A 72089-nucleotide genomic window follows, 5' to 3' on the forward strand; every position below is an offset into this window, starting at 1 on the left:
AGTGTTCACAAATAATAAGTCAGGATGTGATTGCCTGGGGTCTTCCTTGCCCACGTTTTGAGCACGGGAGAAAGTGGATCTCCTGAGCACAGTACACGCTCGAGCTTTCCCAGCACGAGCCTACAGTTCGATTCAGCTATCAGATTCTTTGACGGCTAAGTTTCCTTTCAATGAAAAAGTCTCTTGCCTTCGAGGGCCTGATATGTTCTACAAAACAGACAAACAAAAAGTTCCTTTCCAAATGGACTTTGGGTGATGACTTTTCACCCCTGGATCTCGCTCAGTCGGACTCAGATCCAAATGCCAACGAGGGCAATCCACTTCCCCTGGTCTTACAATACTTCTTGCACTCACAAATCTTAATGTTGCCCCCTTCATTACAACAGCGCCACTGTGTGAGGACCTCTTATGCTTCTTGGCTGCACCTTTCGACGTCCTTAAAGTTACGTTTTTTTCCCCACGCAACAATTAAGCCTGCCATTGCGTTTTAATCTACCGCTCAGCTGCTCCTTTTGTCACATGCTGGTGCAGGGTGGAGACTCTCTCACACAAGGTTGTGCAGCTGTAGGGCACAGGTTAAAGGAACGTGGGGGATACATGAAGAAAGTTTACATTGCAATTAATAGACAGGTTTAAAAAGATGGAAGAAAATATTAAAGGGCATATGACAAAGAAAAACAACCAGGAATCGGAGAGTATAAATTAAAAGTTATCAAGAATTATACGGCATCTGTACTCAAAGCTAATATATTGTCTGAATCTTTTTTCAGCATCATTTCACAACCTGAATATTTTAACCCTTTAAAACTCTCTGTCATCAACTGCTGATGATTGTACTATCATCGCTATAAGCATCCACTTCATTGAATACACTAGCCCTTATCTGACCTCTCTTTTGACTTTACCTCAGCCACACACCCTTTTTTGCTGTGGTCATTGTAAGGGTCCCCTATCTTGAGCCTCAAGCTCTAATGGCCACTGGAAAGAATCTTCAAAAAGCAACATCTGTCATGAAAGATGCTAACCTCTCTTCAACAAACCTAAAAAGGTCTAAGAGCGACTCACCACCTCCGCTTAGCCAAATGGACCCAGCCATTGAAACCATCCTTCAAGAAATTAGAACTCTAACGCCCTTCACCGAGACTGCTAATCAAAGACTTCAGCAACTTGATGATAGATGGAAAGGCTTCGAAGACAGAATGAAGGAGGTGGAGAAAAGAGTTGGTCTAGTGGAGGATGTCTGTGCAAGGGTGGCGCAGCTTGAAAAAACTGTTAAAGACCTCCAAAAACATAATGAGTGAGGATTTAGAAAATAGAAGCAGGCATAACAATCTGTGCATTTCAGGCCTGCCTGAGGTCTGCGAGGGTTCAGAGCCTATCTCATTTCTGCAGAAGTTACTAACTGCCCTACTTCATCTTCCAATGGAAACATCATTTAATATACAGCATGCTCATCGTATTGGCACACTTAAAAATTCTGAATCTCCTCGCTCTCCTCCCCAAACTCTTATTTTCTACCTGCTCGAATTCACGCAGCTCCAGTTAATAATCTCAACAGCTAAAGAAAAGAACTCCCTCACTTGGAATCGACGCAAACTGTCACAACCTTATCACCACTGTATGTTAACGGGACCTGGAAGGCCCTATTTTGCCCTTCTCGGGTCCCTTGGAGTCAGTCTTGGCGCTGTTGGCATCGGACTCGCATGTCAAGGGCGGTTTTCAATGGTCAATGGACAAACATGGCTGCCCCCACACGGACCAATGGGGAACTGCAACTAGCAGTCTAGCATCCTGGGCAGGACCCGCCCCGAAGGCACCTGGGATACCTGCTGGGTATTTAAACCACGCCCGACTCGAGGCACGCGCTTCGCGTTATTCTGCTCTAGCAGCGTGGCGTTCACCGGGTCCTGCTCAGCATCCTGGCTGCATGGGCAAGACAAGACAAAGAACCACAGTCACCCTTACCTGCCCAGCTTCAGCTTCCATCCAAATGAAGTCTTCCAGACATCATCATCTTCCTCCAGCAACATCCCTGGAAAGAAGGGCGTGAAAGAGACATCAAGTAAGCTTACTTACCCAGCCCATCTGGAAGGCCATCGCCACCCGAAGATCGTCCATCGGCTTCGGTTTCCGGTTGATCTCATCTTTCCGAATTCTTCCACGACCTGCAAGAAACAACAGCACAGGTTAGCCAACTTTCAAGGACGCTCTCAGCGCCGCATATTGCGCATCCATCCTTACCTTCTCAAACTCTGCCTCCAGTATCCGCTCGCTGCCATCAGTATCTGCAAGATAAGCGGAGAAGGTTATTTGGAACATCAACCAATACAGGCATTATTCTTAATACTAAAGACTTACCTGAAAAGTGGAGTCGCAGCCGGTCTGGACTCCAGGCCCAGGCCAGTGAAGTAACTCGGCAGAACAGTGCCACTAACAACGCGCCCCTGCCCAGCACGGCAGGATGGAGAGTGCATCTTCACAAAAACCAAGGTGAGAGAAGTCACACAGGGAACCGCAAGGGGAACACCGGGAGGTGGGTCGCGAGGGAAAGAATAGCAGTTCAATTCCACCTCCAGTCTTCTAGAACTGATCCCTGGCAGCACAAACCCCAGAAAAGGTGCAGAGTCCCAGAAGCATCCCGGGCCAGTCGAGGGGCGTCCTTGTGGATACAAGGTGAGCGTTACACAAATTGCATATCTCCCAGGATGCGGCAAGGAGCACAGCACTATGTAGGAAGGAATTCTTATTGTTCTGTCCAGCATTAAAACAGCTCAATATTAGATATGGTCTATATAACCCCTGCTCCTTCAAAGTCACCCATGAGGGGCGCACTGCCATGTTTGATGATCCAGCCGACTTAAAAACATATATTCGTTCCATCAAAACTGAGGGCATGGTCACCTCCTCACCTGTTAATGCCTCTACCTCTTTTGCAACATGAGGTTCTTGTTTTCTCACCCACATCGGGCGTTGTTCTATGCCATTACTAATTCTATGTTATAACATTGGTGGGTCGGGCGCTGTTGTGGGGTCCGTCTCCTGTTGTGAGTCCTCTTTTTCCTTTTGACAGCTCGGTAGGTGTCACCTACCCCTTTGCATTGTTCTTCCTTTTTCTCCCACTTCCCAGTCTGATCTCTCTCTGGTTCCTAAATTATATATGCTGTTTATTTTATTTTGTCAGACTCTGAGGCTTTTTCCTCACTTTGTAACTTCAAATTGGCTAACTTTGGTCAGACTTCTCCTCCCTATTCCCTCATCCTTGTATGTTCTCCCTTTATGTCTTGTCCCCGTCATGGGAGGTTCTTATTGTATCTTTATTTCATTGATTCATGTTTCCATGAAACTGTTTATTTTATTCTGGTTTGCTTATATCCTGTGCTTATTACAAGATTGTATCCGGCCAAGTTCCCATGATACTTAAGTGTGTAAGATGTAATATTAATGGATGCAATAATACATTAAAGAGGGGCAAAGTTATTTCCCATCTCAATAAATGTAAGCCCTCAGCGGTATGTATGCAAGAAACTCACCTATCATGCGTTGATGCAATGAAACTCAGATCCCTGTGGATCAAAGAGGTAATTGCTAGTCCTGCGGTGGGAAAGAAAAATGGAGTTGCTATACTCCTCAGCAAAAAACTATCATTTTGAGCAAGGATGCTGACACCAATGGGCGTTGGGTATGGGTCAAACCTCTTATTGGGACGGTTCATGTTTCCATTCTGAATGTCTATGGTCCTACCCTACCTGATCCTGGCTTTTGGGTTTCCTTGAAACAAATGATTCTCGAGAATTATAGCACCAATCTCATTATGTGCGGTGATGCTAACCAGGTTCTTGATCCTTTCTTAGATAGAAAATCTAAATGTGTTCAAAATCTCTAAAACTCACAAATCCTTTGTTCAGTGTCTTGCTGAGACCTGCATAGTTGATACATGGAGGCTCTCCCACCCAACGCAGTTAGATTACACATTTCATTCACCTCCACATGATACACTCTCCCGACTAGATTACATCTTCTCTTCCAAATCACTTACCGGCACTATCATTGATTCTTCGATCTCTAATATTATAATTTCCGATCATACACCGGTCTGTACTTTTTTTAACCTTGAAGACATTAAGAAACCGTCGCCTAGATGGAGATTCAATAACTATTTGTTGCAAGATCAGGAGTTTATTCAATCCGTTCAGACATTTCTAAATCAATTTTTTGCTGAAAACCTATATTGTGATAGCTCAGTAGTTACCAATTGGGACGCTTTTAAGGCCGCTCTCAGGGGCCATATCATGGCTTATTCAGGTCAAAAAAAGAAATTACGTAAAGAGCATCTTGATGATTTATATATCAGACTAATCAACGCTGAAAAACATTTCTATCGAGACTCCAATGCTAAGAACCGCCATCTGGTCTTGGCCCTACGCTTTTAAATTAATAATGAGCTCACTGAGTTAGCTGCAGGAACTCTATTAAAATACAAGACTAAGATTTATCAGACTTCCAATAGAGCTGGCAAATCACTTGCCTCTTATCTCAAAACTAGGAAAGAAAGAACATATATATCAAACATTAAAGATAAATCTGGTACCCCCCCTTAATCATTCTAATGATATATTAAATTGTTTTAAACAATTCTATTCAGATGTTACACTCCTGAATCCACTGTTCCCTCTGAGAATATTGACTCCTTTCCCAGTAATATCAATAGACATTCTTACCCCCAAATTGACCTCTCTCCTTTAGGGGGTGATATCTCACTTCTTGAAATTACTCGCGCCATTAAGGGGTTTGGTAAAGGAAAGGCCCCTGGAACAGATGCTCTTTTTACCGAATTCTTTGATCGCTTCGCCCATTCCCTTACCCCTAAACTTAAATCATTATATTCGTACTTTATTTCCCAGAAATCCTCTTCTGGCTCCTTTTCTGAGGCTTTACTTATCTTATTCCCCAAAGCTAACAAAGATCCCTCACTTCCCTGCAATTACAGGCCAATTTCTCTTATTAATGTTGAAAGCAAGATCTTTGCTAAAATTCTCACCAACAGAATGGAATCTTCTCTTCCCGCTTTAATAAAACCCGATCAGGTCGGGTATGTGAAAGGGCGGAACATCTCTGCAAATACTAGATTATTACTTGATGCCTTTCATGAAGTCTTCTGTACATTCTCTCTCTTGAACCCTTGCTGTAACTTATCAGATCAGATAGTAACATCCCTGGAATCCCCTGTGGAAAATCGACCATTAAATTCGCAGCGTATGGTGATGATATTCTTCTCCTCATTAAGAACCCCAAACTTCACCTTCCTCATCTGCTTAACAGAATCCATCAATTCGCCCTAGTGTCTGGCTATAAACTTAACAAAGACAAATCTGAGATTTTGCCCCTCAACTCGAGTTTGTGTCAAACACGATTTAGATGTCTTCGGTTTCAAATGGTGTTATGATTCTATTAAATATCTTGGTATTCGCGTTGCCTCCTCAATTTGTGACACTATCAAACTTAACATGCAAATATTGTTAGATAGGCTCAAACAATTAACATCAATGTGGTCTCCACTTTACCTCTCCTGGTGGGGTCGGCTTGGCACGATTAAGATAATGATCTCCCCCATTATTTTATATTACTTACAACTCCTCCTGGTCCCATTATCTCCCTCATTTTTCAAATCCATATGCTCCATTCTTCTTAATTTCTTATGGGGTCCTGGTAAATGTAAGAGGATTGCGGTTGCCAAGTTAAAAGCCCTGTATGACATGGGAGGGGCTAGGTTTCTGGATTTTAATTCATATCATTCAGGATGTCTTCTCAAACAATCCTGCTGCTGGTTTGCTCCCCCTGATTCCTCAGACACTCCCTCCTGGTGTTTGTTAGAAAAACACCTGGTATATCCCTATGATGTAGCTGACCTCACTTATGTTTTTAACTACTCTTGTATGGCCCTATCTGACCCCATTAAGGCCTCTATCTCGGCCCTATGATTGTTTCTCTTCCCTCATATTAAAACCCCTTCCAAGAACCTCTCCCCATTGTTTTGGCACAATAAAAATATTACTATTAATAACAGAGCTTTACATCGCAAATCCTTGTTAAAAGAAGGCATCAGATTTATTCAGCAAATTGTTAATGGCCATCTATTCTTTCCTTCCAACAACTGAGACATCTTTTTTCCATACCTGTCGCAGACTTCAATTTCCATAATAATCTGGCTAATTCATGCTTGATGCGCTCCATCACTTCTCGAATACAAGTCTTTCGCCTGATGCCTCTAGACTATTACAACTAACCATGGTTTCTGATGTCAAGGCCTCAAAATTTTACAAATATTTGACCTCTGAGATTGTTGTATGTCCTGGGTGCCCGTTATGGGAAAATGACTTAGGTTGTGCTCTTGACGACCATACGTGGTCTCTATTATAGTCTAGGGTCAGGTGTATATTTGCATCAGCCAACATAACACAACATCTGTTATTTTTCACACACAGAGCATTTATCACCCCCCCTGAAATTATCTAAATCCACGAAAGATGCTGATGATAAATGTTGGTTGTGTGGTGGTGCCCCTGCCTCCTACAAACACATGTTTTTTAATTGTCCATATGTATCTAAATTTTGGCAGGATATTTGGAAATCCTGCAAACAGATTTTTACTGTGGATGTCCCACTTTCTTTTTTGAATATTTTTCCTGGGTAGCCTGGCGGTTATGAACATTGAATTGCATACTTCTTCCAAGCTGCTCATTGCCCTCGCTCTGATGCTCATTACCACCAACTGGAAGGATTCGTGCAACATCTCCACCGGGGGATGGTGGAATAACATCTGTCATGCACAAAGAATTGAACTATGAATGGCCACCTGCCTAGACACTATTCCCAAGTATAATGCCAAATGGGCTTTTTTTATTCATTGTTTAGACTGTTTCAATGCCTCGTCACATGGCTCCTGAGCTTTCTTATTTTTTTTCTCTCCTTTCTTTTTGGGTAATACCAGATTCCTTTTATTTGCTCATCAGACTATCCCATTGTTATGTATCAAAATTGTCATATATCACACTGCTTTATATACCTTCCCCCTCCTTCCCTCTGTTCTTGTGTATGTATTCTGTATGTCCCCCCTGTAAGTCTTTATACAAGATCTTCAACTTCATTGCATATCTAGTTATTGTTTAACCTCCCTAAAATGTTTTTCTTGTGGCCATTCTCATGTAGTTACTAATTATACGTGTATATATTCATACTCCCCTGGATTAGAGTGTGAATAGTGTTTTACTTCATGAATTTCTGCAATGTTATTACTCTGAACCGTTCCTACTTCTTATAATCTTAATAAAGATTATCAAATTTAAGAATCACTCTTCATACTGAATACATCAATTTATAAAATAGTTAGAAAACAAAATCCTGAGTTTATAAATATGACCATACTAAAATCACAATTTCATTCCAACTTCAATCATTTCATAAAGTCTACCAGAGCCAAAACTATTGAGGTAGTACCGCCTGCCAGGCAGTTATCCCAAAATACTTCAAAGTCTATAGAAACATTAGAATATACACATTTCTTGAAGGATGTTATTTGTCTGCCCTCGAGAGTGAGACAATATACAAGAAGATGTTTTAAGGTTTCATATTTTTTTAAGATGCCACAAAATCTACAATTGGCCCTGTCTAAAGTCAACATTCCATATCGAACTAATATTTGCTTTCTGTTGTACGAGTTCCATCTAAATCTTCAAAAAGACCCACAAACGAATCTGTTCGGGTACATAGAGAAATAAGGGGCCAATATGCCTGTGAGCTAAGATGTAATACAGACTCATAACTAAGTAATTGTTCAGGATTGGTGATCCAGTCAAGCCTATACAGAGTTCGCTTTACGTTTCCAGGATCACCCATGAGGTCAGTTTCAATGAAGTCCATCTGACTCAACAAACTACGACAAGAAGCAGACAGATTCTTCAGAGACTGAACACTGTTCCGTTTGTTGATAACATTGAAATCGACAAAAAGAGAGTCCTGCATAGGAGAAAGAATTTTATAATAAAACAACACACATTTTCAATGGGCCATGCTGACAAGTGATCTAATCCCAAGCTCATTCCTAATGGCAGCTAATAGAAAAGAACTAGGTATCCTCAAGACCCTGCGCAAAATTATTCCTTCGACCTTTGGTAAAATGCCCACAATCCACAATGTCTGCACTTCTATGCCATTTAAAATTTTAAAATTTTAGCCAAACTTTTTTCCTCAGTAGTAGAATTAAAGATAATTTCCCATATCGTGCGTGTATCCTGCCGAGTTGATTAGTAAGGGCAACCACCCTATTCAACATACATTCTTTTAGTTGCGATTTATGGAGCTTTGATATAATCAGGAACCCAAGATACACAAAGCCGTCTACCCTTTCTAAAACATTGGCGGCAATCCGCCATTGAAAATGAGTCAATTTCATCTTCAGAGTATATTGCATTACCTTGTTTTCCCGTGGATTAATTTTCAGAGGATTAGACAAGGCGTAACTAGCGAATACATTAACCAGCTTCTGAAGTCCTTTCTGTGTACAATCAAGCATTACAAAATCATCAGGGTCTGTGTAAAGACTGGAGGGGGTATCAGTACATCTGCCATCTATATGGCTGGGACAAAGGCACAGAGCATCCCAGCCACGGTCCTCTATATGATAGCTTGGACGAGCAACCAAGGCTTATGCACTCAGGAGGTGATGCAGGCAAGTTCTTAAGTACTGTGAGTCCCCAAGCCCCCACAAAGCAATGTCCACACATTATTTTAGGTGATAACACAGCTTCTTTTTTATAAAATAAGGTTCAGTAACTGTCAGGATTGGCCACCAATGCTCTTTGCCGTCTTTGTCACTTGGCAAAACCTCTGGTAGAGCCTCTCCAAACCTCACACCACGTTCAGGACCCTGTTACACCCACAGCTGCATCAGAACTCATACAGCATTGTTACCATGGCGATTGTGGCTTCCCCTCCACAAGCGTCACGCTATCGCGTTCCGCAGGGGAGGAGTCAAGCGAGGCCGTGCTCATGCGTTATAAACACTTCCGGGTTGCCGCACTCGCTGCTTCTGATTTTGAATCAAGGCTAGTGTAGCCCACAGTTTTTGCTCTTGTTCTAGACCCATCTTGCCCTTGCTTGTCTTTATTGGTTCTCTCCTGGTATTCTACCCCAGACTGCCTCTCTGACCTGCTCCTTCTTTGTGGATTGCCTTACCTTCATTACTCGCACGCTGCTGACTCCGGACCGTCCAACGACCTGCTTCCTCTTATCGGCTCTTACCTTTATTGCTCGCACGCTGCTGCCTCCGGACCGTCCAACGACCTGCTTCCTCTTATCGGATCTTACCTTCATTGCTCGCACGCTGCTGACTCTGGAACGTCTAACAATCTATTACTGCTTATTGGATTGCAGGACCTTCCTTGTTACACACTGCTGACCGTTCTCCGAGTAGCATTGGGTCTGGTTTCCACTTCCATTACTGCCTAGAGCGAACCTACACCACCCTAAATCCTCAAAGTGCCTGGACTAGAGACTGTGATCATTGGCGCATAGGCCGCTAGGCGTCCTCGTTTCATCGGGGTAGCGTCCTGGACTAGAGACTGTTTTTCTGCCCAGGCGTCCTCATACCGGCGGGGTGTTAGGGCTAAGCTGGATGGTGTACGAGTTCCTCGGTAGTGTTTTTGCCATAGACCCACAGTGGTAAGTCCCAAAAACCTTATCTCATTGCTTTTCTCTTGTGTTTTGGATATTCATTAAATCCTCGCATTGTTCTGGTGTCCTGTTCTTGTTCTTGTTATTGGGAGATTATCTTGTTCTGAAACTCAGGTTTTTCCCTTCTACAGTCAACGGTATTGAAATCTCCAACCCTACAGTGCCAACGGTGTCTGAACATTCCAACAACGGACGCAGCGATCTCCATCTTTCGGCTAATTGATCCCTTTGTAGTTTGATTAGAAATACAAAGGGGTAAATTGGTAAGAAGAATCTACAGCTACGCTTCTAGTTCTTCTACCGGATTATCACCTCAGGACCAGCAGTCTGATAGTAACTTATATACATATAAATAATAACACTTTGTACTCGGGTAGTTCTATTCAAAGAATTTCAAATATATGCACTCTATGTGGTACCACACAATACTTAAATTCAGTAATATATCCACCAACTGCAGACAGTTTCAAATAGGCTTGTGAATTCTTAATTGAGGTGTAGCAGCATAGATTAGGCCAGAAAGGCAGGTTAGTTAGGAACAGGGGCAGAATCCTTTCCTTAGACTAGATACACAATTCTGTGTGAGGATTCCCCACCTGGGCAATCTTTAATGGAAAAGTTAGGGAGTAACTTATCTTGTCTTTTACAGCCCCGTCGAAAAAAATGTTCAATAACACTTTGCTTTCTTTTTAAAGGTTCGACCACCCCAAAGTATCTAAGAGGTCACGGGAGAACAGGATCAAGGACGGATCTGGGACCCTTGGATGACTCCTGAGGCTAGATGCTCTTCCTCGTCACAGTTCCTTTGGTGGCTTCTGACACTCCATTTACTTCTCAAAGGTATCCAAGCTTCCATGACATGCAAATACTTTCCCCATGGTGTATCCTGCTTGTCAAAACCAGACAGTCCAAATAAACAGATGTTAAGGAATAGGTCATGCTTTCCCCTCCAACAATGTACCTATCTACATCAAGAATCAACCGTAAACAATAGCACTTGCTGAGTGAATTCAGCAGAATATCCTACCACGGTGAGAGAATACCAGGGTGTGGTACAAGTCTTTGAAGTGGCCACATAACCCCTTTGGTTACCATGTACATCTGATTACATCATGTGACTTTTTGAACTTGTTGAACATGTGGTTGTGTTTGTTTTAATAGCTCGAAAGACATTTCACAATCTGCATCCTCACAGTCATTGTCATCTTATCAGATCATGTGTCTGGCATGTCAAATGCAGAACAGTCAAATAAAAGGAACACTGCCCATCCGGTATCCACTCACTTTTTCTATATAAATGTCCTGAGCACAGGGTATAAAACAGAGTTTGACTCAAAATGTCTGTCACTACCGACAAATCTTTTGGGCACACACTGATATCCATGCCAGCAATTTCTCACATCACTAAACACCAATGGGCCTCTAGTATTTTTCTAATTTATTTATGTGTTAACAATAGTCATATGGACTAAACTTCCTCCTCTTCATTCTTTTTAGTACATACATAAAATACTCAACAATGACTCAGAGGTGTGTTTTTACTAAGATTTTTAATATTTAAAATTGCTAATTTAAAATGCTAGTACTATTTGTACATATTATGATAGTTCATTTTGGGCAATTGCGTTTTGTATTCTAAAATCCCCACTTGTTTAATTTCCAAACTTGCTCTTGTTATAAAATTGCCATTTTGCATTGTCTTCGGATGTCGCAACATCACACCTGCCAATTAGCACATGATAGTACTCCATATTTCCCCAAAAGATATTGCACTGATTTGACAATGGCTGCTCAGCGGTGGCGTTCAGCCATATTACATAGATAGACTAACAGATCATGTCTTGGGAGATGTGCGAAGGAATCAATTCCACGTATGCAGTCAACATTTCACCACAGCGATCTACGCGTCGGCAGAATTTACAACGAAGGACCTCCCCAGACTGAGAGGTTACTTGCAACAGCTGTACCTACTATCCTTACGTGTCAATGCAGACCAGTGAGTCTACTTAAGAGCAATTATGTGAAGTTATAAGTGTTGATCCAATTCATGTGTATTTTTGTATGTCTCTATTTCCACTTTGCTGCCTGGCTCATTTTATTTCTTGACCAATAGATGAGACTTAGACGTCCATTTCTGTACCAGTTCCCTCAAATAGATTGCAATTATGTTTTTATGCAGTTACGGTTGTTTTGTGCAGTCGAGTAAATCAGTTTAATGAGTGATAATTGAAAGAGGGCATGTCACTAACATCTCTCTGTGCAGTGTCTATGCCCAGTGGAAAGTATTGCCCCATCACATTTGCTCAGGTGATAACTGAGGTCCATTTCATTCCTATGCCACAGAAGGACACAGAGACCACCAGGTCGTTCACCGCTTTGTCCGACACATTTCATGAACACAGGTATGCCACTCTAGGTCACTTTGTGTGTTAGGGAGCTCCATCTCTGGCATAACAATTAAGAGCAGGCATGTCACTAGTACCAGTCTGGGTAGTATTTAGGCTTCTTGGAAATTATTGACCTATAGAATTTGCTTGTGTCTTTACTCTGCCTTTGCCACTTGCCCCATTTCATTTATTTTCCACAGAGGAAGATTGGAATGTCCAGTGCCTTCACCGCTCCATCCGACACATCACAAGACATGCAGGCATGCCACTCAGGGATGCTTTATGCATTAGGTACAAAAGTCTCTAGGCTTACTATTGATAACATCGCTGCCATTATTATCTGTCATGGTATTGCCAATGCTGGGTGAAATGTATTTGCACATTCCATTTGCTCTTGCTTTGCCACATGCCTCATTACATTTCTTGTGCACAGAAAGGGAAGGATATGGCCATTGCTGTTACATCATCCACCTACACATTGTACTTTGCACATGTTTGCAATTCACGGTTGTTTGTGTATTACTGTATTTGATTTAGTGTTTTGAAAATGAGGGCCCTTGTTGTGCTAATATCTGTCTTGGTAATATCTAGACTTGGGAAAAAGTATTTCCCCATCACATTTGCCTGTGGGCCTCATCACGTGTTGGGCAGTAGCCCCTAAATGCGGCGTTAACGCTATTACTGCCGCATTTAACGGTCAGCCCAAACATGAGTATGGCGTGTTTACCCCCAGCTGTGATGTTGAAAAAATGCTGATTTTCGGCGCAATGACCGTGCAGTAATACCGCTGAAAATTCCCCATTGGGTCCCAATGGGGAATTACGTTTACCGCTCAACCTGTAATACCGCCAGATGGGTGGGTGGTAACACAAATACAGTTGGGCAGTATCCCAGTCGGGATACCGCCCAACTCGAGATGAGGCCTGTGTCTTAAGTGTGCCTTTTTCTCTTGGTCTCTTTCTTTTCTTTATCACAGGAGGAGACATGGACATCAATGATTTGCTATTTATATAGCGCTTTCACCAAAGCGCTGTATAAAGAACATATTTACATGGATTTATCGTCCCAAACGAAGTTGGTACTCAAGTGCTTTAATTGAACTCTCAACACATTTGATTGCATACAGGTATGTCGCTGTGGGTCGCTTTGTGCATTAGGCAAGGTCCATTTCTGGGGTTACAATGGAGAGCATGAATGTCAATAATATTGTTCTGTATAGTGGCTAGGATGAGTGGAATGTATTGCCCGTCCCCTTTGGTAGCATCATAACTGTGCCATTGCCACATGTCTCATTTACTTTCTTGTCCTGCAGGAAAAGGCATGTTCAGTCATTGCATCATCGCTACCCTCTCACACTTTTAGCTCAACGTGTGTATGCCAGTCATGGTTGCTTTGTTCAATAGTATACATTTAATTTAGTGGGTTACAATTGAGAGTAGGTGTGTCACTAACATTTGTCAAGGTGGTGTTTAGGCCTAACAAAAATGATTGCCCCATTGCATTCGATTGTGTCACAATTGTGCTTTTTTTTCTTGGCCCCTTTCATTTCTTTCCACAAGAGGAGACTGGAATGGACAACGCTTTCACAGCACCCTCCAACACATCGCAGGGAGAACAGGTATGCCACTGAGGGTTGCTTTGTGTGATAGGGAGGTCAGTCTTTGGGGTTATAATTGAAAGCATGCATGTATGGTATGGTATGGTATGGTAATGTTTATTCGTAAAGAGCCTATACATAAGGCAAGTGTTTCAAAGCGCTCAAGGAGGGAGTGAACAAGGGGAAAAAACAACTGACATTCAGAGTCTTGAATTTCTGAATGATACAAGTCTGCACAGGCAGAGTAAGTACATATAATACAATTAACAGTGTAGATAACAGCAAATAGGTCTGACGAGGATGATTCTGCAGTTTTTCCAAGTGTATTGAGGCGCCACTATGCAAGGAGGGGAGACAGGGAAGATAGACGATCTTCAAGGCATGGCACATTCAGATCGTGTAAGTGCACAGGCGGTACAGGAGTGGAGAAGGGGGTAAAGGGGTAAGGACAAGTGCGGGGGGGTGGAGAATCCAAGTGTGCCAAGTCAGTAACTCACTATTACTGGCCTGTGTAGTGTCTATGTCTAGTGGAATGTTTGTCCCTGTGCCATTTCCTTATGTTATAAGCCTGGCTTTGCCACATGACTCATTTCATGCCTTGCCACGCATGAGGAAACCAGGATGGGAAGGCATTCACAGCACCCTGGAGATATCTCATGGAGTGCAGGTATACCACCCATGTTTAATTTGACATTAGGGAGATTGGTCTGTGGGGTTATGATTGAAAACACGCCTGTCACTATTACTGGTGCATGTAGTGTCTATGCCCGCTGGAAGGTATAGCCCCATTCCATTTCCTTGTTTTTTGACCTGCTGGATAATCTGATGGACAGTGTTTTCACATGACCATGTGATACATCGCAAGGAGCACAGGTATGCCACTAAGGGTTGCTTTGTGCATCAGGCTGTCCATCTCTGAGGTTTACAATTGAGAGAATGCATGTCCCAAGTATTGGCCCATGTGGTTTCTATGCCTAGTGGAATGTATTTCCCCTTTCCTTGCATCATAAGTGCACCTTTGCCACATAGCTCCTTTAATTGAATTTTCCTCAGGATGAGACTGTGATGGCCAGTTTTTCTTTTTTTTTCGACACGTCGCAGGGAGCACAGGTATGCTGCTCAGGGTTGCTTTGTAAATTCACAAGAATGTTCTCTTTCATAAAGTGCAAACTCTGTATGTATTTTGAATTTGTAATTATCTAGAAAATGCCTTCCAACAAATTAGTAATCTGCATCTAAAGGCTATGGATCTTTTGAGCCTGTTCTGTGTGCACACAAAGAACATAGTAAGGCATATTTGTCTAATTGTTAATGTTTCTGTTTTTATTTCTGTAGTCTGAGACTGTCACAGGCAAAGGTTCAGTTGCTCTAATCCATTGCATACAAAACCAAAGGTGAATACCAGAAAAACAGCAGTGGAATGTTTTTAAATCACTTCTTAGTGGAATTATGCTGTATTCAACATGCTCACGTTGTCAACATACTTGTTTGGGCACTTTTGTAAAGTATAATTTATATGTTTACGATCAATTGTTTATCAGAAATGATGACATACCTTTTACAACTTTGAATTTCATTACTTCAAAAAAAGAGGCCTAGGGAACAGAAGAACAAGAGCACGCAGACCACACAACAAACTAAAGAAGCATGCTGTCAAGCGACAGTAAATTAAGAAGAAATGATGTAGCAGCAATCTGTACCATCCCGTTATGAAGGATGCCCATGTGCATGTTAAGTGGGCTGAATTAGAGAAGCGCACAGACATGGAAGGTGATGAAAGACCATTACCTCCACGTCCACTCTTCCTCGTCACAGTACTTACTTCATGAGGCCCCTGCCTCCGACACAGGACCTTCTTCTATTTCTTTAAATTCCTATAACTCCTCCCCCACATCCACGTCACTCAGTTTAATTTTTCCTGCCTCCGGCAGGTTGGACTTTTTCTTCCCGGTGCGGGGCACTGGGGAGCACCGATTGCTGGCCCCCTGGGGGGGGCTGTGTGGTGGGGCCCTCGGCTCCCTCAGGTGGGGCGCTGCTCCTGGGCCACCTGCGGGGCTTGGGGTCACAGTTGAGCGGGATTGCCTCGCTCGGTTCTTTGCTGGGCTCCGGACCGCAGCGTGAGCATTGTGTCCCGGGTCCTGCATGGCCCGGGGGAAGGTAAGGAGAGGGGAGGACTGGGCTTGATGGTTTTCCCCTCTCCTCCTGTTTTGGCCATCTTGATTAGACAGGCCTTTTCCTCGTGCTCTGTGTACACATCTTTATTGGAAATGATGGCAAGCACTTAGCAGTATGGGCTAACCTTCCCTTTTGTTGTGTGGCCTCTCTGCTTCTTGTCGTGGGGTGACAGTGGCAGAGAGTCTTTGAAAGTGCGGGGGCTCTGTTCTGTCGCAGGCATGTCACATACCACCCGCTCCTCAGACACACACAGCACAGGATGCACCGGATGTTAGCTGCATTCTCTGGGGGAAGGTAAGGAGAGGGGAGGACTGTGCTTGATATTTTCCCCTCTCCTGCTGGTATGGCCATCTTGACTCCTTCAACATGCCGTTTCCTCGTGCTCTGTATACACATCTTTATTGGAAATAATGGCAAGCACTTGGCAGTATGGCCTAGCCTTCCCTTTTTGTTGTGAGGCCTCTCTGCTTCTTGTCGTGGGGTGACAGTGGCAGAGAGTCTTTGAAAGTGCTGGGGCTCTGTTCTGTCACAGGCATGTCACATACTACCCGCTCCTCAGACACACGCAGTCCAGGATGCACCGGATGTTGGCTGCATTCTTTGCGTGCAGCCTGTGAAAATGGCACAGATTTGGACGCGTCTGCAAGCGGCCTGAAGGGTACCGGCCTGGCATAGTCTACACTTCGGGTTCGAGTCTCTGCGGTGCTGACTCGGCATTTCATCCTTCCTAGACCGACGCATTGGAACGATTTAGAGCTTGGGGCTACCAGCTACTGGATACAGGGCTCAAGCCACCTCTCAGTAATGTGGCGAGTTAGTGGTGTGTTTGGGTCTGTGCTAGCTATGGACGCAGACTCCTTGTCCTGTCCTCTTCCTCTGAACTGCACGAGGGAAGGTCAAAGGAGATGATTTTCTTTTCCCTTGTCCGGCATGGAATTATAGAAAATGCATCATGGAAGTAATGGCCATTCAGAGGGTTCCCAGTGTCTCTTCTTTTAGGGCCTAGGTCCTCCGGTGCTGACGTGTTGCTTTCACGCCTCCTCTCAGACTTGTGGGAAGTGATATGACACATGGTGGCACATGTCTGTGCTTAGAGGGGTTGTCAGAGCCCCTGGTGCCGGTGGAGGGGGATGTCACTTCAGTGGGTTTTTCCAGTGTAGGAATACCCCAGGTGGGGGGTTGCCTTTGATGTCTGCTATCCGGGATGGATTGCTTTGCCCTGCTTTGTGACAGTACTCTGCCCTTTTGACGCCAGCCTGGTGGCTCCTCTGTCGGCTGGGGGGGCCCTGGTCTGCTGGACCTCTGGGCTGTCCTGTATCTTCCTTTTGATAAAAAGGATCTTTTTGTGGGCTGACAAGCATGCATTGTGGCGCAGGCATGCTTCAACGTCCTGTGATTTTCCTCTGGTGCAAGTGCAGTGACTGGCGGTTTTCCCTGGCTCCTCGTCTCTATCTTCTCTGAGGTGTATGGGACCGGTGGGGTTCGGCTTCCTGGGTAATGGGCTCCTTCCGGAGGGGGGTATCGGTTGCAGTTCCTGTCTCCTCCTGTCCAGGTTTGCATGGTTAGGACTTTGGTACCCAGCTCATGGTCCAAGTAGTTGGCCATGGGATCCGTTCTCTAGGAAGGATTGCTGTGGGTTACCGTCTTGCCCGTTCCTCTCTCTGTTCAGGGTCAAGTTTTCTACTTGCGGGTGTTCCTGATCCCTATGCCTTCTAGGATGTGTCAACTGCTTATGGGTCTCAAGACCCTGCACTGCTTGTCCGGACGTCTGGGGAGAGTGTACTCTGGATGTTGTGCAGGGGGGGCGCTTGCTGGCTGGTCTGGCTGGGTTCTCAGAAGGCAGTGTGTCTCGGCTCGCCTGTTGCTGAAGTTACGGGGCACGTGGCATCTTGCGTTTTTTCGGTTCCTTGAGCCCGTCTTCGGTTATGTCCCCTGGTGTCTTATACTCTCTCCCACTGGTTTCCGACGTCTCGGCTTTCGTAGTTGTGTTTTCGATGTCCCCAGCGCTGCGAGTCTCCCTGCTGTGGTGGCGGGGGGTTTCAGGTCTACAGGCTGAGGTGTGCATGGTCCATCCTCCTGTGGCCTCTCTTACTACCGACGCCAGCAGAAAGGGTCTACATTGGGGGTCCTCTCAGCTCAAGGGTTGTGAGATCTGGGGAGAGCCGGCGATCATCCAATTGGCAAGAGTTGTGCCATTGTCCAAGCTCTGGTGTACTACAAGGAGTTGCTGGACGGTCGGCGGTTTTGATCCGATCGGACAATACGACGGCCTTGGCATATGTCAACTGCAAAAGGGGTTCCGGCTGTTCCTTGAATGCTCTGGCAGCACTGATAGGCACCTGGGAGAAATCTCATCTGGTGTCTCTGGTGGCCTCACGTATCAGAAGGGTGGACAATGTTCAAGCGGATCTTCTCAGATGCCGGTTTTCACTCCTCGGCGGAACTGGTCCTGTTGGCCCAGGTCTTTGCAGTGACCTGTGTCAGATTAGGGTCCCCGGTTCTAGACCTGTTTGCATCCCCAGCCTCAGCAGAGGTTCGCCTCTTCTGCTCTCGGTTTCAGGCCGGGGGGGTTGGGGAATGGACGCCCTCTCTGTGCAGTGGCCTTGGGGTTTTCCTTTATGCCTTTCCGCCTATTCCCCTTCTGCCCCGGGTGGTTTGGCGCATCAGAGTGTCCAGGGTGACTGTGTTGTTGTTAGCTCAGTTCTGGTCCCGCCGGAGTTGGCTCCCCTCTCTGTTGGAGCTTCGGTCCTAGGAACCTTGGCTGATTCCGAGGTGGCTGTGTCCCCTTCAAGGGGATCTGTGGTTGGAATTCCACTGGATGCAATGGGCAGTGAGGCTATTGCTCAGTCTAGGTTGATATCTCAGGGGTGCTCAGATCCTGTAGTTGAGTACATAATGGATGCTCTTAGACCCTCCACTCTGATGGTGTTCTGATAAAGGGCTTCCCCCTTGGGATCTCCCTCTTGTATTACGGTTCCTTCAAGGGCCTCCTTTTGAGCCCTTCTCCGAGATTGATATCAAACATCTTACACTGAAATCTGCTTTTCTTATTGCCTTCGCTTCTGCCCGTAGGCTTGGGGAGATTGGGGCTCTCTTATGTCACCCTCCTTTCCTGAGGGTGCTGCCAGACTCGGTGGTGCTGAGTTGTGGTCCGAAGTTCCTCCCTTAAGTTGTATCTCGGTTTTCATACCTCTCAGGATCTGGTTCTCCCTGACTTCTTTAATGATCCGAGAATGCATGAGGAGGTGGCTTGGCTTAACATTATGTCCGGCGGGACGTGTTGGAGTATTTGGCTAGGTTTGCTTTTTCCCCACCAATCTGATAGTCTTCTGATTGCTTGTGGTCCGGATGGGGCTGGGCAAAACGCATCTGTGGTTTCCATTTTCCGATGGTTCCGGGTTGTGATCCCAGTGCCTATATGGCTTTTGGCCTGCCTGTGCCTGCGCACGATCAGGGGCGTTCCGCCAGGGTTTGGCGGCTTCCTGGGCCGATGCAAGGAGGGTTTTTCTCTGCAAGAGATTTGTATGGCTGCCGCCTTGGCTGGTCTAGGGATTTCCATCAACCGCTATTGGTTGAGTTTCTCCCACTCGGGGGGTTGGTTCCTTCGTGGTTGGAGTTTTATCTGTGGGGATGTGAATTAAGAGTTATTGTGGGTGTGTTTGCTGCACTGTTTTTAGCTCTGTTTCTCATTGGGACCTTTTCCCCGTTGCTGCTTTGGTATACCTCATGAAGTAAGTACTGGGACGAGGAAGAGTGGACGTGGAGGTAATGTTCTGATTACTTACCGGTAATCTTCATTACTCCTAGTCCTACTCTTCCTCGTCACAGTACTGACGACCCTCCTCGCCCTCCCTGCGGGGAAGGTCCCATGCTCTGGCTTGGTAATATGAAACTGAGTGACGTGGATGTGGGGGAGGAGTTATAGGAATTTAAAGAAATAGAAGAAGGTCCTGTGTCGGAGGCAGGGGCCTCATGAAGTAAGTACTGCGACGAGGAAGAGTAGGACTAGGAGTAATGAAGATTACTGGTAAGTAATCAGAGCATTGCTACTCCCGAGCATATCTTCCTCAGCGGTCATTAACGAAGGAAGTGGTTTAGAAGTTGAATTAATAGCCACTGACAGGCATATGATCATAGCCAAAGTCAAGCAAGAGAGCTCCCCACCGATCTGGCATAATTTCCACATTTGGCATGTGTCAAAATCTGAGACCAAGAAAATCAATTCTGTAGGGAAGAATAGGGCTGTGAAGAACTAATGAAATGATCAAAGACAATAAGTAATCTCTTGAAGTTCTCACAGTTATGAACAATCAGATGGCATACTGGCAGAAAAGTGTCAATACCTATTACACCATACTGCCAACAAAAATGGATGGAAAGCCAACGCACACTATCATGCAATGCACACACCTACCACTGATTGAGTAACAAGAGAGGTGGAAGAAATGGCTATGGCTTGGTTTGACGCCTCAGACAGCGCCTGTGAAGATTGTTTCTGACAAAGGGCTCACAGGAGATTTAAAATGTCTTATAGTATTCTGCCAATCTGGGTATTTAGAGGTGTTCCATAACATGTGTCTCAAACATCATTCCAAAAGGTTGCATTTCAGCATCAATGGCATGGAGACGCGAAGACTCTTAGCAGTGTTGGCACATAATGAAAATGTGGGTAGGCAACAGGCAAGAACTGATGGTGTTGCAATTGGAAAGGAAGGAAGTGGAAGATTGCATTCCAAATTGGCCTTCGGCAAGCAAAATTAAGAGTGGGTAGTCAAGGCAATTTTTAAACAATTGCAATTTCAGTTCATGTCGGTATGGTGTTAACAGTCATGGCGATGGTGACCGATGGACAAAAAACAGGATTTCGACCAATTGAAGTGTCAGAATCTGTGGTAGTTGAACCCAAAGTATAGCCGTCGAGTTCTTTCTGCCAAGGTACCCGTCTGGACAGAATAAACTAAATGCAGAGGAGTCAATTAGACGAAAGATGGAAACACCACACGAACAGCCAGGCACTGTAAGGGAACAAAAGGCAGGTTTACTTGAAGAGTTGATTTCAAGACACAATAAATCAGAAATACTAAGAGGTAAACTACCCAGTGGAATAATGACTCCTTCCTTTCTGGGCAGAGGCCTTTTTCTAAATCCAGCTGATTAAGGAGGTTCAGGAGTGAGCTATAAGAGAACAGGACATGAGCAATAAGACTAGAGAGCAAGAACAAGACTCAAGAAACATCAAGAACAAAAGAAAAGGAACTTGCCAAGATGGACAAGAGGAATGCGTAGAAACCAATTGGGCACCCAGTGTATTGCAGGTCCTATCCCTAAACACTACGTCACACGGACGCCTGTACAGTAGGCAGCAAGTCTCCAGTCCCAGTTCGTACCACGACGGAACGAGGACGCCTAACGCCCTAAGCGCCAGCGGTGGAAGTCTCAAGTCTGTGCGCTAGTTTAGGAATACACTGGTGCAGCACTGGGTATCTTTGCTCAATCTTGGGAATGGTTGACAGGCACGTCTGGGCTGTTTTTATGCATGGTGAAGGTATTCGAGCACCAGAAAACAATCCAAAGTGTTGCTGCTAGTGCAGAGGGTATTTCCGAAATTAAGTGTTCTGTGGTTTGAAGCAAGCCAGGGAGTCAATGAATAGGAGCGGTCAGGTAGTGGTCTGGGTTCGTCTTTGTGCTGACAGAGATCAGGTTTAAAACAGCAGGCAGAAGAGCAGTCCAGTAACGTGCCTGGTCCGTTAATGTGTAAGCAAGTTTCAGAGTTTCATTCAGCAGGCAGAAGAGAAGTCGAATAACATTCCAGTTTCGTTAATATGCAAGTATGTTCAAAGCTGAAAACAGCAGGCATGTGGGAGTCGGTTAGCGTTTCAGGTTTCGGTTATACAAAGGGCAATAAGGTTCAGGAGCAAGGTAGGGGAAGGGTACAGGACACGGGACAAGACCAAAGTACAACAAGAGCAAGGCTGTGATTTTAACTAAATCAGAAGCGGCGTCCACGGCAACCCGGAAGTGTTATATAGGGTTGCCATGGAACCGCTCAACTCCGCCACCCCCCTCCCCCCAGCGTAATGCTCTGTAGCGGGTGTGTAGTGGATGCCACAGTCGCCACGGCAAACTGCACCCACGTGAACTAGGAAGGACGGGAATGGAGACTAATTCGAGGTGCTCGTAATGCTGGATCCCTCAACGTGCGTGAATGCTGCCTTAACATCGGTTTCCGTCTCTTGCCTGTTGATAAGCGAGCCATCCGGGATCCAACACTGACATGCAGAAACGTTGCCCAAACGCACTGCACCAAAAGAAAGTCCTCCAAAGTTTCCATTGTCTACTAAGTATGAAGAACAATAAGTTCCCAATGAAATGCGCTTTGATCTAGTGCATTGTCTACTAAGTATGCAGTTTAAATTGACATGTAATATTGTGTTTGTAGCCTATATGAGTGGGTACTCCCTAATTTTTGTTATCGGGGGTCAAGTCTGATGGAAGGGAGAGTCTACGAAGAGAAAAAGTACAAGACAGACTGACTTCCCCTCTCTAATGGTGCTTTTGTGTTTGTTACATTTTTTTACTGTGTTGTGCTCTCCATTAAAAGCATTTTTCATTATCAAATCTGCCAATACCATATGCGTTTATTAGATAAAATAAAATGTGTGAATTCATTAAAATAAACCAGTGTTGTCTTTGTACATATCATTTGCTAACGTGTTGTGCATATATTATAATGTCCTTTTTATGCATATTAATGAGAAGTGAATGCAAACATGTTGGAGCAGGCATCTCTATCAGTGAACTGCAATACTTTCTGCAGTCATCATTCACTTGTTTCTTCTCTGCATCCCTGCAAACTCTGGCCTAACACTCCTTTTGCTGCACGTGTGGAATAGCAGGCCTCTTGCAGAAGAGTATTGCCTATCAGCTATCTGTCTTGTACTTCTGAATTTGAAATACCCTTCCTCCCTAATGTGGCCCTCTTTAAATTTGCGCTCTTTAGCCACACATACATCCTGTCTCGTGTGTGTCTCATTTACAGCTCTATTACACAGTTTGCAGCATGCTCAATACTCTAAGAACGTTCTATAGCAGACTCCACTGATGGACGTTTGGCTAAAAGTCTCTCTTGTGACTTGAGATCCACTGTACACCCAACTAAACTTTTATTAAACACTTCTTCAAAAGCTTAAAGTCACAAGTGTTGGACAAGCTGCTCAGAAACCATGATGCAAATGTTCTTGAAATTAGTAATTTGATGGCGGGGACTTGAACGTAGGCAGGTCCCCGCTGCCATATTTTCATCATTTGTGCTGCCGGGTGCAAATGTAAAGAGCAAAAGGGGGCGGGCAAGCGTGTATGCTATCTTTTGCCCTTCACAATTGTACTCTGAAGTGCAAAGTGAGTAAACGCTGTCTGGCATGCCAGGCAGCATTTACTTTTCATTGTGAGCGCCGTTTGCCATGATCGCATGGCAAGCAACATTCACAATTACAAATAAACCCTCCCCGAAATGCTCGCAGAACAGGATAACATAACTAGTTAAAACAGTCTCTAGGGTTTACAAGTAAGCCTTCCAAGGAGTGCCCCTGATGCCTTACACTCGTGGTTCCTTCACAAATGAAATGAGAAGTCTCCTGCATTTACCCTACTAGACTTGGAAACGTGTCCTGTAATGTACTTTCACTGCAATGCCAAACACTGGTCCCGAGCCTGCTGGGGCTAGAGACCCAAACTGCACAGCACTGATGATGCCAAAACATGCCTGTGGTTGCTTGTGATCTCATGCAGGAGGGATATGACCAAGCAGTTTAGGCTGGACTGTCCTTTGTGGGTTGGAACCAAATGTGATTTGCATATGGTCTTCCCCCCTTCAGTAATGGCTTGGCAGTCTGAAGAGCGATGGTCTGAAGGGTTGCTCAGAGCATTTTCTAGAGGTTGAGATGAATTATCGCCTTCCAGTCATCACCTCTTTTGTGTTTTCCAGAAAGCCAAAACAGAACCTTAAGAGTGGTAAAGGTTTGTGAACACTCCAGAGCCGTTACTCCAGTAACCCCCATAAAGTGATGTGGGTACCACCATTGCTTCGCAGGAGTTCCCAGAATAAGCTGTATGGGTAGACCTGGTTGGCACCACAGGCCCCTTACTGAGATGCTTTGTGGGGGAATATTCGGGACAGACCAATGGTGACAACATTAAATCAGTGTGCTGTTGTTCACTACTAACTCGGAGGGAGAAGCCTGGTGTGGATTGCGCCCCCAACCATTGTAACTGTAACTTCTGGCATGGACTGCACCCACAGAAAGAGACAGATTGCTGCTGTTGGAAGGTTCTGCTGAGCCTTCCCAGCACCCACTGAGGGTGCCAATGATAAGGGTGATGGGTGGGGGCTCTCTCTCACAATTGATTCTTTTGGACAGCACTCTGCATGCTTCATGAGATGGCGAGTGCTATTGACTTGGCAAGTGCTTGAGAGAGGCACATGGTCAAGGCAAAGGATGGTCAGATGCTCCCTCAACAGCACTCTCCACCGGACTGCTTGTGGTAGAGAGTCAAACAAGGCAGGTAAGAAAGTGCCTCAATTAATGTGAACTTGCATCAGCCTCCTTGCCCTAACTGACCCCAATGGCCCAGTGCAGGACATCCCACAATTCAGGGTTCCTAGGCAGAACCTTTATTTGTAAACATTTACCACAGCCACAGGGGCTTTCACAGGGCAAAAGAGTGCTCAGTGTGCAGCACTCATTTCTTCAATGTTTTCAGATGCTCTAATTCGGTTTATGCATAATTCTTAGTGTGCCATTGTTTTGCCTTTAAAAAAATATATTTTCTTTAATTCAACTTTGATTTTCAAGAAGTAGCTTACAGTTCTTTACAGTGAAGTGGGAGAGGCAAGGCTGGATTGGTTTTAGGTTTGGTACAACTTTCTCGTATTTTTTTGTGTGTGTTTTTTAATGCGCGCACATATGCCAAGATATTTCTGAGTACCCGGGAAAATGGGATGAGAAGGAGGGATTTAGAGTGGGGCAAGGAGCGCATGTATAGTGATATAATGATAGGTTGGTCAAAGGACTTCACAGGGCAGAGATAACACCCAATTCCCACCTCGAGTCAAGAAATCTGAAGAAGAACGTTGGTATAAGTATTTTAGATAGCACTTCAGATAGACATATAGGAGGCTACCCTGATAGTTGCCCACCACTTGACGACAATTCCGCGGTGCAGAGCATAGTTGTAAGCTGCTTTGTGAAAGTGAGGTGTTTTGGTTCGAGTCTCAGGGGCAGGGCATTCCATAGCAACAGCCCCATGGATGGAAGGGATCTGTGCCTTGTCTAGCTTTTCTGTAGATTGTCTTAGGCAGTTCCCTTGCTGTGCAGTATCCTAAGGCTCGTGGAGGCCAGTGTTTGTTGAAGCATGTGGAGATGTAGTTTGGGTATGTGTTCCATATGCCCCGCCTAACGATGCATATGACTTTACTGCCTGCAGGCAGGCAATATCGTTTTTGGGTAGACCAAGGAGTAGTCTTTTGCGACATTCCCACTTTAGCATGACCAGTGTGTGGATCAGGTGCACTTTGCGGTCCATCCCTAGCCCAGTTACTTCCATGCGAGGTACATTCTGCGTGTAGTGACATCGTTGACAACCAATGAGATCTGTTTGAAGGATTGTTCCCGAATGAAGATTACTCCCAGATTACTCACTTTAGTAACCAGGGTAATCTTTGAGCAAGGTCGTTGGATTAGGGAGCAGGAGTAAAAGATGTTATGATGTATTATCGTAGAAGCATTTCGTTTTTTTGTAGGCTACTGGCCATCCAGGCGTGAAAGGCAGACAGGCAGTTTTACATTTCTTGAAGATTGTTACAGTGCCACATTCCTTTACTTTAAACGTCACATTCCGTCATTGAATGTAAACAAACCAGACTGCAGGATCATTCAGAAATGAAAAAAACAAAACGACAATATGATGCTACTGTAGCTCAATTAGCTAATGGACCGGCCTCAAAAACGTGTGTGCATGTGTGTGTGCATATGTATAGTCAGGGAAAAAAGTGTAGTTGCACGGGGGTTCAGGTGGAAATGTAATGCAACAAAACCCCTTAAACATCGGCAGACAATTCAGGCAATGCCACCTTAACTTCAGACCCCCTGTTGCGCAGCGTATGACCACAATGATGACATCACAGATTACCTCAGGAAAAGAAATCTCTGATATAAAACTATGCCAGACCTGGTGACACCGATTGTGGGTAGAAAATACTACCATGGGTGAATAATACAATAATCTTACATTGCTCCTCATATTCAAGTATTCAAGCAATAAAGTCAAAGCAAAACAGAAATAAAAAATCAAACCTTTTTAATCTTCTCTTAATGTATCAGAAGTACAGAGGCCAACTTCGCTGATGCATTTCGGACTCATGTCCATCCTCAGGGCGTTGTCTGCAAATTAAAGTATATTGCCATTACCACTTTGAGGTTGGTCTTGTTAGGTATTCCACAAAAAACGTCTTCTATTCTTTGCAACAATAATCTCATGCACTTGTTTAGTGAAATCAAAAACAGACCATGATCAAGGAGTACCTGTCCTCCCTGAGTAGATTCTAAGAAGAAATCTGGATTGGTAGTACTGTTTAGCTGTGTATCACAGCAAGGGAACCTGAAATGTAAGTATGCATGCATAGATGTCTGATGCCATCTTGCTGTAAAGACAATCGTCTGCGTTTCCTACAGTGAAGGGCCATAAAAACAGCCTAACCGTTAGGGGGAGTCGTGGGTTAGCACTACAGAGGACTTGCCTCTGTATTCTCCTGTATTTACGTGACTGTGGATCCACACGTAGCCAATCAGTTAAACGGTGGGTTCACTCTGTGGAAAGGAGCATGGGAGAATATGGGAATGGCGTTGTGAAAGCATGCTGTTTTCCCTTTAGTTATATTAGAACGCGGATCGATTGCTTGCGATTTCATGTGTGAATGTGGCTCTTACCTCCTGTGGGACATATTGGCACCAGCACCCAATCCTCGTGTAGCACTCTGCAGGTCAGCAATCCCCAAGTTGTTTTACAAAATAAATGTGTGCTGTAAGCGCGAGATTGTTGTCTGCAGCGGTCGGTTGCCGAGTTTGCTGCCGGAGCGTGCTGAGGATGGTCATGAAGAACCGAAAGTGTTAGTGGTGGCCATGGACACCACTTGTACCTGTGGAAGGTGTGTACCTTAGGTCATCACTGCTACGCACGCGATGGCCGAGATGATGTGTGATGTTAATGAGCGGTCCTTAATTGTAGTTAGTGTTGTCAGGTCAACTGGGAAGCGAGGTGCTTCGTCATGCCTGTTGCCAGAGATAATGAAGTTTGTAGATCTAAAGTATGATGGATTGCATATAAACATTGTGCGGCAAACAAACCGAGATCGTTAAGTGCTGCTAGAAAGGGTCTATGTCTAATCCGAGCACAATACACGTGAGTGAGAATCACTACTTTCAGAATAACATGCACCCGTGGCGCAGCTGGTGTAATCCATACAAGAGCGTATCCTAACAACAGGATGGAGGAATTAAAAAAAACTGTTCATCTATGACCAATCGTCTGAAGCAGCACTTACTTGCCCAACTAGAGCAAGAGAAAAACGTGGCTGCAGTTATTTCCAAAGACAATTCAGTAACAAGTAACCATCAAAATCTAAGTCTTAGCATGTTTTCTTTTTTTCCAATATTCACATACATTCCGATCTTAACATGTCATTATCAGACTAGCTTGCTATACAGAATTGCAGCGTAGTCTAGATAAAAGCAGGTCCTAAGAACATCGTGAATTAATGAAATGCCGTGTACCTATGACCGATGGTCCGCCTGAGCACTTTTCCATCTAGAAGAAGAACATAACGTGGCTGCAGTTATTACCAAAGACAAATAACCGTGAAAATCTAAATCAGAACTTTTTTTTCCTAACTAAAGTTCACATCAATTTCAATCTTAACATGTCATTATCAGCCCAACATGCTATACAGAATTGTGTGTTAAGCATCATTAAGCATCTCAAGTATATACAGTTCAATCAAGGAAAGATAATATGTGCGAGATGCAGGATAATAGTGTGGTATATTAGATGAACATAATCAAACTGTGGACATGTTGTCTGAACATATTGCAGAAGACATGAACATTACGTAAGGAATGCCATGCTCAGTAAAATTAAGTGAAAGTGCTGGCTGCAATTCAAAACTAGAGGTCCTTCCATGAAATACTAATGAGATGTAAATGCATAACACTCCTATCTACAGAGTCTATTATCTCAGGGTATCGACATGCAGGAGCGTATTGTTTTGTCTAGTCCTCATCTAACGTAATGGTCATCACGCCAGAGGACCAGCGTGAGACACTACAATAGTTGTTTTAAATTGTTAACATGTGTTTCTCAAGAATGGTGGGTCACTGTGCAGATGTTCCTGTGATGACTCCATATCTTGGCAGGCTATCAATTGTGTGTGCATACAATTAATGCAAGAGACAGTGGTGCCGATAATGGCACAAAATGTGTGCATGAAATGATAAAAAGCAGTGGAGATCTAGTTCTTCGTTAAGTCTGTGTGGGGGAACCAAATCCAGTTTATCTATTCAGAATGCTTCTTTCTGAAGTAATTTATTTGTAACATCCAGAATTTGGAATTTACATCAGATTACATATATGACATCACTGATTACATCCCTGATTGCATCAGACATAACATCATATATGACTTGGCTAATAAATAATAATAATATCTACTTTTATATATAGCGCTACAAGCCTGCAGGCATCTGAGCGCTGAGATAACAGTTGATATTACTATCCCACAGCGTGGTATTGCGTGGTACTCAATTTATCGAACTCAGAAGGACAAAAGGTTGAGTTGGATCTGCCGGGATTCAAAACATAGATGTCAGAAACAGGCACTCCGCTTGTTGTGCAATCTGACCGACTATAATAAAAGCAATGATTAAATAAATAACATTTGGAAATTCTACTACTTTTTTGTTTAACATAAAATACATTCATAATATCAAATTAGATTATTTTCTGCTGTATTTATAAGGTACATTTTATTCAGATGTAATTTATTTCAATGTGGTGTATGGTCTACAGTTTGAAGTACATACAAAATTGAATATATTAAAAAAATAGGATACTAGTCAAAGAATCTTCTCCTTTTCTAGGTTATGGTCTTAGTTTAATATCTATATATATAACGCACTTAGGTATGTTTCTGTACTCAGCTGATGCAATTCATCAGTGCCCTTCCACTTCAACAACAGCTATCATTTTAGCAAACAGAATGAACACGGTTCTACCCAGTCACATTCACTTTCCACTATCGCACACATTCAGAATAATTTCAAGTTACTTCTTTCACCCCCACTTCTCTTCACACAGGGCACAGCGGTTCCAGTGTCAATGAACTGTTAATTATTGACTCAGCATTCCAGTCTCTGAATCGTGAAAAGCTGTAGGACAATTGCCTTTTCACAAGCTAAAACTGAAAGTAGGTGCTGTAATTGTGCTACTATGCAATCTTTTCTCATCACAAGGATTCTGCAATGGAACAAGGTTGACGATTATGCGTCTACAAAGACACATCATCGAGGCCTGTGTAATTGATGAATTAAACTTAAATACTGCTCTTATACAGCCCATACCCATTCTGATACAAATAGGCCTTTCAAATTAAAAAGAAGACAGTTTCCTATACATTTAGATTTTTCTATGACCATTAATAAGTCACAGGAACCCATGCCCCCTTCCTGGAAGTGATTGGTGGTAATTCCGATATTTAAGAAGGGGGACAGAAATGACCCTATGAAATAGCAACCGACATTAACTTTTAAGAAATGCTAGAACAGCGTATGTTACACCAGGAACAGGTAATTAAATTATAAATCATTTAGAGAAGAAAAAACTGAAAGTGATATAAATCTACTTAAATATTTACAAGTAAATATTGAATTTCAATCCTTCATTTCTTTTCTAGATATTTGTAAATTTGTAGTAATAATAATTTCTTTATAGTATCCATGTTAAGAACTCTTACAATGTATCCCAATACACACACATTCTTTGCTTCATAACACTACTCATCTAATTTAGAAAACAATATGTGCACAGATTACTGGTATAATAAGCACAACTGAACATTAAATACGTGCATTTAAGATGTATCAAACAATCAGGTTTCCATATGTTTCTATTTCTATTTATGTATATTAATATGTTTAACTACTGTATATACATATTATATTATGTTACACATATCTTACATATATTTGCCACAATCAGGCAAAATCTGTGCAATGTACCATTTTAATTGATTGCTATTCAATGAAAGTAAAGAGATTCATGAAATATAAATTTGTTATGTTTTAAATTTCATCTTTCACCAAATATTACAAATGAAAGTTTCACAAGTACTGAAATCATGCATTTGGAGCCGTTTAATGTTTTATACAATTATCTCATTGTTATTAAGTATACTGAAATCACATATTTAGCAAGGTAGGGGCCCTATAAATATTTTAATGTACCTACTGAGTGATGTTATATCTGATGCCATCAGTGATGTATTCAGTGATGTCATATATGATGGAATTAGTGGTATCACCAGTGATATCTGCAGTGATGTAGCCTGTGATGTCATCATTGTGGTTATACGATGCGCAACATGGGACGTGAAATAAAGGTGAATTTGCCTGAATTGTCTGCCGAATTTCAGGTGTTTTGAGGCATTAAATGTTCACCTTAACGCCCCTGCAACAAAAGATTTTTCCCTGAATTTCTATGGTTTTGTTACAATGTATTGCTATATTTCGTTCAGTGAATTTCAAGGGTTTTCCATCCCATCGTTTATTTCCAGGTCACAAGCCATGGTCTTTAGCCATGGCCAGTGTGCCGTCTCCACTGTACATGTTCCCCCAATATGCTTATTTTGGACCGAGTAGGTGGCCATTGCCTAGGGCCATGACCACTATACATGTCTTTCGGTCCCAGCGCCCAGTGTATTTTTTAAAACACTACCAGGCCAGTGTCTTTGTCCATGGACCACGGCTTTCGGTTGTGTCCACTGTACATACTCCCCCAATATGCTTCTTTTGGATTGACTAGGAAGCCACGCCCTTCGGCTGTGACCACTTTACATGTCTTACAGGCTCACTAGCCAGGTTCTACGGTTGTGCCCACTCTATTTTTTAAAACACTACCGGGCCATTGGCTTTGGCCAGTGGCCACGGATTTCAGCAAGGTCCACTATACATATTCCACTAGTATGTTTCATTTAAATCCACTGGGTGGCCACGGCCTTCGGTCATGACCGCTATACATGTCTTTCAGGTCCAGTACCCAGGGCCTTCGTCCCTGGCCAGTGAGGAGGGCCTCAGTCATGCCCACTGTATATTCTAAAACACTACCAGGCCACTATCCATGGCCTTCAGCCGTGTCCACTGTACATGTTCCCCCGATATGTTTCTCTTGGACACACTAGGTGGCTGGCCATCGGCTGTAAACTATACACGTCTTTCGGCCCACTAGCCATGGCATTCGGCTGTGTCCACTGTACATGTTCCCCCAATATGTTTCTTTTGGACCCACTATACTTGTCTTTCAGGCCCCTGGCAGTGTCCACTGTCTATTTTAAAACACTACCCGGCCAGTAGCCATACATGTTCCCCCAATAGGTTTCTGTTGGACCCACTAGGTGGCCACAAACTACACATAAAGTGGCATTGAACAATCCATGCCCGTGGGATTCCCATGGTATTCCCCTGATAATGCTTGAAAATCCAAAACTCTTCCCTATCCTCACAGGCAGTCACCAAGTATCCCCTCCTCTTTCCATGCACTCCCCTCCCCTCCCTTCAATTGCATTTTTCCTCCCTGTCCCTATCCTATCCATCACACCCTATCACTGTTTGGTTTGTGTGTGCATTTTTGTTCTCTGAAGTGGAAGGCCAATATATAAATAAAGGTTTTGGGGAACAGTGGGGCACCTCTATGACTCTGTCGAAATAATTATAAAAACTACTGGATGAAATTCCCCAAAGCCAATCAAGAGAAATGAGTAAATTCTTTGTGCCCAAATGGTTTCTTCCCCTCTAAGATCTTGTGCTAAGACCGTTCAAAAACGGTACCTTTTCTCTATGGGGAAATTGTTTATGTTTTCTTCATAATGTTTTTCATTTTTAATGAATCATTCCTAAAATGTACAGTTTGGGGGGCCTTGACAAAACTTTGGTTTGGAAAATGTCATCCAAATCAATCCAAATCAATCCAGAAAGTCAAAAGTTATTAGCCCCTCTCAACCTCTCTGCTGCAAAGCACCAAGACCGATATAAAGGTTTAAAGGTGCAGGGAGCACCCTGTTCTCTTGTCAAATATTTTTTAAACTACGGGATGGATTTATCCCAAACCAGTAAAGGAAATTAAGTCATTGCCTTGTGACCCAATTGTTTCTTTTTTGGTCCATATCTGCCAAGCGCTTTTCAAGCTACAGCGTTTTTATGTTTTCTTAGTAACATTTTCATTTTCTAATGCAATCTACAGTTTAGTGGGGCTCTTGACAACCTTTACGTTTGGAAAGTTTCATCCAAATCCATCCAGAAAGACAAAAGTTATTAGCGTTCCTCAGCCTCTCTGCTGTAAAAAGCACCACTGTTGATATCAATGTTTTAAGGAGCAGGGGGCACGCCTTCTCTTTTAATTATTTTAAAACTACTGGATGGATTAACCCAAACCAGTCAAGAAATTGAAATCTGGCCAGCGTTTATCGCATTACGGCTGTTAATAAACTGCACTTTTTCTCTGTGGAAAAATGAACGGGTTGAACACTGTGGAAATTGTGGCGTTTTGTTTTCTTTATAACGTTTTCATTTTATAATGGTTTGTTCCCAAAATGTGTAGTTTTGGGAGGGGGGCTTGACATACATTTAGTTTTGAACATTTCACCCAAATCCATACAGCAAGTCAAAGGTTATTAGCAATAGAATTCTGTGAGAAAACAGCTGATTTTTCATTTCTGAAATGCCTCTCAGCCTCTCGGCTGCAAAGCACCATGAGAGATATGGTTATTTTTTTGGGAGAAGGGGCACCCCCTTCTTCGGCCAATATTTTACAATGCACTGGACAGAATAACCCCAAACCAGAAAAGAATCACGAGTCAACGCTTCGTGCCCAAGTTGTTTTAAACCTGGTCCAAATCTGTCAAGGGGTTTTGGCTGTGCGGAAGAGCAAAAATTTACCTCTTTTGTCTATGGGAAAATTAATGGGGAGTAGGCCGAAAGTGCCTTTGTTTGTTTTCTTAGTAACATTTCTATTTTTTAATGGATCTTTCCCAAACTTTCAGCCAAATAGTTGCTTGAGTGAAAAGTTATTAGCAATTCACTTTTGGGATTCCCCATGGAACTCCAACTCACCTTAACTATAGGGCGGCGAAAAAATAAAAAACATTGTTCCCCAAAAAGTTGCGCTCTGCCTGCATTAGCAGGTGCTATTGTGGGGAGAAATGGAAGAACTGTGTTCCTAATAATATAGAAAGTAGCCTGCTATCTAAACGCACCGCTGTAAATCCAGGTTACCAGACGAAGTCACTGCAGCGAAGTGGACCGCATGGTTGATTTCCTGCTTGGGAATTATGTTACTCGTGTAAGTTCATGTTTTATACTTTTTAAACAACAGGTTTGAATAAAATATTTTACTTTTTTGCACGTGATTCAGTGCTGCGGAGTGTTTTTTCGTCATGCTTGAAACACACTGGACAGCAAGGAATAGTGTGCATGCAAATTAACTCAAAGGCAAACCTTTTTCTCCAGGAAATTGTCTTAAACCCTTACTAACTCTTCCACCACCATCCCTTTGCAGCTTACCCCATCCACGTTTTTGTCTTACTCCCACCCCACATTCCCAATCACTTTTGGTTTTTCCAGACTTCTCTTAATTTACTTCTAATACATTTTTTCAGTTTGCATTAGCACCCTTAAATAAGAGTGTTCAGCCGATCAGCTGCAAGAGAAATCAGACTGTACTCTCAGTATAAGAGCATGTTATCAAGACACTGACTCGCTCAGCTCAGGCTTTGACCTGCTGTTACAAGTTGCTTTGCCTTGTAAGGCCTACACCCACCTTCTGCCAACTAACCAACACCCCTCTAAGATCTCCTAACATCTTACACTACACGCAAAGCCCCGACAGACGGACACATCATGACTAGCCACTAGCACATCAACACTAAGCAAGCCTTTCCTAACCTCTCGTCTTTAGCCCTATCACATTCTCCCACATCAGTGGCTAGCCACATCCAAAGCGCTATAATCTATTAAATCTTGGGCGCTTCCCTTTTGTCACAGAGTGACGGGCATATACGCATGCGCGAGCCTCGTTTGGGGCTCACGCATGCGCGTTTACAATAAAAGCGTCCCGTACGGCAGTTGCCGCCGGGACCTTCCAAACTGCAGACGTGTCTCTGAGTCACTCATTTTATGCGTGCGTGTGTGTGTTGTGAGGCATCCCGAGGCGCTCCGGAAGGCCAACATTGGTGACGAGGACGCCAGCACGAAGTGGGAGTGTGTATGCGACGCAGTTACTAATCGCAAGGCGTGGCAATCCATCCTACTACGCAGCTGGAACCTAACGCTGATACGGTCGGCCATCTTGAATTCGCTCGTGTGGCAGTAGCGGCCCGCGAGGGTGCTCGTGCGCTGCCCACGTGATTCAATCCTACACAATTTTTGGAACCTTCGTGGTTCTCCTGCAAGGAGAACCTCGATTTTGGCCCTGAGGGTCCCAAAAAAAAAGAAAAAAACGATTCACCCAGCCTGAAGATACAATCCAGGAGGTGTACTGGGACAAGGTGCCTGCATGCTACAAAAAGGTCAGTGGTCACCAGTTGCTGGGCTGGAAGCTCACTTCTGCCCATTATCTTCCAGTAGTGAAGTGCTGCCTGGGGGAGAAAGGTTTGCGGCCTCGTACAAGTGGATGAGGTGTCTGTGCGATCTATGAGAATGAGCGACCACAAAGGTGAAGCAGCGGCACCTGCGCAAGTGTCAGTCGACAGCATGGCACTCTGGCACTGATGCCGGAATTCGACACTTCAGGTCCTCCTTCCAAGTTGGGGCCCAAGTGGCTTATATGAATCAAGAAGCTGGACATGTTCTTCAGAGCGACCGGGAAGATGACGACGCTGCAAAATGTGCGACGCTGCTGTACTCAGCGTAGACCGCGGTACTCCGTATCTATGGGTCATTGAACATTCAGGTGGTAATGTATGCCGCCGTCAAGACTGCTCTTCAGAATCATTTCATACCGCTTTCGAATGTGGACTTTGACCGGTTCGTGATGTGTAGTGAAAAGCAACATGACGATGAGTCCCTAGACCAATTCTGTGTGCGTCTGCGCCAACTGTGAAGCACGTGCAGATGGGACAGTGAAGAAGGGATGGTAAGAAACCAGCTAATACAAGGGTGCAATTCAAGTAAGTTGCGAAGGCAGATCCTGCGGGAACCTGGAATGACGTTGGCTCAAATCCTAGACACTGGCAGGGTGTATGAACTAGCAGAAAGTAGAGGGGCCAAAATGGACGTGGCCGTACGACCGAACAAAGGTGAAGAAGCTTTTGCCCTAGACATTCGGAGGCAACATGCCGCTGCCGATCCAAGGGGTCTTTGTTGCACCAGTTACTCATGGCCCCAATGCGATCAAAGCCTGTTTTTATGTGACAGATGTAAGCCCACATTCTCTCCTGAGCTGCGCAGCCTCCGAGGCCCTGAACATTGTTCATTTCACGCTAGCAGTGTATCAGTCAGACATTGAACAGCTCCTGAGTAGGTTTTAAAGCATTTTTGAAGGGGTAGGCAAGCTAAAAGCGGAACAGATTCACCTGCACATAGACGAGACGGTAAGGCCCACCGCGCTCAAGCATCGAAGGATACCCTTCCATTTGAGAACGCAAGTGAGAAAGAGCTACAAACATTGATTGAGGTGGACATCATCTAGAAAGTTGAAAGGCCCACGCCATGGGTATCGCCAATCGTAGTAGTGCCCAAACCCAAACAGCCCAGTGCTGTCCGCATCTGCGTGGACATGCGGTTGCCGAATGCGGCCATAAAAAAGGGAACGCCACATAACCCCAATGCTGGACGATGTTGTCAGTGAGCTGCAAGTGTTTTCAAAGTTGGACCTACGTTCCGGGTACCACCAGCTCGAACTTCACCCGGAATCACGATACATTACTACCTTCACGACCCACAAGGGGCTATATCAATTTAAAAGACTGAGCTTTGGCGTGTCGTCCGCCGCTGAAGTTTTTTCAAAACACAATCAGAGGAGCACTGGCTGCGCTACATGGGGTCCCTCAACATGAGCAACGATATTCTAGTATTTGCGTAGTTGGAAATGGAGCACATGAAGAGACTGGAACTGACCCTACAGAGATTGTGCAAATTAGGTTTGACGCTGCACCAAAATAAATGCAAATTTATCAAAGACCGCATATAGTTTTTCGGTTCATCTTTCACGCAGGAGGGATCTCGCCTGACCCGGAAAAGGTTTGCGAAATTCATGAGGCTGCAGCACAGGAGTCGCCAGCAGAAGTCCGCAGCTTCCTGGGCATGGTGAATTACTGCGGCCGATTCATCAAAGGTCTTGCAACGCTCTCAGAACCTCTACGAGCCTTGACGAAAAATGACGTGCCTTGGACATGTGACAAAAAGGAACAGAAAGCTTTCCAGGACATCAAATTGACACTGTCAGATCAGGACACCATGGCCTACTTTGATCTGGCAATCGAGTCGGAGATTATGGTGGATGCCAGCTCTGTAGGCCTAGGGGCTGTACTGCTGCAGCCAGGCACACAAGGAAGCATGCGACCTATCGCATACGCAAGCAAGGCACTGTCAGAGACAGAAAAAAGGTACTGCCAAATAGAGAGAGAAGCACTTACAATTTTATGGGGTTGCAGGCACTTCCACCTTTACATCCTGGGGAAGCCAGTGGTAGTAGTCACTGATCATAGGCCCCTGATCTGATCATAAGCCCCTGATCCCCATTATTGCTGGAGCATCTTCAAAAACTCCGCCATGCATTAAACGCTGACTGCTGTCACTCATAGAGTACGGGGTGAAACTTCAGTACAGGCCCGGGACGAACAACCCCGCTGACTATCTGTCCCGCCATCCCAACAGCAGACGGGAGCAAGGCCAAGGAGAGATCGTGGCTTGTCAGGAAATAGTACACAACGTTGTGGAAGTAGCCATGCCAGTGGCACTGTCGAGAGAAGATGTTGTCAGAGCATCCGACGAAGACGAAATATTCAAGGTCATTCGGTCCGCCATCGGAAGTGGAGAGTGGAAGGAGATATTGGGCAACAACGCAAGGCGAGAAATGAGAGCGCAACGCGACCTGCAAGCACTGTGGAAGGTGAGGCACAAACTATCGATCTCAGAGGAAGGCCTGCTCCTGCGGGGCTGACAAATAGTAATCCCATATGCACTTGTGCCGAAGGTACTTGAACGGGCGCATACAGGACACCAGGGGGCCGCCAAAACTAAAGCGAGGCTGAGGCCGAAAGTGTGGTTTCCCGACCTGGAAGACAGAGTAGATGAACATGTGAGGAGGTGCCTGCCATGCCAGGCCGCAAATCCAGCCGAGAGGGCACCCCCCATTAAATCCATGGAGGGGAGAGAACAACCATGGGGAACAGTGCATGCAGACTTTGGCTCTACAGGTAGAGGAATGTACTTCTTAGCGGTCATCGATCAGTGGTCTAGGTACCCCGAAGTGGAACTGGTAGAGTCCTAGCACTAGAGAAAATGTGCGCAACCCATGGGTTTCTGACTGTCCTATGCTCGGATAACGGGCCACCGTTCATGGGGAATCAGTTTGCAAAGTACATGGAAGAAAGGGGAATACAACACAGGAAGGTAACACCCCTCTGGCCCAGTGCGAACGGAGAAGCAGAGAGATTTATGAGAACTTTAAACAAGACATTTCGGATCTCTGCAAACGGAGGGGGAGAACTAAGGAAAAACATGTTTGAGTTCTTGCGGGAGTACAGAACAACCCCTCAGTCTACAGGTGTTTCCCCAGCGGAGGCCCTGTTCAGACGATGCCCAAGAGGGCTCATCCTTGAGCTTGAAGGGAGAGCGCCAGGAGTGATCGATGACGCCTGGGTCAGACAGGAAAGTGTGGTCAGGAACGAGAAGGAGAGCGAGAGAAGACATCTACAGGAGAAGGAGGTGACAATAGGCGACACAGTGCTGGTCCAGAACCGCCACCCGGAGGGTAAACTGTCGCTCACCTATGAGCAACAACCCTGGACAGTGACACATGTGAGAGGTTCGATGGTAACCGCAGCCAATGATAGAGGAACTGTAACCAGGAACAAGTCTTTCTTCAAAAAAGTGGACTCTAGTCGCACGGAGGGGTCGCTGTAAGAGGCACCTGGGCCCGAAGCAAGAGAATGTCCACCAGAGGTGGAGAGAACAGAGGAACCGAGACTCAATGAGGACGCACCACTGCTGACCAATGGGAGTAGCAGTCGGTACCCGAACAGATAGGGTCGGCAACCCACTGCACCATTCAAAGACTATATTATGGACTCAGGGGACTGAGCCGGCAGCAGCCAAGGTTAGGCGACTCACGTTGAGTCACAGTTATGTTACATATTGTTGATTGTTTTCTGTTTAAAGAAAAGGAGGGATGTTACGGAGTGACGGGCATACACGCATGCGCAAGCCTCGTTTGGGGCTCACGCATGCGCATTTACAATAAACGCGCCCCGTACGGCAGTTGCCGCCGGGACCTTGCAAACTGCAGACGTGTCTCTGAGTCACTCATTGTATGCGTGCGTCTGTGTGTTGTGAGGGGGCCTGAGGCGCTCCGGAAGGCCAACACCTATGAATAACACGCTCTCAAGTTTCTCTGCCATAGCCATAGAAGGCAGATTGGCCATAAGGAACCAGGTACGTCCGACATGCACCCATCAACAACACAGGTTTAGCATTTTTCGCTCTCAATGTCTGAGTTTCCCATCTGTCTAATGAACCCAACCCCCCCCTTTTGTCTTGCAGAGCAACACGCAGCAAGGCCATCAATAGTGGCAGAAGGGAGCTATCAAAGACCTCTTACATTAGGTTACATGTCCTACGGTGGCCATCTTGAGTTTGGGGTTGTTGGCCATCTTGAGTTAAGGTATGTTTTCCTTTTTTTGCAATGTCGTGAACCATGCATCGCATCACAGTAAAGGAATACATTTTCAAATGACCTGTTTGCAACCTGGTCGATTATCTAGGGTGCTAGTGGCAAAGATGGTCAGTGCTGTGGACCATACCATCCTGGCAACGGCACACCACACTCAATAACTGCACTTGCTATACTCCATTACTTGCTTCAGCATGCTGTTATTATCCAGTATCGTCTGCTGCAATAGTTATTATTGCCATACTATTTCAGCATGATGAGCTTTAGGCATGACTTTTTGGCATGCTTTGCATTAATTAAGAGTTCCTTGTACAAGGAACCATTACTTTCAAGGCATAGATTACTAGATATGTTATCTCAGTACCAAATGAACCATCTGAACTGTCTTAATTACAGCCTCTGTCCTCTGGGGAGAGACAGAGAAACACACATGCACACCGACAGACACACACACGCATCCCTCTAAAACATGTGCGCTACACACAGAATTCATGTCCCCCTCAATTAGGCTATTGCCCGCAATAACATAGATTACAATTGCTTAGTTGCAACTCATAGCCCACACTCCCAAATAAATGTTTCTTCAAGAAGCTTGAAGGCAACCCAACTTTTTTCAACCCACAATAATCAATGGCTCATAGTAAATGTGAACAAGAAATGTGAAGATAGCTGAGATTTATTATTGCAAGACAATTAAATGTCAGAACGATGGATCGTCAGGAACAGCGCAACAATGCTTCAGCCAAACACAGACAACAAAGTCAATGAACGAGGTAGCGTATTGAAGAAGTGGATAAATAATGCTGCTGATGGTAACATTTGACTTGTACCTAATAACCAGGAGTCAAAACCTTGACCCAGAAGCAGTTCAGTGTTAAAAAAGAAAATTTAATTTAATGTACATGTATGCAGGCTGGTGTCAGCTGATGCAAGAAATATGTCTGGGGTTGCCTTTTGTCTCGTGCAAAAGGGATGTGATCTAGCAGTTCGGTCAGGACTTCCCCTTTGGGGGTGGGGCCATGCCTGATTTGCATACGGTCTTTCCCCTTTATTTAATGGCTTGGCAGGCTAAAGAATGATATCTGTACAAATGTGTTCAGCTTTTCAATAAAGATGGTGATCCAATTCCCCTTGGGCAGAGGTCCACCAGAGAGGGAGAGCATATGAGTTACCTGAGGAATTTCATGAACAAAAGGTGGGCTTGTACACCTTCGTCCCAACCCTTTGGGACAACAGTGGCCTTGATACATCCCCCTAAGTGGGCTTAATGAAGGCATAGAAAATGATTGCAAAGGCCGCTGGATGCATAGGAACCCCTGCACTGTCAGTTCCTAACGTCCATCATGATCTAACAGACATCCTAGGACAATGACCTCCTAAGAAGACCATCTTCCCTTTTAAAACTGCTATCTCAGACCACCTCCTTTTTGCATCGATGAAACCTGACCTCTGGTGTTTTCTAGACATGGATTTAGCCAAAGAAACTGTCCTACTAATCCCTTGGACACAGTGGTGTTTCTTACCACCTATCCTACCCCTGAGAGTCAAGTGGTTCAGACATTGTTTTTGTTGACAGATTATTCTTTCTGGTATTTTAACTGTGAGGCCTATTAAAGCCTACAGCCCGCTTGCACTGCTATTCCCACATGGACTGTTGTTAAAAAAGTGGGTGGCAGCCTCCCACTGAAATGCAAGATGGATTCACAGAATTGGTCACAGATGGTAAGGCGGCCTCCAAGCAGGTCCTGAAGATGGGTTTGTTTACAGAGGACTGTGTTGTGTTTTCGATGGACACAGTGAAGTTGTCAGGAGACATTCCTGGAGCCGCATCTCTGGTTTTTCACCAAATTGTTATACATTCCTTTTAATGGGTCCAATCTATTTGGCTCCAAGACAGATGAGTCCTTGGAGGCGTTCAAGGTCTCCACAGCCACAGTAGAGTAATCAGGACTAGTGGTTCAACAACCCACTTGATCCTGTGGCAAGAGTCACTGCTCCTGGTTCTTCCCCATCTTCAACCACAGGGGTAAGGGTCTAATGACACTAGGCAAACAATACCAGAGGTGTTACACCATACTGAGTAGAGGAAAATGGGTACCTAGAGGCAAACACTCCTCTCTGGTAGTGAGAGGCTTTTTCTGTTTACCCCAGAGTTGATGAACATGATGACTGGACCTTGCAAGTTGTTTCTCAGGGCTACTGCCTTTCTTTCCTCCACTGCCCCCAGACAAGCCTCTCTCTGTGCCCTGCTTCAGCCATATGTCATCCTGCATTACTGTTATTTATTGGTGCTGAAGAAGGGCTGGGCTCTGTGACCCATCCTCGATCTGAGGCTGCAAAACTTGTACCTTCTCAAGGAGAGTTCAAGATAGTCCCCTTGCCCAAATCCTTTATTCCCTGGATCTTCAGGCCTGGCTGTTGTCCCTGAACCTTCAAGACATCGACTTTCACATGCACAGAATCACAGAAAGTACCAGATGTTTGGTGTTGACATCATGAAATACAAGTGTACAGTCCTACCCTTCAGTCTGCCATTAACTCCCAGGGTTTCCAACAAGCTGCCAACTGTGGAGACCTCTCATTGCAGGAGAACAGATTCGGACTACTAGCTAATTTGGGCACATTCTCCGGACCTGGTGTTGCCTAGCCTGTACCACTTCTGTAATCTGCTGTGCAGCTTGGGCCTTTCCCTCAGCACCAAAAGACCCATATTATTCCCTCTCAGAAACCCTAGTTCTTTGGGCACGTTCTGGGGATATGTTTGGGGAGGGCCTTTCTGCCCGAAGACTATGTAGTTAATATTGTCCAGATTGTTTTCCAAAACCAGACCCGAGTCCCAGCCTTTTGCCTTACTCCATCTTCTGGGTTTGTATGGCCTCTGGCATCTTTCTAGTGCCAGAGGCCCATTTGTGTCTGACATTGCTCCAGTGGCTGCAATGTGATCAATGGTCTCTGTTTCATGGCAACATAACAGACCCCTGGCGGGTCTCAAACAATATGTCTCGTGCATAGTGTCACAGGGACTCCTCTGGTGACAATGTACTACCTGGCCTCAGTTGAGAATAGTCATAGAGGCCTCTTTGAAGACACTTGTGCTCTCTTGGATGATCTAATGGTGACAGCCTGTAGTTACCCGCAGAGTCAAGGGAACCATCATACTGGCTCTGGTTGATTTTCTTCCTCCCCTGTGGGGCAGGTGTGCCACCAGTTTGGCCGTACACTAACTCAACAAGAGAGGTTTTGTGGGATAATTGCCTCTTTGCAGGAATGAAATACATCTCTGGAGAATGATGTGTCTCTGTCAGCAATTCTGGATGACATTTTCACCTCTGGGGAACACACTAGGTCCTCCAACTGACCTTGTATAGTCTCAGCCAGCCCATCATGCTTGGTTGCTGAGCAGTCAGGATACAAGGAACAGACCTGTCTGGCAAGGCCCTGGATGTGCTCCTTTTGGCAAAGGGGCCAGCTATGCATTCCAATTCCATCTCGGCCTGTAAGTGGCATAGGTTCCCTGACTGGTGCCATGGGAAGTGTGTGTTTCATTACACTTGTCTAAACTCTTCTGTTCTTGATTTTCTGCTTGCATTAGCCCACGAGAGCCTTCAGATTTCACACTATTAAGGGGTGCGTGGGCACTATTAAGTGGTTCTTGAGCAGTATTTCAGTCATTAAAAGGACTCCCAAACAGAGTTCAGGTTTATTTAACCAGTTCCAAGACACGTTTGTTGTTACTGTGTGGGATTTGACCCCCGTTCTGACATTTTTTAAGGCTGCTCCATTTTAGGTTTTGCTTCACCCCCTTGTCATTTGGTTGCCTTTTAGGTTATTTATTTGGTTTCCATTACTTCCACACAGCAGTTGAGGGAGCTCAAGGCTCATGCCTCCTTCCCACATCTTCTCCAATGAAAAGGTGACTTTGAGTCTTAGATTGCCCATCCTTCGCGAGGTCATGTTGGAGTTTCATCTTTTGTGGAAGATTCATCTTCTGGTCTTCCATCTATCGCATCTATTTTAGACAGAGGAAAAGTTTAATCATCTGGACCTTAAGAGGGCTCTGAATTTCTACATGCCTCAGATGAAGGTATTTAGAAAGGATAACCACCTCTTTGTGAGCTTTGCTAGTGCTCTGACAGGTGGACTGTAACCAAGCAGACCTTGACTAGACTGATTGCTCTCTATTTCTGAATGCTACAATCTGGCCAACAAGGAAGGGCCTGCGAGTCTTACGGCACACATCTGCTTTGCAGAGGGATGTCCCCGTTGTTGTCCAGACCAGACCAGAGCTCTGGAGACAGTAAGCCTCTGGGGTAAGAGAGAAAAGGAAGAAGATCTCTGAACTGCACCGCCTCAGAGGTATTCTTCCTTTTCTCACTTTCCCCCAGAAGCTCACTGTCTCCAGAGCTCCGGTCCTCTCTAGGCTGGACTACAGCAACAGGCTCTTTCTAAATCTTCCTGCCTCTACTCTTCGACCTTTACAACTTATCCAGAACAGGACTGCAAGACTTGTCCTGTGACTCAAGCTCAGGGATCGTATCTCTCCAGCTCTGAAATCTCTTCACTGGCTCCCCGTGGCTGCAAGGATCAACTTCAAGACCCTCTGCATCATCCACAAGGCGTTCTGGGGCCTGAGGCCGCTCTACCTCCAACTTTCTCTTCCAAAACATCTTTCTTCTCAAGCTCTCCGCTCATCTAACTCCAACTCTCTGTGGGTCAGACGCTTCTCCAAGAGGAGAGTTGAGGGCAGATCTATCTCCTCGGCTAGGGCCTCCATCTGGAACAGCCTCCCTGGCTCACTCAAACTTGAGCAGAACCAACTCTGGATCCGGAAGCAACTCAAGACCTTTTCGCTTCCGCTTTCTCTCTTGCTCTCCCCCTGCTGATGCACCTGACTGCTCTGCGCACTGGTCACCCTCTGAACTCAGACCCAGGCTCCTGCATGTCCAGTTGCCCTTGCACTGCCTCCGGGCTCGCCAGCACTTATGGGTCTATATCTGCAACCCTACAGTCTCTTCTCTCTGCACTTTTCAGCCACCCGCTGCCTGCATTTGTGTGTTAACTGCACTCCCCCCTTCCGCTCCCAACTGGCACTTCTCCCATCCCTATTCCCCGCACTTGCACAATCTGAGTGACACAAGGGGCCTCATTACCAGAGTGGCGGAATGGTTTAAGGGGTGCCGCAAAAGGATGCAGACCCTTAACACCATTCTGCCACATTACGAGGTCCCCTCGCGGGATCCGCTCTGCACGTCTGGTTTTACCTGCCCCATTCCCTTTCAGCCCTATGGGGGCTGAAATGGGAATGGGGAAGGTCCGGGCCCGGGTTCCTGGAGGGAGGAATTACCAGGCCCTCCAAACTCAGAATGGCCCGGCAATTCCCCATTCTGGGAACCCACCCCGGACCCGATTTTGGCAGCAGCCATGCAGCCTATAGCGGCATGGCTACCGCCAAAATCGTAATGAGGCCCAAGGCCTAGTAAGATAATTATTTTGTCCTCCCTTTATTTCCCCCTCCTTGTCTTGTCATGCCTAGAAACACTTGTGTACTGGTGAGTTATAAATTCCACATCATATCATATCATATATCAAATAATATCTGTCAGGATGCCAGATGGGCGTCATTGAACACGTTCACCATGCAGTGCCGCCATCATTCTTATCTTGTCAGGACCTCCGCTTTGTGTAGTTTGTGTACCATTCCATATTAACATTAGGGCAAACTTTTCCTTGTGCGAAAATGCAGTGAAAATATATCTTTTTTGCACTGGGGCAATTTTGGGCCAAGTGCTTATAACAAGCCAGACTGCACTTGTCATGGTGCAATGGTTTTCAAATACATCCCAGTGTTTTCAGAAATAGGGCAAACGTTGCCCTAGTGCTAATACGATGCAACTTTGTATGTGCGCCGGTGCAAGGTTTCTGTAATCTGGCCCTGGGGCTTAAATGCACAAAACTGAATAAATGAGTAACAATTTTGGAGAGACACAACATGACAAGAGTGTGTGTCACACAAGTCTGAGACACACAAAGGCCAATCCTCCTTGCAATTAGCATGACATTTCACAAGTTGGTTCCGATTCTTGTTTTTAGGGAGAGGTTATTACTGTAGATTGCTGGGATTAATGGCTTAGTATCAATTTATTCAAGTCTAAAGGAAAATCTCTTGCCACTTGTTTGGGTCCAAGCTCGAGTAAATCTTGTTTTCATCCACAAGATTTGTTTTGATAGTTTGTGTAGTTTGCGTGTTGCCTTTGTCAGTTCCATTACACACATCTGTGAGGGTTACAGGAGACACTGACTCTCTATATTCAGAACCTGATGCTATCAGAATCAAGGATGAATCTGCTCCCCCTTTGTCCATACCTGGGACTTGGTATATCAACGCGTTGCCAGCACCTGTGCCACCCATATTCCATGTACATTCTAATAGGGGTATGACTGGAGATATAGATGTCGCCAATCGATGACAGAGCTTGGATTTGGAACTGCTAAACAGAATGCAAAGGACAACCCTCAATACATGCATTTGCTTCTCTGCAATGATGGCGGACGGGGGGGAGGGTTGGAGGGGGCGTTTAAGGCAATGCAGCTCTCCGTGTAGTGCCCCTCTATGACTGTCTGATTGCAAATAACATCTTCGGTCAAGCAGTCTCTCCATTCTACATATTGCAATTCCTCGGGAAGTGTAGAGGACCCTTACAGGCCATGGCTGGGTCTATCTATCTATCTATCTATCTATCTATCTATCTATCTATCTATCTATCTATCTATCTATCTATCTATCTATTATCTATCTATCCATCTATCTATCTATCTATCTGCATTTTCCTATAGCACCACTAACCCATAGCCCTCAGGGTCCACAAGGAGAAGGCTACACCCCGCCTCCAGCTTCATCAACAGTTCGTAGCATGAAGGGAGTGCACAAAAAACACGGCTTGCGGCAGACCACAGCATGCAGGAGTCTGCAACCTGGAGCGCCCCAGATGTTTTGCACTACAACCCCCATGGTCCCTCACCAATGAATATGCTGGCTAGGGCTGATGAGATTTGTAGTCGAAAACATCTAGGTTGCAGATCAAATGACCTATTGTCTTCCACCTCCCAGTCTAAGGCAATGGGCTTCATTACGAGTTTGGAGGTAGCCATGTCCTTAATAAGGGCATGGCTGCCTCCAAACTCGGGTCCGGGTTCCCAAAATGGAGAAATACCGGGACATTCTGACCTTGGAGGGCCCGGTATTTCCCCTCTCAGGGAACCCGGACCTTCCCCATTCCCATTCGAGCCCCCATAAGGCTCAATGGGAATGGGGAGGGAGCTCCCTGGTCCCCTAGCAGGACCCGCTCTGGACGTCTGGTAAAACCAGACGTCCAGAGCTGGTCCCGCAAGGGAACCTCGTAATAGGGCGGAATGGGTTTAACGGCGCTGGCACCATTACCGCCGCCGTTAAACCCATTCCGCCCGCCGCGTAATGAGGCCCAATGTCTCGTTGTTTGTGCAGCAAAAATACAATTTCTTTGTGCCCAAATCAATTGATGGCCACTAAAATGTGATGTCACAAGAAGGAAGTTGTCACCGGTACTGAGCACTGCCCAAGGAGGGATTTTTCAGGTTCAGATGTAGTCAACTTTATTTTCCTCTTGTCATGAAATAGTTGCTTAGAGCCAGGTTAACCTTCCTATAATCACTTCTTTAGGCAGGGGTAATCCTCATATGGGAGATTGCGCAACACGGCATGGCCACTATCGAATTTTAGAAATGACAGGACTGCCTACACATCATGCCTTATTGAATTTGCATTTTGTGATCTGAAACTCCACAGCATGCTTGCACTCATTTCCCTGGGGATTTTTTTTCACAGTAGCCACGCATGCGTGTGGGCATGTGCAGGGGGAGAGGGGCATCCCCACACGATAACACAGAATTTCTTATGGCAAACATGAAAGTATCACATGATACAGCATAAAAGACTCGGGGCTGATTTCCCGGTCGATCACTGTCTCCACCCGAACATCTGTAGTGTTTCCACACATGGTGGAGAGAATTGATCAGCGTCAGCCTACTGCTTGTGAGGGCAGCAGACAGACATACGCCGGAAATATAACCTTACTCAAAGGTAAAAAAAAGAAATGCTGACTCTGGGGGTTTGCCCTCGAAAAGTTCACGGGTGGAGGAAAACCCCAAATAGGCTTACGTTCAGGAGGACAGTAATGGGGGATGATTTTGCGGGACACAGGGATCGAAAGAAGGTGTTAACATCTTTAAAGATTCACGTGGCTCAGCAACACAGAATGGGGCTATTTTGTGTATGAGAGTCTCATTTTGTGTGTGCGAGGGAGTGTGCAGTCTTAGACCTTTTGTTTCAGTTGTAGCTTGTTTCACTGGGTTTTGAAGTGGTGGGTTTGGTAGTTCAGTTGTGTGTGTTGGCGGGGGTGCCTGCATGTGTGAGGATAGTGAATGTCCAGGTGTCTTTTTAGCACATCTGGACGGTCATAAGAGATGTAAGCAGGTTAGACATAAGGGGACTGTCTCCCTGTAAATGTGATAAGCATATGGATCGAATGACAACTGCAGGCAATTCCACATCTAGGCCATGTTGGACTTTAAGGTAGTCCCACAACCAACTGCGCAGCTTCCCCATAGATGCAGTTGGGGTAACCCTTGCAGGTGTGCATCATGTAGTTTGTTGTTGTGTTACTGATGGATTTGTCATGTGTGTGAATGCTAGTGTTGTCTCCTGTAGTGCTTGTTGTGGGTGTATTAGTAGATATGGTGTTGTTATTTGATTAAGGGTGGGAATGAGTTGGCTTTAAGTGTAAGTATACTTTATAGTAGGTGCAGTCTCTGTAGTAGCTTTGGTGGTATGTGTGTATTGTAGGTGATATGTTCATCTAATGTGTCTGTCCTGGTGGCTGTGTTCATCATGCATGTGGGTGAGTTGGAAGTGTGTTGGCAAGTGTCACCATTTGCTATGGTTGTATTTTACATTTAAGGGTTATGTAATGTTTTATTGTGTTGGTTGTTTATCTTTGTGTGTTTTAGTTAAATGCAATTCATTGTCTCACACGCACACATATATGTGTATATGTGTGTGTATATATATATATATATTACACGGCCCGCAGTAGCGGGCGTGTAGTTATGGTTAAGTTGCCATAGGAAGACCACTTTTTTGGCGGTTCATAACTTCGCTCCCGCTGGAGGAATCCTCTCCAAACTTTGCAAAAAAGGTATATGGCCCGCTCTGAATTTCTTCGGCAAGGTTGGTTTGGTTTCGTACAGGGGGGAAAAGTTATAGGGGGGTCCCAAATATTTTTTTCCCCTAGACTGAATGGGGAAAATTTTGTGCACGGCTACAGCCCGAACGGCTGGATGCATTTGCACCAAATTCTCGGCAGGAGCGGGGGCTTGGTTTCGAAAGCTGAGAAAGTGTGCTTTTGTGTGTTTGGTGGAAATCCGACCAGTACTTGTGTTGCAAATAACCGAAATGTATGTCTAATAAAATTAGTGATATCTGGATCCGTCCGCAGACCCATTTCACTGTCCGCTCCGCAGACGGAAGTGTCATTGGCTTGCGGCACGGCGTGCTGTCAGAGAACTTTGGATACAGCCGGTGTTTGGCCGGAGGGAAGCGTGCTGTGCATCAATATTTTTTGCCAAACGCCGCCATGGTGTATCGTTGGACAGTGTGGCAGCGGAAGGGTCTGGAAAATATACCGTACGCCATGTTTTGGCAGCAAGAAGGGATGGAAAGTGTGGGGAGTGAGAAGTGGTTCATGTGACATATGTAATGAGGTGGAAGAAGATAGAGGTGTGCCTGCAGTATTCGTGTGTATTGCGCAAATTTGCGGGTACCTGGACAGGCGACAGGCGACTACCTTGTGTGGTGAATGGAGGCAGCTGTCGTAACAGCAACCTATTGGTGGCGACCTCTTTCCATGGTGAGTGTTGGCAGGTGAATTTCAGAAGGGGAGTGAATTGCACATGACATAGGTTGGGTGGGAGTGTGGGTGGCTGTGCTATGTGGGTGGATTGCGGTAGTTGGGCACATGGTGGCATGCATGGTTGCATTACGTTGCAGTGGGTGTGTTGAAGGACTAGACTATTGGACGCATGGCCGAAGGCCGTAGGCTAGGCCATGCACTCAAGAGCCTAGGGCTTGAGCACAGCCACCGCAGCAATGCATGTTTGGCGCTGCATCAGGTAGAGGGTAGTGCTTGCATAGTGTGGTGTGTGCAGATTAGTTGGAATAGGGCCAATGTTGTGAACATTGGGTGGTTAGGTTGGGAGTGACACAATACTTTGTGAATGGAAGTGGGTACAACCATAGTATGTGAATGAAGGTGCATAGGGGTGCTGGAGACAGTGTTATGGTTGAAGATTATGGTAACTGTTGCATTTTTCGCTGTATAGCTCCATTGCAGTGCAGAGGTTGGGTAGGAGTGCTGGTGGCAGTGGTGCGTGTGTGGATTGTGGTAGTTGGTGACATGCTGACATGCATGGTTGCATTACATCGCAGTGAATGTGTGCAAGGAGCACACCCACTGCAGCAATGCAGTTTTGACAGTGCATCAGTCACAGGGTGGTGATCTTTGGAGAATGGTTGTGGAGCACATTATAGACATGCTACAGCAGCAGAAGTGAATTAAAAGCGTGTATCTGTTGTTCCATAGTTGTGGTGATAGTTGGAATATGCTACAGTATTTGGTGTACAGCTGGAGATGGTGCAGTGAGAAGTTGTGCAGTGTGGCCATAGGGTGCAGCGTTTGTATACTGTGAGTATGGAAGTGGGTATGGCTGAAGTGCAGCTTATATGTGCTTGGTTACTCTGCTGTGTGCAGGTTTGTTGAAGTAGGCCCAATGTTGTGAAGATGTTGTGGTTAGGTTGGCAGTGACACAATACTTTGTGAATGGCAGTGGGTAGGGGTGGTGGAGGCTGTGATATGTTTGTGGATTCTGCTAACTGTGACAAGTTTTCGTGGATGGCTGTGTTATGGTGTGGGGGAGTTGGATAGAAGTGCTGCTACGTATGTTACGTTTGTGGATAATGTTAGCTGCCAACATGGTTGCATGCATGGATCCATAGTGTTTTGCTGGGTGTGGGCAAGGGCTAGACTGTTATGTGCATGGCCAAAGCTGTGCTGGGTGCCGCTCAGGATCTTTTTGAATGCTGAAATCGTGGATTCTTTAGCAGAGGTTTCTGGTCGAGGTGCTTTGGAAGCAAACACGATGTGCACTGACAGTTTTTAATGGTAAATATGGAGTGGTGTACAGAAATGATAGTGTGCAATGCAGATGTTTTGTATGTGATTGGTGCATGTGTGTGTGAAGATTTCACAGCACCCAATGAGGGAGTGCTGGAACAATGCCAGTTCAAAGGGAAGAAGTATTGTCTCTGATTTACTGGGGCGTGGCCCTCGCTGTAGCTGGGAAAGAGCACATGCCACATTCTGCCATTATGAGCATGGTGGGCATGGAAATGGAACTGTGGGAATTAGGCAATCAGGTGTTTAGGGTGTGGTTGACAGGAAGGGGCAGTAGCATTTTTTCCCAATACTGTGTCATGAGGTTGGCAGAGATGTAGAGACGCACAGTGCTTATCGTCGGTGATACCTTTGTGCGCCATCTGCACAGGTGTTGTGTGCAAAGAGGTGTTGCTGGTAATTTCGGGTTGGAAGTATGGACGCTTTCTGGGACTGTCAGTATGACTGCAGTTTCGGCAGGATGGTTCACCTTTGCAGATATGTGGCCTCTGTCACGAACGTTGATTTTGTCATGGTGCACTATGGAAGTCTACATTTGGGTTACGTGTTGTGTGGACAATCCGTCACCTCAAGATGTTGCTGATTGCAGTGATGCAGATTTTTCCTACTGCCAAGGTCGTTTTGTCATGCATAACACCAAGAGGAGTATGGCACCATGCCGGTGTAATGTGTCCCCAGCCAGAGGTCAGAAGGTGTGTTATAAACAGAAGCATGTGTGAATTTATGCAGACTGCTGGGATGTTCTCCACCCACTATGAGATCATGAGGTAGCAAAATATGCAGTAGGTTCGTAGAAATTGCATTTATTTGAGCGCCATTGGCAATGCCGTTTTCTTTTACACTGTGCAAGAAGTGTAGAGCAGAATTTGGTAAAAATGGGAGGACAGGCAAACAGAAACGAATTTAAAGAGAAAAAACTAAAAAGTTGCTCGCAAGCACGTAGAAAAAAACCTTTTCACAGCCACGATGGAAGACCCAATCCCCTACCCTGCTTGAAATTACATGCCTCGCGCCGCCCCACCACACCCCCACCCCTCACTATCATGAAAAGGTAGCAGATTCTGTGGTACTTTCAGGATTACACATGCCACATCCCGGGTGGGCAGTGGATGGAGAAATTGTGCATAATTTTACTGAACTTTGTAGTGGGCATGCTTTGTAATGGCACGACACTTGCAGTGTGAATGTGTAATGGTACATTTGAAGTGTTGTACAGGAGTGATAATGTTGGATGATGGCAGTTTGGATGCGATTGGTGGATGCATGTGTCACTATTCAATAGTAGCCAATGAAGTAGTGGTGGAGCAAAAGTAGTGGAAAGGGAAGAAGGACTACTCCTGCTTTGATGGGGCGCGGCCCTCGTGGTAGTTGGGAAAGCGCATGTGCCACAATCTGCTCTTCTCACCATGCTGTCCAATGGAAATGCGAGTGTGGGAATTGTCCAATCAGGTGCTCTGGGTGTCCATCACAGAAAAGGGCAGCAAACATTTTTTCCATTACTCTGTGCAGTGAGGGTGGTGGGCAGAGATGAACAGATGCACTGTTTTAATAGTCGGTGATGAGTTTGTGGAACGTCTGTTCCAGTATGCCGTCGAAAAAGGCTTTCATTGTGATTTCTATTTGGAGGCAATGGACGCTGTGTGGTGCTGTGGCGATGTGCGCAACTTCGGCAGTCTCCTTGCTGAATGTTGACGAGTGGCCACTTTCGCAACTGTGTATGCTGTGGTCGTGCACTATGGAGGGTTGCATTTGGGTTTCATGGCTTGTTCCCGTGTGAACCGTCAACTCAAGAAGTTGATGAAAGCAGTTAAGCGCATTTTTCCCACTGCCAAGGTGCTTTTCTCATGTATACCTCTACAGATAGTATGGGACTATTCCAATGATTGTTGTCACCAGCTAGAGGTCAGATGGGGTGTAATCAACCGAGGAATGTGTGACTTCTTGAGTTCTGCTGTGATGTTCTCCTGTGAGGACGACAACATTGGTTCTCGATATATACACCTTTTCAAAGCTAATGGAATTTCTTTGTCGACCAATGGCAATTATATTTTGTTTTCCAATATAGAGGCTGCACTGAAGACCCTACTGTAAGCATGTGAGCTCAACTACAAAACACAAAAATACTTATAAAAATCACCAAAAATTGTGTTTCTAAGGAAGCCACGTTATTTTATTTTTTTAAAGTCTCTTTTCAGAGCCGCCACTACTGACGAGGTCCCCTACCCTGGTTGAAATGTATTGCCCTACTCACGCACGTGCACAGCTCAAAATGTCTGCAGACATCGCAAGAGTTGCAGGGTTGCACATGTGACATACAAGCCTTTTGCAGATGGTGGCCATAGAATTGGGCCTGTGGAGGACACAGGATTGGTCAATAAGGTTTCTGGGTGTGGATTGCACACAGTGTATTTGTCGAGCGAAATGCATAGGGTGCGCTTATGCTGTGTGTTGCATTAGCCACAGCGTATGCTTTGTGGGGGAGTTTTAAATACATTGATTGACAGTGAATAGAAAACCTCATGCAGTGGGAGCTCATTGTGGATTGTATCATGTGGATTTGTACTCGTTTGGAGTACCTACAATGAAGAGATTAATTTTGGTTTGTCTGTGTGAGACTTTGGTGATGCACGATCACAACGATATTATTGTTCTTCATTGTGGAGGGAAAATTGCCCAATATGTAACACGATTTTCAGTGCTGTTTGCGCTGAAGGAGGCACTTGGCCAGGTCATGCACCTGTTTCCGATCTCCTGCATAATTTTGTATCCCATTACACAGACACCCATGTCGCCACGTTATTTTTCATTTGGTCCGGAAATGGAGAAAGCGTGGTACATTGTGAAGAAGTCTATTTGTGCCTTTTTACGACTTGTGCCAATGTTGTACTTTACAAATAGGAATCTGACGTTTCACAGCACAAAGAGTTTTCCCACCAAATAGTTTTCCTCTTAATATTAGTGCATTTCAGATTTCTGCACACCCTATACACATTGCCTTGCTGCCCTTTTTGGAAGTATAGGAAGAATGTTTGTGGTAGGTGTTGCACACTTGCGCTCTTGAAAATGCACTGCAACACGTTAAACAATCTCTTTCAACAGCGAGCCATTTCTACCCGATTCGACTGCAGTGTTTTCCACAGTACCACTGCTCCTTTTATTTAGCGCACAATCTGTGGAGGGTATACAATGCGCAGTGCCCTGCCTCCCTTCATTGCCACTTCCATTGTTCAACTCTGAGAGGAGTTTTCTTTACTTAACATTTTTCCTCTTCCAGTTCATTTCCATTTCTTTTGGACTTGTAACACATGCCACCGAAGGAACGAAAGGCAAAGGCCAGTACGGAAGGACCAGTACCTACAGGGATACCATAGGGGACGTGCAGAGAGAGGGAAATGTTGGGTGGCCCTCACTTAAATAGCCGCCACTCATTGTCATGCTCCCGGACGGACTCTTCCCAAGCACTTCAAAGTAGCTTCCCTCTGTAGAGTACCGCGTTGCAGTACATTCACAGTACAATGCCCTTTGGCAGGTAAGGGTCAATTGCGCAGCATAAGGTCTACAAGGGTGTTTTAAAGCTCTGGTGCCATATAGGAGTGTCCCTGTTGTAGGCCGCAGCCTATGTGGAGAATGCTGTATATGAAATTACCCTACTGCATTTTTGGCAGGGTAGTGCCCTGGCCACTGGTCCCTTATGCTTGCATTGTTGTTCTCGTCACATGCGATACAGACAGTTCATGGTGCGCCGTTAGCCGTAGGACTAGCATGCACAGAGATGAATGAATTGTGAAATACAAGAATGATTACAACAAGGAGAAACGCAGCTTCAATACGTGCAGAGGGAAGATAATTATTAAGAAGCACCACCCGTGCAGCTACAGTACTGTTATAACCACCAGTGATATTCTTTGCTCTCCGAACAATCTGCCGTTTGCCTACTTCTCTTAACATGCACTACTATGTTAGTGAACAAGCCACACCAGCTTTGCCATTTTGCAGACTCAGTACAAACTGTCACACCTGCAGTTAAATATTATCTTCAACTCTATGACCCACAGGGTGAACGATTGACACTTTCCGGCACAGTGCTCATTGCAGAGATCGTGTGTCTGTTTCACGGATCATGGAGAGGCAAGCAGCACATCAATCAAACCATTGTGACATTTAGCACGCCCACCGTACACTTGTGGTTGCTGTTCCTTGTTTTCCAGTGGGCCTAATAAAGGCAGGCGTGGTGAAGCGACAAATTGGTAGGTTTGCAGAGCAACCCACGTAGTCATGAGGAGTACTTGAAATGCGGTAGCCTACCGTATCAATCTGTAGGTCTGGCGACAGGGGCGCTCTTACCAGCACACAGAGGATGCCCTAGGCATGGACATAGTTGTCCAATGGATAGACATGCGCTCCCACAAGTAATTACTGCAAACACATTGCTAAAGCAATATTCCTGTTACAGTGCCCTACTAAAAACCTATGAAATTAACTAACAAAAAACATTGTTGAAGGGACGTTAGGGTTAAGTTGCACTACTAAAAACATATCCCCTTTACTGAAAAAAACTATGCTACAGGAAGGTTCTGCTCACAGTGCCCAACTAAAAACCTATCAAAATCACTGGAAAAACATTGGTAAAGGGACGTTATGCTTCCGTTGCCCTAAGAGCAACCTAGCGAATTCAGTGCAAAAACTTTTGTTACAGGGACGTTACAGTTCCTTTGCACTAACCACAACCTGGCTATAGTATGGTTACAAGTAAAACCGAAAAACCCCAGAAATTCACCACTTATGGTAAGCTAAGCAACCATAACTTGTGCCAGCACCTTGCTCTGCTAAGACTAACACCAATGACATCAAAGATGACATCACATGTGCATTTACTTTTCATGAAAAGCCTGCAGAAGGGATTCTCAATGTAATGTTGCCCGAAAACTATCAGAGATCATTTGGAGAACTATCATGAGATAGATAATTCATTACACAATGCATTGCTATAAACACCATTGCAGTACAGAGTTCTTTCCAGTGTAGGAGCCAACCTATGCAGAAACCTAGGCATTGCCTTCAGCATGCACCATAGAGGATCAATAGTCACATTCTTGCCACGTTGGATAGTAAAATGATGAATGCTTTCGTGTCAGAGTTTTGCGTACTGTGAAACATGTAATAAGTAGCTACCAACACCTCACTTACAACATATCCGTACTACTACACAGAAACCATAAAGAGACCACAGTGCACATATTTGAGCCCATATACAGGGAAAGTAAACTTGGAAAAAAAGCAGGAGTACTATCAGAAAGTTTACTTAACCTAACTTGTTATCTTTATACACAACAATGATGCTTCTTCCCTTATGTATCTGTATCACATGCTGTGAGTGAACCCTTAGGAAAGCAGTGTAAGAACATATGAGAAGGGTAAGGTCTGCAAACATAGTACCTTTTCTATGTTTCATTCCTGACTTTCAGTGAAGAAAACCACCTACCCTATTTATGTCAGTGAACAAAAAAAGAGGGAGCCAGACATGTGATGTCATCTTTCTTACTTAACTTTGTTTCCCTGTATGTGCCTCTGATTTGTATGCATTGTGGTTCTTCATATGTATTGTTTCTTCTAGCACAAGTGTACTAAGTCTTCAATTGTTAGTTAGTTATTACATGTGTAACATTGCTCAAAACTCTGATAAGGTAGCATTCATTATTGTACTATCCAAAATTACAAGATTAATCAATATTGTAATTCTATGGTGCATGCTGCAGCCATTGCCTATATTTATATATGATTAGGTTCCTGTATTCAAATTTTGGAGCATCTTTTTTCCACAATACAATGTTTAGATGAGTACATACTTTAATTCATTAAGTAGTTCATGATAGGTCTCCCGATCACCCCTGACATCTTGTTACCAACATTATAAACACAACTCCCTGTAGGGACTTTTCTTCAACATTCATTTCGCATGTGATGTCATCAGTGATGTCATCAATGACATTTGTGATGTCACCTTTGATGTCCTGGGTGTTAGTGGGTTTTTCCTTTCTTCTCATCCTCACAATCGTACATGAACCTCTTCAAAGCATCCCTTAGATTGTAGAACAAAATGGCATATCCACTTGTGGACAAAGAAATGCCATCTGCAGTGAAAAAGTTGAAATTAACAGAATTAATGTTCTCATTGTCACAGGAGAACATTCCAGCACTGTAAATAAATGCAGACACGCCTCTGTTTACAAGACACCTTCCGGCATCTTGCTGGGGTCATAGTACATTGGGGTTGTTCCATACTGCTCTAGGTGGTATATATGAGAAAACCACCTTCGCAGTAGGAAACAGCAGCATCACTTGTTGCACCAACTTCTTCAAGATTGGAACACAACTCACAGCACTAATGTAGCCCAAATGCTCTCCTCCACAGTGCAGTACCAAAATCTCAGGACTATCAAAAGAAGCCATATCTCTGCACAAAGCAAGCAACGCCTGCAAATTACGGCCTGGCACAAAGTACCAGAAAGCCTGCAGGTCTGGAAAACCAAGATCTCCAGAAATGCCTCTTGCCTCAGGATACCTCTTTAGATAATGCACAAAAATATCTCCCACTATCCACACAGTCATTCTCTGCCTCTCTCCAACACCAGCCATCTTCACTACAAACCAACACAGGAATGAAAAAAAACCTCCCTTCCTGTAAAGCACACCCTTAATACTTGATTGACTAATCCCCACAGTGCACTCCCATTTCCATGCCAGACATGCTGAGAAGTCCCGGATGTGGCACGTGTGATCCACGGACTACCGTGGTGTCTGCGGACCCGGTAACGCAGGGGTAGCCCCTCTTCCCTTTCCTCTTCACTCTCTGCACCACTCCCTCATTGGCTACTGCTAAGTAGTCACACAACCATCCACCAATCAAATCCAAGAAATCTACATCTAGCTCGGTCATCACAGTTCAGCACTTTAGATGAACTGTTCAACACACCTACAGCAAAAAGTACTGTAAAACTCCCCAAGATTTCTGCTTCCAGATGCATCCATATCTGCATGCATCAACGCAAACAACAGGTATGAATATTTTGTGTAGAGTACATTTAAAAATCTTTTATAAATGCATGTGAACAGGGTACCTGCCACTTACCCTGCATAGCCTACTAAAAAAGCATACTGTCATCTGTCCCATCTCCTATCATCAAGTGTAACTTACAATGATGTGTGCTTTCCAAGTTTTCATTTACCCATATCACTTATTCTAATGTGCAAACTGTTATTCTCTTCTTTCCTTTTGTCATTTTTACAACCACTTCCCCCCCTAACACACCTGTTATAAAATTCCTAGAATGCACACAGAACAGGAAACCAGCATGTATCTTACCAAAGCATTGCAAGTACATACATTGCATGCATTTTAACAGGGTGCCTGCCACTTACCTTCCATAATCTACTAAATAATCATACTGTCATTTGTCCCATCTCATAACATCAAGTGGCACTTACTTACAATGCTGTGTGGTTACAACCCTTTCTTTTAATGCCCACTTGCATAATTGTTTCAAACTTCATATTTCCATTTCATCACCACTCTCTCTGATATATTTGGACATGAAAAAAGAAAGCCATATTGGAATTATTTTTAAAGCAAGTTGGAGTGGCAAGTCCTATGTCAAATGCCCAGAAAGCACACAGAGGCTAACTGCATGTATGTTGGCAAAGCATGGCAAGTACATACTTTGCACAATTGACAGAACGCACCAGTGTTGCAAAAACAAACAAATGCATGTGTACAATGAGAACAGTGCCATTTGATATGTGGATAAACAAATCAAAGAACTGAAAGGTTTCCTCCACTCATGTAGCAAAATATGTGCAGAAATATTAATGGAATTCCACACACAGAAACATTCTCCTTTCCAATCTGTACACTTTCCAAGCCTTTTTCTCACCCTACTACAACATGTACTAATCCGTTTCCACACGGAATAGTGCAGCAGTAACACATACACTTGCAAAAGTGCACCTCATAGGACACACTTATAAATACACCACTAACCCCCTTAGCAATGATGCTGATGCTCCAAAGTCCCCATTCATATACAAAGCTGTGCAATTTCACACATAGACTACCTCTTCCTGGCAAGAAATCCTTCTACACATTTAAATAATGTGTTCTCCAAGTGCAAATACTGTGCCATTAACACACATATGTATCAACTACCTTCTTTCGTAATTGCAGTGAAGACCACACTCCTCAAAGCCAGTGGCGTCTAAAGTGCAAAACAGAAGCCAGAACAAAACCTACTCTTCGCATCCAACAAAATAAGTGCAATGCTGTCCTACTGCTCTGCTTGTTACTCAGACAGTTCAGTGTTCTTGGATTGTAGGCTACACAGTTGTATCAACCCAACAGCATTTTATTCACTATTACTGATTGCACCTCAGCAGGTGCACACTTTGTATTGTCATCTGAACACCAATATAGTAACACACAGATACGAGTACAGCCTTCCCATCCTGAAGTAACAGCCAATTCCACAATCACACACCTCTACATGTATGCCTACCCTCATATTCAGACGCTCATGCACAGTGCACACATATACATTGCACAACCCCCCAACCCACACTTTCCATTTTTCTCCAACAGACACCAAAGAATTCCTACCAAAAAGCAACTCCGTAGAAAGCAACACTGAAATAGAGCAGATCAAACTAAAAGCGTACAAAATAGGCATCCGCCTCTAACTGAATTTTTACAAAAAGTTCAAACAAAACAGCTAATACAGTCACTAAGCCAAAATGAAAAAGCTAACAGGAAACAAACTGTGACTCCTGTTTCAAAATGTAAAAATAAGAAGAAATGTTTTAAGAAGATTGCAACTACCACTAGTGCTAACACTGCACCTACCAATGTTAATGTAGCCACAAGTAAGCATTCCAAAAAATTAATTGTACAAAAAATGAATCCTTCAGAACCTTTTAAAAACAGGCAAGAAGTCACGCTCAACCCTTAAAACTTACCGCAGAAAACTGATCATGGACGCTCTTGTAGACTGTGTAGTTAGACATCGTATCAAACACATATCCGGTATTTCTCTTCCAAGCGCTTTCAAACCAACCAATGCACGGCTCGCAGTGACATACACACATCCAACATAGTGCCAATCCACCCCAAACTGTGTACACAAGTCATTTGGGACAAACATAGAGAAGTCAATCCAAAACCCAACGGAAATGAAGACATATAGGGACAAATGAAAACAGGAACAAAAATGAGAAAAAAAAGAAAAAGAAACAATCGCTGCTCAAAGCCAAAACATGGCAGAAGATTGGTCAGCGAGCAGATTGCAACTGCCCTACACCTATATTCGCTCTGAAGAAAATGAAAAGACAGTAAAGCATTAATAAAGAGAACCACACTATACTGAACACAAAGTACTCATGTATCTCAACACTTACAATTATTTAACCCACATCACTCACTTCCAAAAGGGTGCAGTAGTGTAAAAGCAGTAGCTTTCCATAAATAATAATAGTGAATTGCCACTTAAAGCATGTAAACTTAAAAAACAAACACACAGGGGGGCGCTGTTGAGCAGCCGACAAAATGGCTGCCTAGCTTTTCAGCTCCGTGTGCTGCCGCTTTGCATCTGCTTCCATCTGCGGTTTGCTACTCTACCCCGTCTCCAGACTTGGCTCCTACTCTGCTGGCACCAGGAGCCACCTGCCTGTGAAATTTGGCCCCGAATCGGACCTTTTAACCCTGTATTCGGCCGCCGGTGCTGCCCCCGCGTGTGGCCGAACTGCGCCCTTGCGCTCCCAGTGAGCGGCGCGGGCGGCGGCGCCGATAGACATCCGTGACAGCTGACGGCCCAGGGGTTCATCCCTCGCTCGGCTCTCTATCCTGCCCCCGCGCCCGGCTGCCCTGTGGCCGGGACCTGCCTGATACGCGGGGGCCGCCTGTGCTGCCTACGCCGACGCACGTGGACGGATCCAGCGCGGAAATCCGCCGCCTGACATCTAGTACTCCTGGCGGCCGACCGCGGCTCCTGCGCCGCCCTTGCCCGGCTCTACCCCCGCCGCCTCTGAGACATCGCGGCACGCCCCGAAGACAACGCTCCCTCCGCGCCTAGACTCTGCTGAAGACGCCACCATCCTGATCCTGCTTACGGAGGTGAGCCGAGCCTGAGGTGAGGGGTTGGGGAGGCCGTCGCGTGCCGTATTTTTCTGCAAACCCCCCTGGATCAATCTGACTGCTGCCCTAAGATCCGCGCTGTGCCCCAGTGGGGCGAACCCCTTTGGCCGCCACTCCGGCGCCTGAATTTCTGGCTCAGGGACATTTATTATCCTCACGACTCTGTGGGCCGTTGCTACGCCACCAACAAGAGTGCAGCCTTTTCCATCTGGTCACTGCACCGCCCCGCTTCAGGGTACATGATACCCACACGAGTCCAACCACTGTGAATACCCTATACCACACGCCACACACAATGTCCAACAGGTCCAGGAACACTGGTAAAACAGGGGCCATGGACAAATTTGCAAAAGTCGCCCCGAGGCCCGATTCGGCCCATACATCTTGCGACCAGATCGAAGTACCACTCCCCGCAGAAGCCCCCCCAGCAGACCTGACGGTCATCATGGAATCAATGGCTAGAAATTTTGCAGCTTTCCATGAGAAGCTAGATGACATCAATGCAAATGTGGCCTCTCTCAGGACCAAACTAGACCAACAAGGGACGCGAATCACCGAAACTGAAAACAGGATCAGTTCCAATGAGGACAATATAACCACACTGCAGAACACGGTATCCACCCTTGTCTCGGACATGAAACTGGTGAAGGCCAAATGTGATGACCTTGAATCTAGATCACGGAGGAACAATATATGCATTATTGGAGTCCCGGAAAATGCGCTGAAGGGTCGACTTGAACTGGCTGTCGAGAACCTTTTGAAAGACCTGTTGGGCAACCCGGATATGTCCCCCTTCTTCACCATCGAAAGGGCCAATAGGGCACTGGCCCCACGTCCCAAACCGGGAGATTTTCCGAGGCCCATTGTTGCTAAAATTCTGAGTTTTAGAGACCGGGATCAAATCCTCCGCCTCGCGCGGGAGAAGGGTGAGCTCAGATTGGACTCGCAGGTGATCCGAATCTTCCCTGACTTCTCAATCGCAGTTCAGCAGGAGCGACGCCAATTTCTTGGAGTCAAGAAACTGCTCAGGGAAAGAAGCATTCCATACGCCATCCTATTTCCTGCCCGTCTAAAGTTCACATTTAACAGCAAACTTTACTTCTTTACGGTGCCCTCGGAGGCGGTGAAATTCATAGAGGCACACATTCCCCCATATCCGTCTGCTGTGGATGTGGGAGAGAATGACTGAACCTGGTCCGAAACTTGTTCTTCTTGATCGTCGTTTGCTCATACGGGCTGGCGGCTCCACTATCCACCGGCCTCCCCCACAACTACCTTGCTGTTATATTTTCCATGCCCTCCGAGCTGTACTCACTGTATCTAAACCTTCAGATACGCACTGTCAATTTTTCATGTTGTTGAACCACTCATCGTGATTATGCTAACTTCCTATCTTCGTTGAATGTTGCATGTCTCTGTTTTATACTGGGGCCGACACAGCTGCATACAGATGTTGCGACAGGCATTACTAAACCGCGAACACTGTTTAATTTCTTACGGACACCCTTGGGTCCCAGGCGTGCTAGCACACGGCAATAGCGCACCCCACTGCGATTGCACTGCATTTTGTACTTTTGTTTTGGTTCTGCCCCTGTTGGGCTTTTGCACAGGCCGGTCCATGTTGGGGCCGATCCGACTGTGCGCTGTTTGGGGTGGGTGGGGGGTACACTGCTAATCTTGGGTTGGTGGTGAGGGTGGGGGGGGGAATACTGGGTGTTTTCTATAAAGGCAGACGAGGTTGCATGGAGCGAGCACTAATGGGCCGTGATTGCGAGTTTAACTTCAAGCTTAGGGACACACACTATTGTTGGATCCTAGATGTTCATTGAGAATACGTGTTACATAATGGTGTATCAGTTGCTGCGATGGCTACCGTCATAATGTCATGGAATGTTCGTGGGGTAAGCAATCACTCCAAGGCGCGTAAAATCGTGGCTTATGCCAACAGACATTGCTGCAAAATACTGCTCCTACAGGAGACACACTCCAATGGCCACATTCCTAGAACCATGGCCCCAGCATGGGGACCTGCTAGATTTTTTACCTCCTACTCCACTCAATCAAGGGGGGTTCTAACCATGATTCATAAATCCATTAAGTTTACATTGCACAAAAATTACACTGACCCCGAGGGACGTTATGTAATACTACACGGTTCCTTGGCCAACAAAGAATATCTACTTGTCAACACCTATTGCCCCAATGTGGACTCTCCCGATTTTTTTGACAAGATCACCACCATACTGCTGGGATATGTGGGCACACCGATCCTTTGGGGGGGTGATTTAAACCTTATCCTTGATACGGCCCTGGATAGAACTGGTACCACTTCCCGGCCTTTGTCCAGTGCTGCACGCAGACTGCACTCTCACATTAAGACCCTTGACATCTGCGATGCCTGGAGAATGCTACATCCCCATATAAGGGATTACACTTATTACTCATCAGTGCATGATAGCTCCTCTAGGATAGACCTCTTTTTTTGTCTCCAAAGGTGTCATGGGAGGGGTTGTCGACTCCCAGATCCTACCTCGCACGCTGTCTGATCATGCCCCAATTACACTCTTGGCTAGACTGGGGATACCTGTTCCGACGTTTAGCACCTGGCGTTTCAAATCTGATGCTCTACGAGATGTTGTATTCAAGGCTGAAATACTTGCTGACATTCAGTCTTTCTTCGAATTAAACACTCTCCGAGACACTTCTGCTGCAGTAAGATGGGACGCCTTCAAGGTATATATAAGGGGAATGTCCATCTCCCGGGAGGCTGGGGTGTTGAAATCAATTAGAACAGCATTGGGCCGGTCTGAAAGCAAACTGAAGCAACTGGAACTGCAAGGTGCCTCGGGTGCCGACCATGCCACACTTGCCCAGATCTCCGATGAACTTCAGGCATTCAACAAACTTGCCGTCAGCGAAATACAATTCCTTGGCCGCCCTCAAGCAGCCAGGAAATATGGTGAGGGAGATAGGCCCGGGAAAACGTTAGCAACACTAATCAAATGGGAATCTGGCCGAACGCAAATCACCTCTCTTAAAGATGAACAGGGAACTGTTCAGTGGGCTGACCAGCAAATCCTAGACACATTCACCGAGTTCTACAGGTCTCTCTACTCTCAGCCTGCTGAGCACACTGAACAACATATGCGAGAACTCCTCGACCGGATCCCCACCACAGAGATCTCCTCCACCACTCGAGATGAACTAGATTCCCCAATTACACTTGATGAGATAGTGACGGCCATCTCCGACCTACCCAAGGGCAAAGCCCCGGGGCCTGACGGCTTGACCGGCGATTTCTACCGGGAACACGTTTCCATACTCGCCCCCAAGCTACTTGAGGTCTGGGATGAATCGCTCCGAGTCTCTATCCTCCCCCTTTCCATGCGCGAGGCAGCCATCACAGTGTTGCTCAAGCCTGACAAACCGGACGATGAATGTGGGTCCTATAGACCCCTCTCTCTTATGAACCTCGACACAAAGATCTTCGCAAAAATTATAGCGAACCGATTTCTGCCCATTATGACATACTTGGTCCATGAAGACCAGGCCGGCTTTGTACCTGGTAGGTCCACCTCCCATAACATCAGAAGACTATTTAACGTAATGTCCCGCATCGACCAGGATGTGCAGGCGGTGGCGGTCACACTGGACGCGCAAAAGGCCTTTGATATGTTCTCCTGGAGATACACCTGGCTGGTGCTGGAGACTATGGGCATTGGACCGAACATGATTAGGTTCATCAAATTGCTATACACCTCTCCCGTGGCGCGGGTTAGAACCAATACACTAACATCTGACCTTTTTACACTCTTTAGAGGTACCTGACAGGGATGCCCTTTTTCCCCAATACTGTTCGCTCTAGCAATAGAACCAATGGCAGATTATGTCCGTGCACATCACGCCCGCAAGGGAATAAGATTGAAAGACAGCCCCAAAATCATATCTCTGTACGCCGACGACGTTTTGTTATATATCAGAGACCCAGCGACACACCTGGACTCAATACTGAGGGATATCACCCGCATTGGCACTCACTCCGGCTTCACTATTAACTATTCCAAATCGGAGATCTTCCCGCTCACTAAATCTACCCAGCAACCCGTCTCTGAATACCCCCTCCGCTGGTCACCGAATGGTGTTAGATATCTGGGCGTACACATATCCTTAGCTAAATCCACCCTCCTTGCTGATAATTACGTTGCGGTATCACGAACAGTTGAGACCAAAGCCCTCCGGTGGCGTCCCCTCCCACTATCCATTGCTGGACGGCTCTCCCTCATTAAAATGATTCTGCTCCCCAAACTTCTCTACACGTTTAGCAACGTACCCGTATGGCCTGGGAAGGCCTATTTTTCCAGGCTACACACATTATTTGCGCAGTTCCTTTGGCACTCGGGCGCAGTACGTAAAAAGTGGATGGACATGACGCTTCCATACAAGCTAGGGGGACTCACGGCTCCGGATCTATCACTTTACTGGCACGCAGCTCAGGCCCAACATGCTACTCACTGGTATCCTGGTACACCAGTGCGTCCCCATGTCAAACTGGAAAAACTTGCAACTGCTGGTACCGATCTAATGTCCATTATACTGCATCGTCAATACACACCCGACTCTCCCATTGACCCTCTCAATACGACTCTTTTAGCCTGGGCGCGCCTACTATTCCAGACGCCTGGAGCCTCCCCGTACTACAAGTGGCTCCCTGTGTGGGCCTTTCCCGGCCTGGAACCAACCCACGATGCAGCGCTGGCCCGACACTGGGGGATGCTGGGTTACCAGGCACTGACGGATTTCTATCCCGAAGGCAGGTTCATTGACCCCCTCTCTTGGAAACCGGGACATACCGGGACCGCCTTGGAAACCCTCCAATACTATAGATTACGGGCTGCGTTTCGCTCCAAATGGCCCACATTCCCGGACGAGCCCCCAGACAACCCGGCCATCGCATACATTGCCAATTCGGGTGGTGCTCGTGGAGTGGTCTCCTCACTCTACAAGATATTTCAGGCTGCTTCCCCTACTCCCACTTTCAGGGCACGAGATGAATGGGCCAGCGACCTGGGCCTGGAACTATCGGATGGGGCCTGGGAGGGTATGTGTCTACACACCCAAAGAGTCTCTCTCAATTTCCGTTTTCGCGCCATGCAATACAAACTTCTAAATAGACTGTATTACACTCCGTATAGAACCTCGAGGTTCGCCCGTACTGCAGCGCACCCCTGCCCCCGCTGCGGGGCGACAGAGGCTGATCACCTACACATGTTCTGGTCGTGTAACAAACTGCTTGGATTCTGGGAGGGTATCCTAGAAACACTCTCTGCTATCACTGAAACAGTGGTAGACCCGGACCCGCTGGCCGTCCTGTTTGGTGCATGGGGGACCGATGACACTAGAAGTTTAGCTAGATTCCTTAATATTGGTTGTATGATAGCCAAAAAATGCATTCTTCAGAATTGGAAGAGTCCCTTCCCTCCATCCCACCGGAAGTGGCTCCATATGCTCACTTGGTCACGTAATTGTGAGGAAGAATTCATATCAATGCTCCCTGCCACCTCTCGCTCCAAGAACATATGGACGGAATTCAACTCTTACCTTAACAATAGAAGCACGAACGCCTCCAGCCCCGGCTTCTCCCCCACTCCTTCCGTAGCTACCCCTACTATATGAACATATACTTGTGTAAATCTTATGTGACCTATGCCTGACGTTGCTGTTACCATTGTACTATGCTTTATGTATCACTCCACTTTGTAACATGTGCCCATGCTTGAAATCTTGCTGTTTGTACCATGTAACCTTCTGCCGCCAAAAATAAAATTAAAAAAAAAAAAAAAAAAACACACAGTAAGATCAAACAAGCAAAACAATCCCTAATCCACCCACTCCCAAACAATAACCTCATGCAGCATAAGTGGCCATAGCAGCCATTGGGCATCTACAGGTCTAAGCCTGAAAAAGAGAAAGCACTGCACAGCCTGAAGAAATCATAGAAAATGCAAAATCCTGCAAGGTGAACAATCCATTAAATAAATGTCACCTCAACATCTCCATTGTCCCCCCCACTTCAATAAACAAACGACCCTCTGTCGGGGTATAGATGGAGTGGGAAATGCGACCAATCTCGACCCACAAATAAAAAGATATAGGCGCTACGTGATGAAGGAGCACTTAGACTAAGCATATACATATATATGTAGACACTCATTGGAACAGTAGGGTCCTTAAAAAAAAGACTTTCATATCCATATATTAAACACTATTTGCCAAGTATAAATGGGCCAATGTGAGAAAGCAGGCAACAAGTCATGTGCAAATGCGGCGATTCACTGCATCAGTCGGGATGGCCCGCCGGCCTGGGAGTAAACACAGGATCGCAGCTCAGCACAGGTCCGGGGCTTGTTATATTACGGGGATGCTTTAAACACATAGGCCCTCATTACAAGTCAGGCGGTGGACCATGGTGCTATTAGCACCATGGTCCATGCCGGATTCCGCCATGGTGGATGGCGGAATTACCGCCCCATTCCAAGGTGAGTGGGGTGGTAATTCCCCATTCACCATTTGCCCTTCCCCATTCCCATTTTTGCCCCATAGGGCATAATGGGGATGGGGAAGGCGCTAATTACGGCACTGTAAATTACGGTGCCGTAATTAGCACCAAGGTCGCTTAGCGCCTTGGACTTTAACGCCTGCAAAAAGCAGGCGTTAAAGTGTGAATCAGGCGTTAATCCCTTAATGCCTGACTTGTAATGAGGGCCATAGCATTGAGGAACCCCTGCGTACTTCTCATCCGGTGTCACCCAAGCAGCCATAACTTCGGTCACAGCGTTCCACGACAAAGTGGAGAAAGCAGAGGCAGAGTCGGACGACAAAAACAGGGAGAAGGCTGCCCTGTAATATTCCTCAGCAGACCAAGGTATGCGTGCAAGATCTCTGTATACGCGAGTCTCACCGGAGACCCGACAGTTTCCCAAGGCCTCAACGGCCATGACAGTTGCTTTTGAGGATAACAGCTGAACTGCAACCATTTGAGGAAAGGACCATCAAAAATATACAAAAGCATATCTCAGCACGTGCATCTCTATGCAGGAGTGTAACAAACAGTAAGAATGCAACGGAAAATACCATTTAAATATAAGCAATTGAAAATCTGGAAAAAAACACTTTCATGGCCTCCAAAATAAACAAATATGAATACCCCCTGAATAAAGGTCGTAAAACACAGCATGTGCAATCTGAAATAAAATAAAAGCGTTACAGTTTGGTTTTTCTCTGATGGGGTCTCTCTGCTCCTTCAACATGTACAGGTTTCAGGAAGTCCAAAGCTTCATGATAATCAGTGAAAGAGTGAGTTGAGCCATCCACCACAACTTTGAAGCTTGCAGGGTAGATCACATAATAGGAAAGATGATTTTGCTTAGCCAAATGCCTTGAGTCCGCAGTTTATTCTGAGCAGCAATTTCTTTACTGTAATCAATGAAAAGCATGATCCTCTGTTTCTCTCTCCATTTCAGCTCTCCCAAATCCCTAGCATTTCTCAGCAGAAGCTCCTTCATAGGGAATCTCAACAATTCCACCAAAAAGGCACGTGGAGGTCGGCCAAAAGTGGGTTCAGGGGCCAGTGTATAGTTTGCCCTCTCAAGCTCAAGTAGATCACCAGAGGGGAGTTTCAACAGTTTGGGCAAGATCTTTTGCAGAAAATCAACAGGATGGCCTAGCTGAACCCCTTCAGGAAAACCAGTGATACGTATTTCTGAGCTCCTAGATTAATTTTACAGCTCAGAAACTTACTTGTGAGCATCTTCCAACAGCATGCACAAATGTACAACCTTATCTTCCAGAGCACGGAGTTGGTCTTCAGATTCACAGACTCTGGATTCCAGTTTTTCAGTCCGCTTCTTGATCAAAGCCTGGTCATTCTTCATCTCCGAGACAGTCTGCTTAATCTTACTAATAGATAGCACAACACCATCCATGATTTCTGTCAGATAGTGCTCAGCTGATTGGCCTTCAGCACGGCAGGCAACCAGACCATCTTCATTAACTCTCTTAGAGAGCTGGTTCGCTCCTTCCTGAGCTTCATCAGTTCCACCCCCCTGTCTAGATCTTCTTGAAAAGAGAGGGTCAGTCATCCCAACTCAGGCCAGATCCATCATTATTATTCAGAAACAGGATCTCAAGGGCAAGAGCTGAGCCTTCAAGCAGCCATCATCCTCAGCTATCATTCCTAGAATCCCTGGTGTAGATTTCTGATATTATTTCTTTGGGCATATTCTTACCGATGGGTTAGTTACTGCCACAGGACCCGTTAGATCTGCTGGCACAGCATTTGCAATGGGCATTATTTCTCCTGGCAGAGAAATAATGATGTTCACGACGATGATCGATCTGGCTGTGGCACATCCAGTACTACTGGGCCCTGAATTTTCAGAAACAGCATTCATGTAAATGCTTCCGCAGAGAAATAATATGCATAAGTCTTGTGGAAAATATAAAAATATTGTACACATTCCTGAGCTTCCTTTGAAAGTAATTGATTTTGGACTATTGAAAAAAATGCATTGGAAATGTAAGGTTGGCTTCATTTAAATTCTAGGCCTACAGGCTGGATCCATGCTGGATTTTCAGGGTACCATGCATTCATATTCATGAGATAAATTTGCATACAATGATTCTAAATGTATGCACATTTCTTCTCATGAATATTAATAAGAGATATCCTGAAAACCCATCAAGATTCTGGCCCTCAAGGCCCAGCGTCAGACAACCCTGATTTAAAAGAACATTATTGAGTAAGGGTAACCTTACCAAATCCCCAAAACACAAGGGTAATGGGGAAGCTGTACATTTATACTTGCTGGCAGTAGACAAACTTGTCTCATTAGCATGTCTCACCATCAATTGGTGGGAGATATGCAGCTCAGGTTTGGAATATAGACTTCTAGGTAACCTTGCATACAAGCAACATTGAATAAGTGACCTGAGTTATACACATACAACGCTTTGTTTGAACAGAGTTTTGTTTTACTGCATTTTTACTGCATTTCTCTGTGTTGATGGTCAACAGGGCCATCTTAAGCACTTTTGGGGCATGGGACACAGACCTCTTTGGGTTCCCCGTCCACCGACCAAATGAATGAAGGTATCCAGAATATCTAATCACACCCCCCTTGTCACGATCAGAACCCATAGCTTGATGTGCTGCCTCGCAGCAATCAAAATGAGTCACAGTGAATTCACAAACTATGTATACCACAGTGAACACAGACAGCATTACAGGATGAATTGATTAGAGCAGAATGTACTTGTCAACAAGACAGGCCATAGGTTTAGAGCCTCAGCAGCATGCCATACAATATCCTGACGTGTGCTATTTAAGTTTGGTGAACAAAGGAATCAGACTTCTTTAGCTCAGGCAGCCTTGTGGGGGGCAAGTGCCCCTTTTGCCCTCCAATAAAGGCTCTCTGATGGTCAATTGTCTTGTTTTCCTTCAGGAGAATGTGAATTTCGTTAAGCTTTGGGTCCACAAACAGAATATAGCAGATTGCTTACCAATCAGGTGGAATCCAGCTAATGTGACATGAGCAGGACTCAGCCGAACAAATCATTTAAGAGTCACTATAGACTAGTGATATATTGCACTAACCGTTCGTTCTGCCCCTACATGTTATGTCTCACTTTTTGAACCTTCGTTGAATTAAAGGGAATTTATACATCCCTCCAGGAACTTAACTTCAATGAATGAACAAGATGAAAAAATATTGATCTATTTTTGGCCACCGAACATCGTTTCAAAGCCATATGTGGTTGTTTGCTGTTTCATTTTGACCGTCAAAGCTGAGAAAGGCAGAAGTTGTTCAAATAGACTTTATTTTGTGCACGTCTCCAGCTGCTTGGAAAATTAGTGTAGGACCAGATTCCCCGTGGCCACAAGTGAGATGAAACTAGCCAGTTTCATAAGGAAACGTCTCTGTTCGGCCCCAAAACCAGTGTGGTGATTGTGTGCTTTAAAAAATTGAAGGGCTGTGTTCCTTTAGGGTGACTGAGTTTTCATGTGCACTTGAACATTTGTATTCCTCAATTAACTGCGTCTAAACTATAAATAAATGATGGTAGGTGATTTGAGCCACTCTATGTTTACAGGGCAACCAGTGGTCACAATGCCTGGTAATGACTTGATTAATCTTTGAATCAACTGATTGCCTGAGGCTTCTGTAATTTACTTGTGAATATCAACATTTACTCTGTTGTTTCATGAGTTACCTCACAATAAGCAAAGTGTGTATTGTACCATATCTTGTTATTGTTGCTGATCCAACAGCTACTCCTGATATTGTAGTGGGATGATGTTGTAATGCCAAATACATATCGCCCAAATATTGAACAGTTCTGTACACGTGTCTGTATGACTCAGCGCTGTTGCAAAACATATTAAAATGAATAATCCCTAAAATTCCAGTGACTTGTAAATAGTCTAATGAATAGCTTTTATTGGCTTATAAACCTCTGCATTTGGCACCTGCAGACTCCTCACTGTCAGTTTCCGCCTTTCTTGAATTCTCCGAGCTTTGCCTATAAGCAAATCCATCCAATGGACTACCTGTACATAAAGAAAAAAAAAATATAAAGAAAAAAAGAAAGTGAAATCTTATAGTTAGGTCAGGAAAAACGAGTTGTGCCTGCGGAGATTTGGCATTCCCCTCTCTTTACTTGGTTCCGTGTCATTTCAACAAAATAAATCACTTCATCGTAATTTATTTTGTGAACGTCACTTCTCATTTTTATTTTGAATTGTTTTTTAATTGGGGGCTCACCCCAAGCCCCGTTTCACCCTTCACTACCACCCCTACCCCAACTCCTCCCCACCCCGTTATACCCCTTAACCCACAAATATTTATATTTTTGAAGTGGTTTGAAATCATTTCCATGCAGTAGATTACCATGAAGGAATTTACAGTGTGAAAACAACAGGCGACCCCTTTCGTTTACAACAAAACCTCTGTCTGCACGTACTTTGTCTACATTCACTTCGCCAGACGTTTACTTTGTCACACGTTTACTTTGTCTACATCTTCACATTGTGAAGGTGCCAATGAATGTGGTTAAGAATAGCTAAGGATGGGTTGGGGTTAAGGGGGGATGCGGGGGAAGAATATTGGGTAGAAAAGAAAGGGGTGCAGAGGATCCACCCCTCTAATGACAAAGGGATTACTAGGGAGAAGTGAAAGACAGGAGAGGTAAAGGTATGATGAAGTAAAAATGACAAAGTGAATGCAGGCAAAGTAAAAACATGCATCACTAAGATTCTGACATCAAAAAAGGGCCAATGACCTGATTAAGGGCATAGAAATCCACTAAGCAGGGCCTGGGCAGCCTATTTTCTCTCTGGACATTGTTATGCCTCACCGACAGTTCCTGCCTTCCCTTTCCAGAATACCACCTTGCTATGAATTGGGTGAGGTGACTTCTGAGTTCTGATCCACAGTAAGACACCACCAAATCTATCCAACTCTACAAGCTTTATCATAATCACCAATCTG

Source organism: Ambystoma mexicanum, chromosome 11 (genome assembly GCF_040938575.1).
Source record: "Ambystoma mexicanum isolate Mex_15411 chromosome 11, UKY_AmexF1_1, whole genome shotgun sequence".
Taxonomy (NCBI): domain Eukaryota; kingdom Metazoa; phylum Chordata; class Amphibia; order Caudata; family Ambystomatidae; genus Ambystoma; species Ambystoma mexicanum.